Genomic DNA, 72,089 nt, shown 5'->3' with positions numbered 1-72,089 from the left:
CAAGCGGGGAGTGGTAGCGCGACCTGTCCATGTCCAAGACGCGAGCGATGATGGACGCCGGCTTCTAGGTGTCAGTGTGAGCCGCGCTGTGGCCGAGAGGCGAGCGCTGAGGGCAGTTTAAATAGGTGGCGTGGCGGTGGCGGTGGCGGTGGCGGTGGCGCGTTGCTCACCCTACCCTGGCCACTGATTTGCCGAGGCAGAAGCGTTGTTTTGCATGCCTATGATTCCAACGGAGGCACTGCAGTTTCACTGTGCAAAATCATCAGTCACATCATCGTATAAGTAAGAAAAGCCGAAAGCGTAACCAATCACCTTCAAAGCTTCGGTCGTAGCTATAGCCTACTTTCAATGTCTTCACCTAATCAGCAGGTAATATTTCTTTGGCTTCTAGGTTCAACCAGATTGGCATTGGCTTTGGTATAAAGCCAGAGATCTTTTTCCATATTGACATTGCCCTAAGGCTAAGATCAGATAGGTTACTACTTGGCCGACGATCAAATAACGTGGATGGGTCGCAAAAGAGAGTACACGTCTCGTTTCCCATTTTTTAGTGTGGTCGTGGAGGATGTAACTTTTCCATTACCTGAAAACCAAGTTTTATCGATAGCTATATATTAGCTTCAACTGGTTCTCTATTAAAGCTACCTACTACTCTGATCTTAAGCATCTGTTGGGTTCCAGGACCACGTGAGATGGGTTGGACATGACCTAGTTTTTTTTAGGTTGGGTTGGATCCATCTCATGTTTGGTTGACAGGGATGAGTCCATTCCAGTTCTCTGTTTGGTTAGAACTTAGAAGGTTGGCCGATGTGGGACGAGGAAGTAGACATGCGTGGCCCACGTGTCATCCACCCCTTTGGTCTCTTCTTCCTCTTTTCTTCGTCGTCTTATCTCCCAGGTTGGTCCTCCTTCGCAGCTCCTCCTTTGCTCGGCCGCGGCTAGCTCCTCCGACGCGGTCTACTCCCTCGACCGCGGCCAGCTCCTCTGGCGCAGCCTGCTCCCTCAGCCGTGGCCAGCTCCTCCGGCGTGGCCTGCTCCCTCGTTTGCGGCTTGCTCCCGCGGCCACGGCCTATCGGTGGCCTGCCGCACCTCACGCCCGTGGCTCGCCGGTGGCCTGCCGCACCTCGCAACCGCGTCCTGCTAGTTCTCCTCCAGCACGACCTTCTAGTCGTCCCTCCGCGCGACCACAGCTTGCCGACGATGCAGTTTACTGCCCTTTGCCCAGACGCGCCTCGGGGAGCCACAGTGGGGGTTGCGCGTGGCCGCGGCCGTCCGCTGTGCATTGTCGGGGCGGCGCGTGCTCGCCGCCGCCGGGGTTGGGCTTTTGTACACCGTCGTGCGTGGTCCACCTCCTCCTCCGCACGCAGACCAAGTGGGATCGCTTGATTTCTCTGATTTAGAGGAACGGAGTGAACCTGGGTCTACGGGGAATATTCCCCTATTGGGATGAACCCGACCCACAGGCTCCCCAAACCAAACAACCCAAAAAACGAGTTCGACCTAACCCAACCCACTTGGACCATCCAGCCAAACACATGCTCAAATTTTCTGCTAAACCTTCATTCCTAGAGGCTAGAGGACCATACTTTTTTTGTTTTGTCTATCCCAATACCCATGCTCATCCATATTGCTTGCGTGCTCTACTGTCCGCTGCCTCCCTCCTCCCTGGTGCATCTCTCTCTCTCTGCGTCTCTCTCTCTCTCTCTCTCTCTCTCTCTCTCTCTCTCTCTCTCTCTCTCTCTCTCTCTGTGTGTGTGTGTGTGTGCCCTTCTCCCTTGGTGTTGCCTCTACCCTGGTGTGGCCCCTTCCCCCTTGGCGCACCCCTTCCTCCTCAGCACAACCTCCTCCTCCCCTAGCATGGCCCCCTCCTCCTAAAGCGACTACACTCCGACACGATCTCCTCTTGCCTAGCACGACCCTCCTTTCCCCGGTGCTGCCCTCTTTCCTAGCGTGGCCCCTTAGCCCTTAGCGCTGTCTTCTCCACCCCGTGTGGGCCCTTAACCCTTAGCGCCACCTCCTCCACCCTGACGCAACCCCTTTCTCGTTGATGTAGCCTCCTCTTCCCCTAGCATGGCCCCTCCTATTGGAGTGGCTACACCTCGACACGACCTCCTCCTTGGTGTGGGCCCTTTTTCCTGGCACAGACCCATCCTCCTGCCGAGGCCACACACGCCTGCATCCACCGTCCTTCCATCCTCATTTCCAAGGTTAATCAAATTTCCCTTTCCTGCAATTTTAAATTGCATTCTCGGTTCAAAGTTGCATTTGCATTTTATAATTTATATACATACCAATACATTCTGGTAATCTTTTAATTTTATATGGTTTTCACTGATGATGTCCATTCATAACTCCACATAGTTTGATTTGAATAGTTGTCATTTGTATAAACTTGTGTGCTTCAGTTCACATTAGTGGATTTGAAATATCTTGTTTGAACTTGAATAATTGAATATTAGTCATTTGTAGAAACACTTAGAATTATTGTTTGAATTTATGTTGGGTCAAATATTTGAATAATTGTTGCATTGTGGGTCACACAAGAGCAATTATATTGCTAGCAAAAGTTTACATACTGATTAATGCATCTTGTTTTCTCTGATTGCAATAGTATGTATTGAAGCCCAAATTTTACATGCATGTGTATGACTGCGTACTCCATCTTCCCATACTTCTACTAAGAGTTTTTACGCACTTGTAGAGGGAAGTTTTTTTTTTTACACCACGGTAGAGGGAAATTGCATGGACGACACCAGCAGAGTGTGGGGGACCTAAGAAGTTCTCTCTAGCTAGACGCATGTGTGATGTCATGTTTATGAGCTGTTGTGTGTCCACATTGTGATGTTTCAAGTGGCAATAAATAGGCCAAAAGCTAATACAAATCGATGTGATCGGTAAACGATAGCGGGGTTACGACGACGACAAAACATTTAGAATCTTTCCCGCAAAAGAAAAAAAATACTGTTGGAGCCAAAACTCCAGCGTCTGAGTTTGTTCCATCTCGTGTTCTCGTGCCGCCTGCAGCCTGCTTGTGCATGCGTACGTAATGCAATGCCCATCTGAATCGTGGCGCAAGTTATGTGGATTTTTGTTGGGGGAAATTGCAGCGTACGCTACTTCTTTCCTCTAGATCTGCCTTGTTTTCCGGTCTGGATCCCCTGTTTTCAGTGTGACGTGAGAATAACTCTAACAGCCCATTTATATCCTTCTTATAGAAATAGAATTTTTTAGTAAAAAAAATATACTACAATAACTTTTTTAATTAAATCTCTAAATATAGACATCCTCTATTTTGAATTTATCGCTAGCAAAAAATAAAGAGCGGGAATGAATCTCTAAAGCACGTATAAGATATAAAAAAACTATTGGAGGGCGAAAAAAATATAAAAAATGATTTATATTAAATGACTCTCTAAATAATAATTTAGAAAGTCAATTTAAAAAGGACTCTCGGAGATGCTCTGAATGTTTTTGGTGCTATTTCTACAGTGCAACCGTACATGTGCATAGCTTATTTATTGGGACAGAACTTGGAAGATTACAACACCACGTTACTAGATCGAGGGTTTACCCTCCGCTTCTAAACTAAAAGTTCCTACGATTTTTTTTTTGGTACACATCGAATTTGCTATGTATTTAGATATACATTATGTCTCGATATAAAGTAAATTTGATGAACTAAAAAAGTCAAAGCGGCTTATAATTTGGAACTGAGGGAGTACATAGGACGGAAAAAAATACAGTGGAGAGAGTCTCCATAGATTGATGATAGGCATCCATTATGGATTTGCGGAACGTAAGCATGTGCATGCATCTAACTACGTAAAAAAATACATTTGATGCATATGTATGAGCACGTGTCATGAATCTACGGTGGGTGTCTATGGTTACTCCATGGGAACCGATCCCACTAAGGGCCTGTTCGGGAATGGACACCTAAAACGATTCCCAGAACGATTCTCTAATTTGTATAACACTCATCAGCAGGAATAATTTCTGGCCTCATTTCACACTAACCGAACATGCCCTAAACTTTTTTCCAAAATCCTTCTAGCTCTTTAGGCCTCCTTTGGAATGGACGCAAGACTATGAAAGCAAAGGAATTGGTAGGAATATGTATATATATACAAAGTAGATGATCCAAAACATAAGAATTTTATAGGAACAAGACATGTATTGCGCAGCTTGCCTCGATTCTTCACATAATTCAAGAAACAATAAGTGAAGTTTGTGTGCTAGACGTTTTGTTTTATTTTTTTAGATATATGAAATTAGGTTTTCTCGACCTGCGTAAGAAAGTCTTTTTCTTAAGCATAATGTCTGGGGCTGTCTTACACCCCGTGGGTCGAGTTTTTTTTTCCGAGTCCCTCCGAGAATTTGTAGTCCTATGATTTGCCTTTAAAATCTATGAAAATAAAAGTTAATCTAATTTTCTCATAAGCAATTTGTACAAACCAAAGGGCTCTTCATTGATCGAATGATCCATAGAAATGGGAATCTACCGTTTTTGTCACCTCTATTCCCGGAGATCTTTTTCTCCTTCGTCTTCTTCTCTATTTGCTTCCTTCATGGATTGATGTTGGGAATAGAGTCAAATCCTCCAGCCAAATTGGCAAGGAACTCCAACAACTACTACGGAAACGGTGTATAGACTTGGTCAAAATTGATTTGTAGAGTAAGTATCCATAGAAATCATCGATTTCAATGGACGTGTATCCAACCGCCACATAATTTCTTCTAAGAAATATGGCCTGCTGCAACACGACGTGTTTTCTCATGCTAAAAATCCACTAAAGTTTGATTTTTTTAAAAAAAATTATGACAAAATTAAATTTGTTTTCTTGTTTATCTGCAAAGCCATTTTTGAAATGTTTTTCAAAGCTTGCATGAAGAGTTCACCTTATGATTTTGAGTTTTGTGTGTTTTCTAGATTTTTATTTAAGTCACCAAAAAATAGATTTCCTTGAATTTCCCAAACCCATCTTATTATACTAGTAAATCCCCTTCCTTAAAAGAGAAATCATTTTCCTTCTCTCCTACCATCTTGGGCTCAAACCCTTTACCAAGCCCCGGCGACCAGCCACCTTCTCCTTTATATTCCTGCGCGGGCCGCGCCTTCCTTCTCCCGGCCCGCTGGAAACCCACCTCCTCGTCTGTGTGCGCCTGCCCGACATCAGCTGGGCCCGTCTCCCTTTCCTATTCTTCCCTAGGATGGCCAGTAGTGCACTCGGCCCATTGCAGCCCTGCAGTGACAGCATCCCTCTCGCCGCAGCGGCTCAGCACATGCCCGCACCCGGTGTCTTCCCGATGTCGTCTCCCTCCCGACGCCTTCTTCCTGTCCCCTTCTCCCGGTCGCTTGAGCACGCCCTCTCCTTCCTTTTGTCTACCTTTCCTGGCGCCCGTGGAAGAAGCGACCGAAGACTGCCGTAGTGCCGCCGCCCGCCGTTCCGCTGCTCTCTATGCTCTCTCTCTCTCACTCGGATAGGACACAAGGGCCCATGAACGGAAGGTACCGCCCGTCCAGGTCCAGCGTCGCTCCACCAATGGGCGAACACCACGTTGATGAATAGGCCCACACGACTGCCACCCCACCTCCATCTCATCCCTTCTCCCATCTCCGTGGATTAGGCTCACATGAACAACGTTGTGCAAAGGGAACGACACAGAGCAGAACGGGTCCGCAGTCCCATTCAGACTCCCCAGCATAGTGCAGAACGGGTCCACGACACAATTAGCGAGTTCACTGGTTGGTTCTGGGTTGATAAGCCCAGCTGATACTGATTTGTTGTGGGAGGAAAACATTGTTGGCTGGCTGATAAACCCTGTCTAAAACCAACAAGCGATATGCCGAACACTGGACCCCATAGCGGTGGGACCACACGTCAGCGAAAGTGCAAAGGGATGCTGCTACACGCACCCCGGAAGCGTACATAGGAGATGGTGTAGCCCTTTCCCCTTTCCAAAAAATTCCGAAAAAACCCAATAATTACTATACCCACTCTAGAGCGTACCTAAGCTTTTTCCACATCTTCCCCAAAATTCCAGAAATATTTTTTTTTTCAAAATCCTTTCGCCTTTTATTGATAAACCTTTGAAAATCCATCTCCTTCATTCAAACTCCAAATTCATCGATTCTTGCACCAAACATTCTCTAGAACCAAGCCCGGCCCTATAAACACTCATCCTTTGGCTGTGTTTAGTTCCTAAAAAGTTTCCCAAAAAGTGCTACGGTAGCCATCACATCGAATCTTGCGATACGTGCATGGAGCATTAACTGTAGACGAAAAAAACTAATTGCACAGTTTGGTTGGAAATCGTGAGACGAACGTTTTGAGCCTAATTAGTCCATGATTGAACACTAATTGCCAAATAGAAACGAAAGTGCTACAGTAGTCAAATTCCCAAATTTCGCGAACTAAACATAGCCTTTGCATAATTTTTAGTTCCCATTTAAATTCTTGTTTGATTTTATTTGTGTTTTTTCTTTGTGTTTAATTTGTTCGTCCTTTACCTACATAGAGCAAACCCGTAGTTGTACTCAGCATCCCGAGAGTCTACGTGCTAGCCGAATTTTTTATTTTTAGCTCTTTTTTTGAAATTTTTTCACAAATATGCATCTGGAGGTAAGATTTCAAAATCTGAACCCTTAGCTCGGCGCCATCGTTGCTGGCGCCGAGGACTTGGGCTAGACGCAGACGTCGCGGTGACTTGGCAGGCAGCTCGACGCCATAGATCCGGCGCCAAGCTTAGTGCCATAGATCCGGCGCCAAGCTTGGTGCCATAGATCCTAGCACCGAGCTCGGCACCGTAGATCTTGGCGCCGAGCTTGGCGTCATGATCTATGACGCTGAGGTGGTGTTTTAACCCCGGCCCCAACCTTCCTGTCCGAGCCTTCTTCCTCTTCTTTCTCCTCCCTCTTGGGTTTTTTCTCTCCTCACTTTGCCCTACCTCACGAATCGGCATATTGGACCTTGAAAACTTTGATTTGATCCGTAGATCGTCAAGAGCAAGGTATCCTCGCTCCTCTCCTAGTTTTTTCGCATCGATTCGGTATATATTAGTCATATTTTTTAACCTAAGAATCGTCATTACTTAGGGTTTCATGCAATTTTTAATATTTGTATTATACAACCCTAGGTTTAGGGTTTAATGTTAATTACTTTCGGTTCTTAAAACGAAATTGGTTGTATTGTAGTTATTGTCGGTGTTTCGAGTAAACACCAACGAGTAAATTTGTGTTATTACGCGTCTGATCCGGATGGTGTGCCAAATGGACACAAGATTTATACTAGTTCGGGCAGAATGTCCCTACGTCCAGTTCATGGCTGCTGCTCGTGTTATTAGCACCAAAAAGTTCGTAGTAGGGGTTACAATCGAGCGAGAGAGGAAAAAAGTCCCAAGTCTCTGATGGAAAGGTCGAATGGGTGTTGAGTGCTTGGTCGCTACTCAGCTATGTGTGATGTGATGCGTGGTGTGTTGAATCGATCGATCTCCTAAGTGGGGTGTCATGCCTTCCCTTTTATAGACCAAGGGGAAGCAGGGATTACAGATGGGAGAAAGAAAAAATACCAGAGGAAAGGAGGTCCTTCAAAGATGATGGGTCTTCCTTTTTCTTTGAGCGAACCCCGCTGACATGGCAGACGGTGCTAGGGGTAGCTCCATGCTGGGTGTATGTCCGCTAATCCTGATAGGGCCACGCTGGGCGTCTATCCGCTGATGATACCACATTCTGGCTTTGTCAGCAAGTGGTCACGTCCCATCCCACTCTGGCGGTAGGTGCGACGGACCAAGATTCTGATTCGTGACCCTACGGAGAGTAGATGGCGCAACGACCTCATGCCCGTTACTATAGATGATGCGAGTACCCTCATAGACCGTAGTGGTTGTCGTATGCTTCTGTCAAGATCCACGCCCGAGGGCAAATAGCGGCGCCCACAACACTATAAGACAAATGTTGGCGCCTACAACACTATTCAGGCTCTGACATCCCTGGAAGGGCTTAAAGCGCCTGTCTTGTCATATTCTGACGGTACCTTCCTGCATGCGTATAGGGTATGGTCCTCGGTATTGCGGTTGACTTGAGTGCCCTACCTTATCTGTGCACGTAGTTATGAAGGAGCAGCGCGTAGATGTCGGGCAAGGCGGAGTCTGCCCTCAGACGTCGAGCGAGGTGGAGCCAGTCCCCGAACATCGAGCGAGGCAGAGCTAGCCCCTAGATGTCGGGCGAGGTGGAGCCAGCCCTCGAGGGTCAGATGAGACAGAGTCTGCCCTCAGACGTTGGGTGAGGCAGAGCCAGCCCTCGTGGGTTGGGTGAGACGGAGTCTACCCTCAGACATCGGGCGAGGCGGAGCCAGCCCTCTAGGGTCAGCTTGAGGCGGGGCCCATGGTCTCGGTGGACGGATGAGGAGTGACCCGGTAAGTGGTGTAGTCGCACTCTCGATCGCGTGGATGAATCAATGTTAACGGTCATTAGCTCCTCTCTTCGCGTGGATGAACCATTTTATTAGATGCAAGAAATGTATCAGGAGTTTTGGTGAAAATGGGGTTGTCCTCAAGAATTATACCCCGACGCGTCTAGCAAAGATGCCCCCGTCCCTCCTGACCTCCCTGCCCCTAACTGTGACCGTGGTTTCTCGGCCGACGTATTTCAATCGAGACATCCAGACATAGTGGCGTGTTGCTTCTACATATGCAGCCGTTTTAATATAAGTAAGTGTTTCCACTATCTTTTTTTCTTTATTTGTGTAAGTAGGCTACTAATATTTTGTTGGAATCTTGTTGTGTAGGACCATGAGAGGTTCTTTTTCTTTCAGTGGATCGATGGTGCAGACAAGTTTGACCCTAGGTACCTCCTTTTCGACGATTGGTGTAGAGGGAGACATCTATGTGAGCACTTCAAGTAGTGGGTTCCACCCCCCTAACCCCCCACCAATGACGGCTAAGGAGAAGCACCTAGCCATAGTTAGACGACTCGAGGAACCTCCTTTTGTGTGAATGCGGAGATTGAGCTGTGAGAAACCCTGAGAATACGCTGGAGTTTGTGTGTATGAACAAACACGAAGTAAGTGGAATGTGTATCTGTTTAAATGTTTATCTCTATAGGTGTGCATGTACTAATGTATTCTCTTGTAGCATTATGGATTTATGAAGTGTTGTTTCAATGAGTGGCTCTACGGTCCTAAGAATCAATGGCCGGAGCCACCAAAGGCAAAGGAAAAGAAGAAAGAAAGGTTAATTTGCAAAGCACCTCCAATTAAGTGTGAATGTGGTGTTAAATTTAACTATGGTCTAGTTCCTTTGGAGCTTGTAATAGGCCATTATTGCAGCCATATGGTTGACTATGATGAGGTTGATTATTTTTGTGGTAAACATGAAATCATATTTTGTTTCTTTTGCTAAGACATATATGATATAATTTTTCGTTTGAACAGAGCACTAGGAAATGCAGGTGGAAATGTTAAGAGGGTCAAGCTAAGTTCTTGGATGAACTGAAGGGGAGGCAAGTAATTGCACAAAAGAGGAGACATGGACCTAACTACGTCAACCTATTCGTTAAACATCACAAAAACAAGATTCGTAACCCGATCGATGTTGGGCTTGACAAATGGGGATTAGGATGTTAGAGGAGGAGAGGACAAAGAAGGAGGCAAGGGAGGAGACAAGAGTACAGATGTAGGTCTTGAACGAGCATGTTGTTGCATTATGTGCCAGTGAGTGCTTGAAAGCCTTTTTTCGTTGCCTGATTTTAAATGTAATATAATCGCATTGCTAACTGATTGCATTTTATACATGAATGGATTGGATGCAACGATGACCATGCTGCAGAGGTGGCTTGTGCAAGGTATGAGGAAAAAAAGTTATATGAGCACAGAACGCGAGCTGGTCACACCGTTCAATCACCGATTGTGTTGTCTGATGTGGGGGACGAGGATGAGGACGACACTACTAGGTTGAGCGATCTCATCGCTCTTACTGAGGCGAGCTTGCAGGCGGAGGAGGCAGAGGATGACACTGACAGATTAAGCGAGCTTATCGCTCTAGCAGAGGCGGGCTTGCAAGCAGAGGAGGCTGAGAACGACACTGGAAGACTGAGCGAGCTCATCGTTCTAGTAGAGGCGGGCTTATAGGCGGAGGAGGCTAAGGACGACACTGGCAGACTGAGCAAGCTCATCGCTCTAGCAGAGGTGGTCTTACAGGCGGAGGAGGATGACGACGTGTTCTTCACTCAGGCCGTAGAGGCCGCAGATGAAGCAGAGGCCGCTTACTACAGGTGACATGTAGGTTAGAGCAATGCAAGTGAGTCTAGTCATAGCAACAAGGTTGTGGTAGAGGACTAATACTCGGATGATGTGTTGCTTACTCAGTATGTTTTAGACTGAGGATTTGAAAGTGCATTTGCCCCCTATGTGTGTTTTGGTGTATTGATGACATCCAAATTAGGGACTAATGTGATCTTAATGAGATATGTTGCAGCTATTAGTCCCATGAAAGATTCAAAGAGTTGATAAAGATAAAATGGTATCCCTCAATTCTTGAAGTTGTAAAGGCGGACGAACTCAAAGCACTCTCCAATGGTTTTATTTTTGTTTTTGAGTTTAGGATCCACCGCACTATAAAGAGGGATGCAAACTTAGTTGGTCTGAGGAAGATAGAGTGCTCAAGCATAAAAATAAAATCAAAAGAGAGACACTCTAGCACTCCATGAGCACGTAGATGAGCCCACATCCACAACTGAAGCAGGTACACGCATCCACCAAGTGATGCTGTGGACGAAGTCCGACGACACCCCTTGCAAAGCTACAAGTAAAGAAAACCCAAGACTACAGAGCCCCAGCTGTACTGACCTACCTAGTCCTTGTCACTGAGGCAGTGGACCCACATCCACGACAAAGTGTCACCCGTGGCATCGGGGAAGAGAACGCAGGCAAACAGGTGTAGGATCCACACCCTGTAGTAGTACCCAACTGTCTCCTCATCTGCCTTCTCAGGGCACTGTGTGAACTCTTGCCGGAGCCAGGAGATTAGAACTCCAGAAGTGCGAGCCCATTACTCGCCAACCTCACGCCCAAGGAAGGCCTCTACTTGTGCTCTCTAGCCTTCTGACCTGCACTACCCGGTGACTGCATTGCCGTGAATCCTTAGGCCTAGCATCTTCTGATAGTCTTGGAGCGTGACTGTCATCTCCTCGAAAGGTAGGTGGAAGCTGTGAGTCTCCGACCGCCACCTACATTTTAGGCAATGCAAGATTACATGTCAAAAAGGCAAGCGCATGAACAAATGGCCATAAATGGAGGCAATGATTGAAGATAATACCTGTCAACCAACGTAGTTATGGCCACTAAGTTGAACTTGGGCAACCCACGATGAACCTAAAAAGAGATAACATCCAGGCCAGCTCTTTGCAGGAAAGGTGTGTATCTATCGTCGTACTGCATGTCCAAGAACCCATTGTGGGTTCTAGGATGAAGGAGCGGAAGGTCCTGCATGGAATAAAACATAGTCTCCTATTACTTCATGAACACATGTACGCTCACAAAAAATTGAACAAAACGTATAGATTAATACCTATCCCGCTGCTATGAGACGTTCTCGTTGGGTCGCCTCGTACGTCAGGTCAAGCAGGTGGAATTACGCCATCCTACAAAAAAGTCAATGAATTAGAAATTCAATATACAATGAAACATGAACTTAGAAATGTACAAGTAATTGACACAATTACATGCATAAATTGAGACATGCATAATTAATTAAATGAATACGACAAATATAAAATAATGAAAACAACCAATAGTCGCACCTCACTAATCTGCCAATGATAACTACGTGAATTGTGGCCAAGTATACCACACTTACCGCACTCGTACTGCTCGGGGTCAGTAAGAAATGGGGTTCCTCTCCCACGCCTCGTTCTTCCGGGTATCTAATCCATAACCATCCTGTGCCTCGTCCTCTTCCTTAATCCACGCTTGTTCGAATAGTAAGCTAGATCCGCAATGTACTTTGGCCCATCATATGGAGGCCACTCTCCAGGGTCCTAGAAAGGCACGAAGCGGGGGCTCCATGTGTGCACAAGCGTGTCGACACTGAACTCGTGAGGTATCCTGCTCTTGATATTATAGTTGCGATGCCTAGCTGCTGCCACCAAATATAAACATTGAAAGTGGTACTACCTTGGTTTACCACAAGTGCATTTGAAATCTTAGAGGATAACCTTAAGCATCCTTGAGTCTCGGACCTCGCCGTCGAATGTTGTACCACCCCTATGCTTGACCTGATAAGTCCCTATGGCGTGGTCAAAACATGTAACCTCATGTGTGCCAGCCCTTTCATTTGCCTTCTCTAGGTGTGTCTTTGGTTTCGAAGCCCATATCTCTCCATCACTCCGCAACTTCAGTGCATGTGTGTGTCTATCGTTGAACCAGACAACAAGCTTGTAGAAGGTGAATTGAACGATTGCATTCACAGGCATACCACGTATCCCCAATAGCAACTTATTGAATGACTCCGCCATGTTGCTGCACTAAAACTCGTACCTTCACCCACCGGCATCGTGAGCTCTTGTCCATTTCTCTAAATCCCTCATCAAACCTGTGAGCCATTGTCTACCTTTTGTATTTGATGCGGTTCTGACCTGCTCTAATTTTTTCTGAAAGTACTTGTCCTCAAGCTATCAAGCAGCCTCCTAGAATAGATCAAAGTTATCCTTCACACCATCCTTTCGGAGTAGATTCTTAGCAAGGTTCTGAGTACACCAACGATGGTGCAAAGGTGCATACCCCTCTATCTGGTCTCGCATGACATTAAGTATGCCCTGGTGCCTATCAGATATGACGTTAACCTCTCTGCCAGGCCCAACCACATGTATTCGAACTAGCTTCAAGAACCATCCCCAACTACCATTGTTCTCCTTCTTAACCAAAGCAAATGCCAAAGAAACCAACTTGCTGTTCACGTCATAGGATATGGCTATAAGAAGTGTGCCCTAGTATTTGCCAATCAAGAATGTACCATCAATGGAGAAGACGAGACGATAGTGCCTAAAGGCCTCGACACACTGAGGGAAGCACCAGAAAGCACGAAAGAATATCTGCCTCCCATCCTTCCATGTATTTGGCTTTGGGATGTACTCATAATGCATGCCTGGATTCACCGCTTTGATTGCATTGAAAAGTAATGGCAGCTGCTCGTACCCATCTTCCTAGTCCCCATATATCATCTTCCATGCTCGCTGCTTAGCCCTCTAAGCTTTACCATAAGTTATCACATAACATCCATAGAACGCCTCAATGGTCTTGATAATTGTCCTAACCTTCATGTTGGGTTCTCCCTGCAATATTCTCATCAACTGCTTGGTAATGAGGGTAGATGTCAACTGTCGATGCTTCAGTGTCATCTCATGGCTAGCACAATTATGTGGCCCGACAACTTTTGTAATCTTCCACTTTTCGGTGACCTTTTGCTTCCTTGCACAAACCCTCCATGGGAAGCGTTCCTTGTCACACACAACTGTGTAACGGCGCTCCGCATATGAATGCAAGACCTTGTAAGGTCTCTTTTGTATTACTGCAAACGTCTGCAACCACCTCTTCAATGCAGGGAGGTCCTTGAATACCATCTCATTCTCAATTACCATGTTAGGGCTGGCCTCAGGAGCTTCTAGGAGCTCATCATCATGTCCTTCTACACATGCCTGATCGGAATGAGCAAGATCGCTGAACTCATGAACTCTTGGATCATGGTGGCCGGGAAAGATACGCCTCAGCATCTCAACATCACTCTATGTCAGCTCTCCAACAGGGCGATCATCATCAGAATCAAGGGCCTTTGCCATCTCATATGGCTCTGAATCATTCATAATTTCAACACTCTTAGAGCCATGGAATCCATCTCCACAGTGCACTTGCGCAACAACAGGGGGCACATCCATATTCTTAGGAATGTCTCCTGCAACATAAGTAGAGAAATGAGAAAAGAATGAAAGAAATGGATGTAAGGAAGGGGGTAAGCTCCCAATAACCATGCGGTTAAGACACTTATTCGGATGATTCTGTGTCAAAGGGGTCTCATGAGGAGGATCTGCCACAACAACATGAGTCTGATAAGCATCTCCAACTACCTCATTAGGGGCAGATTGAGCATCGGGAACCGTAGGTGCAACCTCCACATCCATATCAGGTTTCGGGACGGGAGGATCGATGTGTGGCTGCTGACCCATTGGTGGGGAAAACCCATGAGGGATGGGATCAACTAACACCCGACGCACAACCACGTCCAAACATTACAGCTGGCTTTTCATAGCCGATCTCACATAGTTCTCCCACTAATCCGCACACCCAATTATGATCATTCACCTGAGGATGTTGGGAGGAGAACCTAGGTGCAGTACACCCTCAACTGCAATGCCATCATCATCATCTCTAAGGCAATGCAGCTCCTCCTGAGCCCTTACAACCATCTCACTAAATGAAGGTTTATCATTGAATAGCACAGGCACGCTTTGCATGTCAACAAACTCAACATATCCATAGCGATTGCATTCAACGATGCCTCCATGATATATGGTCACTAGGTTGTCCATCTACTTCAAACACATAATGAAACGCATGTCCTTTAGTCCAAATTAGACGATAGATAGTACCTAACAAGTACTTTCTAACTACAAACTAAGTAAATAAGATAATAACTATGTATATATATACAGTGTACTCATAAAATAGCTATGTCTATGTACCTATGTATCTATGTTTATATCTATCTACATATCTAACTATATCTATGTAACTATGTATCTATGTTTCTATCTATCTACATATCTATCTCACTAGATCACTAGCTAAATCAAATATCTGAGTTATCACATTAACTAGTAAATAACAAATAATCGAACTACTACATTACAATCAAAGCTAACTAAGCATCTACATTGCATATTCATAATTTTTATCTGGCGCGGCCGGGCGCTGCAGGGCCCGGGGACGGCCGCCGAGGGCGAGCGCGCGGCCGGGGGCGGCCGGCGTGGCCGGTGACGGTCGCCGAGGGCGAGTGGAGCGGCACGGGCTCGCGGGCGGGGACGGTGCGGACGGGGATGGTACGGGTGGGGCGGTAGAGAGAAAGAGAGAAAGGAACCTCGAGCTCATATGTAAGATGGCTTGGCGTCAGGATTGTTGGCGCCTAGCTCGGCCCCTGCCATGTCAGCGTCCATGGCGCCAACGTGGCCCTGAGCTCGGCATCAGCAACGATGGTGCTGAGCAGTGTAAGCTCGGCGCCAGCGTCCCGAGCTAAGGGTCCAGATTTTGAAATCTTACCTCCAGATGCATATTTGTGAATTTTTTTAAAAAAGAGCTAAAAATAAAAAATTCGGACGTGCCAGCAATCACAGCAGCGGCGACAGTGTTCATCAAGCCAAACATCCAAAGGCTTCGTTCGCTTCGCTGAAAAAACAAGCCAAAATCCTGTTCTGATTGATTTATCACGAGAAAAAAATATTATTCTGACTAAAAAAATAAATTAGTATTCTGACTAAAAATAAACTTAAAAAAAAGTAGGTATTACAAGACAAGCGATGACGGCCAAAAGCCTGTCCTCGTGCCAGCACTCGGAAAGCCGCGCCGCCGCGGTTGGAGCGCGGCATGGAGGTGGAGGTGGCTTCCCCCGTGTCGTCATGGGGACGGGCTGCCGCCTGCGTGCGCTGTGACGTGGAGTTGCGTGACGTGAATGTTTTTACTTTGTTTTTCCACCCAACTATAGTTTGTATAGCAAGCTAAAATTTCAAAACTTAACTTGGAGCCAATTAAAAGTTCTTCTAACTAAACTTTAGCTAGAGTGTTTGATCCTCCTGCTAATAGACTTATATGAACTTTAACTTAAACTTTAGATGATGACCGTTTGAATCTCTAGCAGCTAAATTTAGCTGACTAAAATTTAGCTGGTGGATCCAAACAAAGGCATAGCACTATACTTCTAGCAGGTCACCTCAACATTGGTCAAAAAAAAAAAAAACTGTTGCATGAGAACAAATGTTGCTAATAGTTTTTGAAGTGTAGCAAAATTTTAGAAATACGGTCAAATTTGGCCATGGTTCGGTGCCCCGTATTTTACTGCCGCTACTCACTCCCATCCGGGCAACAAGGATGAATCGAATTAAGAAACGCTCCCTAGCTCCCCGCTGGCATGTCGGCGCGCGTGTTGCGCTGGTCGACGAACGCAAGCAAATTTTAGCAAGCTCATCAAGTCATCATAAAAGGACATGGAGAAACAAAATATTAGCGACTAACTGACCATCAGACACAGTATTGGAGAGAGCGAATGGACAGTCCACGCTGACATGAGTAGACCTAAGGAACCAGCTTTCAGACGAGCGAGATGGACATTTTATTTATTTTATATATTTATATATATTGGAGACGATACGAGAAACGTATGAAGTTTGCAAAAAAAAAAAAGGTACGCTGACGTCAGCAGCCCTAGAGTCAACGTGCCAGCACTCTCACAGTCGTCACAGCAGCAAGCAAGCAGGAGCAGGAGCAAGCCGTGCGTCCCCTGCATGGGAGAGACCGCTGGCAGCCTTTCAGGAGGCGACACGTGGCGGGGCGCAGTGCGCCCTCGGGCGTCCGCATGGATGGATCGACGCTCGGAAGTTCCTTCCAATGACCGGTACAGTAGGAACCAAGAAAACTAATGCTCAGGTCGGTTTCACAATTCCAGAAATGCCCCGATGGCATATCTCTCTACGCCTTTCCCTTTTAAGGCCTGTTTGTATCGAGGGAATTCTAAAGGAATTTCAAAAGAATGCATTCCTATGAAAAGGTTTTACAGTTTGCCATTTGGAACAAAGGAATTACAACTTCCATTCCTAAGGAACAACTCCCTTGCATGAACAAAACACAGAAAAAAAAAGAATCCAATCAGTTCTCATGGATTTTCTTCCTTCACGAAGACCGATATAACAACTCACTCTCTGTCGTTGATTTTGTGCTAACGAAGAGAAAAGAGTGGAGCTTATCCGTGCTATAGCAACAGGAAGAGGAAAAGAGACATGTGATTCCTACGTTTTTCCTGTGTTATAGATTCCTGCATTCCAAACACCACTTCTAATTATTTCTCGCGTTTTTCCTTTCCTCTGTTTTACCACTACACACTCACCTCATTCCTACGTTTTTTCCTATTCCCGTGTTTTTGATTCCTGCATTCCAAACAGACCCTAAAAATCCGATCTAGCTCCTTCACTTTTATCTATGTCTGATTATGCTGAAGTGCTCATTGAACTGAATCATTCACTTTTATTACTAGACATTTTCCCACCAAACCAAGCCCATATTCTTTCCACTATCCTATCCACCAATATGGTCTTTTCAAAATAAATTCTCCATCTACCATTCTAAATACCCTCTCCCCCCTCAATTTCCTTGGAAAAGAGAGACAGGGAGCTACAAGAAAAGAGAGTTGAACACAAGAAGGTCCATGCAAAAAAAAAGGAAAGAAGAAAAGAAAATCTAGGTCCACGTTTTAATAAAATAGCTCCATCATGATCTCGAGTGTTTTAATGACATATTTTAAGAGAGAGAGAGAGAGAGAGAGAGAGAGAGAGAGAGAGAGAGAGAGAGAGAGAGTGAGAGAGTGGGGGGGGGTGTCCACCAATAAGGACTTCCAAAAGGGGGGGAGTCATTTCTTCGGTCAAGTTGATCCATCTCTCAACAGCCGAAGACAAGCATCATAGCCAGCCAGCCACTTCAAACTTAACAGGTACGAAGAATGTCTTGGAATAATTTTATGCTAACTTCATATCTTGAAAGGTTGCACGACAAGACCACCATAGTCCTTGCTCGATCCTTTGTTCTTAATTCCCAATCTTTGCTCGGGACGAGCAAAGATCCAAGCGGGGGGAGGGGAGCTTGTTGGTGATCCTGAACTCACATATTTCGTGTAACACCCTAGGTGTTTGGCTTCTATAAAATTGCATTTCATTTCATAAACATGTGCATCATCTATATCATCATGCCATTGTACTAAAACATGTATATGCAACATTCTCAATTATGATTGTTTCATACTTGATTGCTTGTGAATGGTAGTAGTGCAACATGTGAATGCAACATGAGTTTCTCATACCTTGAAACATGGCAACATGGTAGTAATATGACAAGTTTAAAATAACAACAAAGTCATGGAACATGTGAAACATGGAATTGCAACATTAGAGTAAAATTGAGTGTTTTGTTGCTTCATCACATGTGATCATTAGAAGTTGGTGTAGCACTTGTGTAGAGTGGTTAATTATGGTCTAATACACCTTAACTACACTTAGGGTAATTGATGGGACATTGTTCATGTGGACCAAAATGACCAAATTGCCCTCTAGGGGAGGTTTGACTTTGAATGACCCATAGAGTGACACTGTTTGACTGATTCAAAAGTCCAACCTAGAGATCTTGCATGGCTGTGCACCCTTTACCAAAGTTGTAGCCAATTTATCAAGGAACAAAAGTTATTTTGTGACCAACTCATGAAAATGTGTGGAACAGTCTCAAACATGGCCCACAAGTCAGATTTGGGGTTGAATTCTACACTTAGAATTTTTCTAAGTCCAAGAGTTGATTTCTAGTTTCGTGTATCATTGTTTGGAGCCTCATATCTCCCTAACCAGGCTGAATCACCTCGAGCTCCAATTGACAAAGTTGTAGTCCTCACTTGGATCTTCAGTTTTGTCAACTATACCATGAACCAGATCGCCGCCGTTTGGGAGATATTGATCGCCAAAATCGCGCTCTCAGTCGTGCCATCGGACGTCGATTCAGGCCGTTTCAGACAACCGTCAGAGCACGCCGTGGCCGACCGGTTCAGGGGCTGACCCCCGCGTGGCGTGCATGCTCTGCCAGCGTCTCCACGTCACGCGTCCGTGCTCCAGATGAAAGCCAGCGCCTCGCTCACTCACCTTTCATCTCGCCATTTCACCCCTGCCATCCTCTTCCACGAGCGCGGTGACCGAGAAGCTGTGGCCGCCGCGAGCCAAACCCCCTCAACCGAGTGCCTTTGTCCGATTCCTCCAAGCCACAACACCATCGTGAGCTCCTCCATGTCCGCGACCACACCGTCATCTTGTTTTCGCCTCAGGTAGCGCTCACCATGAAGGCGGCTCCACCGGGTCGCCATGACCGCCGCCGGCCGAGCTCGCACGTGGCTATGCCGCTCGAGCCTCTTACCATCCCCTCTTTCCCTTGCTCTGGGTCCAGTGAGTGATGCTGATGCTCGTAGGGTAGGCCACTAGGGCCGTGACACCGTCACCTCGCCGAAGTCGGCCAACCTGTGGCCGTGCGCCGCCATGGCCGTCGCCATTTCCTCTAACTGCTGTAATAGTTGAAATTGAGGGTACCACTAGGTGCGCACGGGTGAGGCGAACACGTTGGCACCGATGGCCTCGCCAGAGCTGCCACCGGCGACGAGTTACGCTATCGTCCCTTCTTCCTCCCCTGTCTATCTCACTGACTCGCGGGACCCGCTCGTCAGTCGCCGAGCTGAGGCGGGAGCCGACCTGGGCCGCGCCGAGTTCTGGGCTGCGCTGGCGCGCGCGTTGTGGGCCGCCGAGTCTTTCGGGCTGGCCCAGCAGTAGCTGATTAGGTTTTTCATTTTTGTTTTGTTTTATTCTTTTCACAGATTTGAGTACATATTCAAAAATGTGTATCTCTTAGTTGGTAGATCCAAATGATGTGGTTCCAATTTTGTTGAGTTCCTGATAATGTCTAGTTTATATTAAAAATATAATTTATGCCATGTTCTGTTATGAAAAATGGAGTTGCTAATTATCTCTTTTAATCATGAGGGAAATAGGGGTAATTATATCTTTTTCTGTGTAGCTCCGAATGGCATTAAAAAATTTTATGGTGTACTGCTCATATCATGTATAGCTTGTAGTTAAATTTTCATACATTTTAGACACTGTGTGTAGGAGTTAGGAAATTCTCTTATTTGCATGGATGGATCTTGTGTGAATTTTTATAATTTTTCTATAGATCCAGTAAAAGTAAAATTTGGTGAGTGCTATTCTTATGCTAGAATGATACTAAGAAAAATGTGAAATCTATTGCTTGACACTTTTCAATAGAGTTTCCTAATTATGCTAGAAATAGCCCTGCCATCTGTTATTTTTGATACAGCAAGTGCTGCTTGACCAATTACTTTGAAATTTTTATGGTAGTCTATGTGAAGCATAAGATAGCTACTATAATTTTTGTAGATTTTTCCGAATAGTTTTACTATATATTGCTTTAATCACCTAATTAACTAAATAAATTAGAAAAGAACATTAAATAATTTATTTAGAGGTTGGCACTATACTTTCTGATGTTCCTCTGGTATGTGCAACAAGTTGGTAAACTTGATTTGGTCCAATTATGCTTTTGCATCATCACTAAATAATTAATTTAGTAAACCTGCCATTTCTGGACAGATTCTATGTTTACTTGAATTCGATTTAGTTAACGTAAGAATCATGCTTTGATGTTTATAAATGATTTGTAGAGAATTTCATAAGATTTCTAGAATGTCCTCTTGCAAATCATTTGAGATTGTAGAACTCTTGTTGTGATTAAATTAAGGAACTGCTCGTTTGCATATGAAACTTTAACTGTTGATTTAAGTATACCTTTACTCTTCCTAAGCTTGTGGTAATGTTCCTAGGTGTTAGGCCTTTAACTGAAGATGAGCATCTTTATCTTAGGTTATGCAAGTTAGGTAAGTTGATCTTGTTCTTCAAGTTAAGTTAGATACATATTTTAAAGTGATTTGAATAGAGCTATTCTTAATCAGTAAACGAGTGTCCAGTGATGTTTTCGTTAAACACTTACTGTGATCCATTCATCATGAGCATCATGTCATTCCTTATGCATCCATGATATTTATCTTGTGCATCGGCATGCAATAGGTGTACCGGAAGGTGTGACACTGCTGGAATTCGAGGAACCGAGCGGGGAGCAGCAGCAGCCAACACCGGAGGTTCAGGAGGTGCAGCCCTCGGGAGAAGTGCCAGACGAGGTCGCCGTTGAGTGCCCGGATCACCGTCCGTGCAACTTTGTGAAAGGCAAGCCCCGGATCATATTAAGCCTCCTAATTTCCGAAATGCAGTTAAAGTATTATTGTTACATATATATATTGTTGCATTAAGTTTAGGTGTTGGATGCAAACACTTGTTGCATTGGTTATCCAATCCTTGTTCAGATATTGATACCCTGAATCCTATGTAGCTCAGGTTCGTGTAGTGCTTAGCCCTGCTTAAACGCGGTAGAAGTCAGGTGATTTCTTGTCACCTGCGAGATATAGGAATATACATATGGCACGGTTGGCTATATTTGCTATCGTAGAAAAGAACTTGTCTTAATTTGAATTGAAGACCGGGCGGAGGCTTGTCGGTTTGCAGTGACTCCGTCTGTGTCGCTTAAGGACTGAATCTTGGAGTCTTTCCTGTTCATGTTGAACGCATGTCTCTCTCTTAGTTGGTCGGGTCTGGAGACCGACAAGCCGAGTAGCTCACCTCAGGCCAGGAGTCGATAAGTATAAAGTACGCCTCAGAAGGGAGCCGTAGGCGTGAGTCCAAGGGCAGGTGATTTAAAAGTCCTGATCGTCCTGGCAGAAGGGTAATCCCTGAGAGTGATGGGGCTGATCGAACCTGCAAATTTGGTTCCTAAGTTGTCCCAAAGGTGACCCACGGCTACCCTTGCAAAGTATGCTAGGGTGAGAGTTGGGAATACCCCCTCAGCTGAGTTGTAATTCGATTCGAGTCGCCGTCTCTCCCGGTTAGTGAGAACTTGACGGGCTTATCTCCAAAGTAGATACACTAAATAACATAATGGTTCAGAAATGATGATATGATGATGACAGCCTGATTATACCTGCTATGGTTAATATTGTTTGCTCCTAATAAGTGAGTGCTCTAGTACAGGTGTAAATCTAGTGGACAGGTAAATGATGATAAACTTGATGCGAAGTTTAAATTGGTTACTATATTCATAAGCTCTTTTATGCAACTGTGTCAAGCTAGCCCACCTCATAAGCCTTGCATGACCCTTGGTGTCTTTTATTTCTGGTTTTGATGGGTAAGTCTAGCTGAGTACCTTCTCGTACTCAGGGTTTATCTCCCACCTGTTGCAGATGACCAGTTCTACTTTGGTTGCTGCAAGTATTGCCTTCTCCCGGCTGGGGATGAAGACTAGACCGTTGGGCGCAGTCTCTCCTAGTTCTCGTACCTGAAGATGCTTTTGTGGGACATGACTAAGATCTGACAATGTATTTGAAACTATGAAGTTATGTACTAAACTATGTTGCTTTCGCAAATTTGAACTTGGTTTGTAATATTTTATTTGAACTCTGATGGATGTAATCCGAATGCCACTTGTGAAATATTGTAACGAATGATGTGTTGTGTTGAATCAGTATGGTCTTGGTTTGTATGTCGAGAGTTGGTTGAAATCCTTCGTGATTTCCGGACTACCGGGATTATGGGAGCTCAAGTACAGGAATTTGATCACTTCAGTGATTGTTTTTGTACTTACGTTCTTATGATTTGGTCGGTTCTGTTATATTTCGACCACCGAAAGATAATAAAATGACAACAAATAAAAATATATTTGAGTAAGGTAGGTCCTTATCTAACAAGTTCCATACGTTTTTATGCTCTCGAGGTTTTGTATGATATTCCAAAAAAATTGCGTGCAAAAAGATATTATATAGTACATATGTTGCTGCGGGGATTGCGTGTGGATGGTCGGCGATGTGGGCCACCTACGAGGCAAGCCTGAGGTGCGGAAGGCCAACGACGCAGGGCCGCGCGGCAGCCATGGGCAGCCAGAGTGAGGGACGGGGCAAGCATGGACGAGGGAGGAAGGTGGTCTGACAAGAGAGATAGAAGCGGGGATAAAACTGACTTTTCACGTGCCTCTTGGTTCGGATCAGGTCAGGATCCACGCTAATGCGCTGACCTGGCATGCCACATTAGCAAAAGTGGCAAAAATATAGCCGAGTTACTGTTTTTCCGGGCATATTTGTATTTGGCACGATAAAGCCGGCAAACGGAGAGTTGGACACAATATCGGTAGCAAATAATTAGAAATTCCACGAATTTGGAAGATCGGAGGGGCTCTGCTTCCACGTGTTGGAGTTGCCGTTGCGCCGTCGTGCATGCGGGTTGCACGGAGTCGACCGGCTCGCTCGGGCATGGCGCGCTGCCCCAGAGCGCCAGGTGGCGGGCCGCAGCCATGCTGGCAATCGCGAGGCTGAGCTCCATCGAGGCGCCCTCGAGCGTGCGTTGCGATGCCTCCGCGGAGACCCCCTGGTGACGGTGCGTGTTCTGTGTGGGCGAGGGAATTGTGGAAAGGTGAGAGGAAGGGGATGACTGCATGGGCTCGCATGTCATTGATAGAGAGAGGGCAGTCCGATGTGTATTTTGGGCTATATAAAAATACGATGATCTGCAAGTGGGTGTGGTGTCGTTTCAGGCGTAGAAAATAGTATGAATCAACTATTGAGATAATTGTAATGTCAAGTTTCCAAAGAGATGAATAGTAATTGCATATCATATAAGTACAAAAAATAACCTTGTTTTTTTTCCCATTCAAAAAGAAGGATGGTTAATTTTTCTTCAGCATTGCTAACTCTCAACCGAGTGATTTTGGTCCACCCCTCAACCGAATTCTGGGCTGTTGGATCTTACACGTGTCGGCATCAGCTCTGGCTCCTTCGCCGCTCCTCTGCCACCGTCCCAAGGCCGCTCCTCTGCTCGGGCGGGTGCGCGCTCTTTTGTCGCTCCTTCGCCGCCGCCCCAAGCTGCCGCCGTCTCCCCGACGCGGATGTCCCCGGCGGGTATGCCGCCGCCGCCGCCGCCCCGGTGCGGACGTGGGTGGAGCATCCCCGGCGGGCGTCCCCGGTGCGGGCGTCGCCATCTCGGTGTGTCGCCGTCCTCTGTCCCTTTTTCTGCTGCTGGAAGACGAGATGTGCTCTCGGGTGTGTTGTTCTTTGCTCTCTCTCCGTTCTTCTATTTGTAAATTTGTATATTTATGAATAATTTGACGATATTTATGAATAATTTGACATATATTTCTCTAGTATCTAGAATCATAGAAAAATTTTGTATTTTTTTTTTGAAAATATGGCTTATATTTGTCTGAGATCTTAGGCCATCTTTAAATTACACCACTCTGTCCTGTATATTTCACTAAAGAAATTAGTGTAAATATAGTAATAGAAAAATGTAAATATAGTTAAATAATAATGTAACTGTATGAAAAAAATTAGTTAACAGAAAGAGCCCAATCAACTGAATGTCACCTAGGTGTAGATCCTTCCTCTTTTCATTCTTCTTTCCTCTTTGCGGGTACGCCTCGATTCGGAGCGATGCTCCACTCCGCTGGGGCGCCACAAGGCCCTGAACCAACGCCGCTGTGCAGGTACGGATCTCTATAGATCGATCCACTAACTCGAACGCAAACTCAAATCACTACGGGAAACAGTGCCTTTGCCGAGTGCCTCAAGCTTTGCCGAGTGGCAAACCACGGGCACTCGGCAAAGATCTCTTTGCCGAGTGTCTGGCACTCGGCAAACAGAAGCACTCGGCAAAGGTGATCTTTGCCGAGTGTCTGGCACTCGGCAAAGAGGGGCACTCGGCAAAGGGGGGCCTGGACAAACGGCATCCGTGGCCGTCCCTTTTGCCGAGTGCCTTGCCGTTAGGCAGTCGGCAAAGGCCTGCCACGTGGTAGGATTAGGGTCGGCCAGGGCGACAGCCTTTGCCGAGTGCCACATGGCCGGCTCTCGGCAAAGGACCCCTTTGCCGAGTGCCACCCCTGGCACTCGGCAAATAAATATATTTTTTGTTTTTTTTCTTCCTATTTTTTTGTGGGGTCTTGATACAGTAATTACATCTCAACTTTAAAATTTGGGACAATTTTGAGTTTGTGTGCTATATTTCTTTAATTATTTTTGTTTCGTTGAATTTTTCCGACAATTCCAAATTTGAACTGCAGGTACATGAAATAATGTAATTTGTTCATTCAAAAAATGGTATTCATGATGTTCGGCGTATGTTGAGGCCGTATCCAAGACCTCGCATGAAGTTACGACCATGTTAGTGTCGTAACATGACGAGTTACCTGCGGGAAAAGTGTTTTTAAATTATATAAAATACAAACGAAGTCCGAAAATGACGAAACTTGTCGAGGTGTGTTGTCATCGCATGTGGAGGCTGTGGTAAAAAATTGAGAAAGTTGAGAGCAAGTTGTGACGTCGGATGCCTAAAACACAGAAGCCCCTTCACGAGAAGACAATGGTTTCGCAACTAGATGCCATTTCACGCCTAATAGCGTTGAAGTCGCAATTGGGCATTAGTCGAGATGGCTTCGATCTCATGTTGACAGTTCTTGGCAAACTGCTTCTGGATCCTCACACCCTGCCGAAGAACACGTTCGAGTCACAGAGACTCCTTCGTGCACTTAAGATGCCGTATGAGGGGATCCAAGCTTGTCCGAAGGGGTGCGTCCTATTCAGGGGAGACCACGAGAAAGCAACACACTGTCCAAAGTGCAAAGCCTCTAGGTTTGTGGAGGTAGAAGGCAGTGATGGCAAGAAGAAACAGTCTAAGATCCCCAAGATGGTCTTACGGCACCTTCCTTTCCTACAGAGGATCCAACGGCTATACATGACAGAGGAGTCCGTGAAACAAATGACGTGGCACAAGAATGGCAAAAGATACAGTCCTGACAAGATGGTACACCCAGCGGATGGTGATGCATGGAAGCACTTCGATGACATGAATCCTGGCAAGGCTATGGAGGCTCGAAATGTACGCGTAGTGCTGGCAACAGATGGGTTCAACCCATTTGGAATGATGGCGGCCCCGTACACTTGTTGGCCCATGTTCGTGATCCCCCTCAATCTTCCCCCCGACGTCATGTTTGAACCCAGGAACGTCGTCTTGACGCTGATAATACCTGGACACCCAGGCAACAATATGGGTGTGTTCATGCAGCCAGTGTGGGATGAATTGCAACATGCTTGGGAAGAGGGGGTACTGATGTACGACCGAGCTACAAAGAGGAACTTCACAATGCATGTGTGGTACCAGTATTCAATGCATGACTTCCTGGCGTATGGCTTATTCAGCGCGTGGTGTGTTCACGGGAAGTTCCCTTGCCCAACATGCAAGGCAGATGTGATGTTCACCTGGCTGCACAAGGGTGGCAAGTATTCTTCTTTCGACAAACATCGTCAATTCCTGCCTGAGAACCATGAATTGAGACGAGATGAAAAGCACTTCACGAAAGGTGTTCAAGTCACCGACCCCATTCCTCAGGTTAAGAGCCCTGCCGAGGTCCTTACCGAGATAGAGGCTCTCCAAATTGATGAAGTCAACGGTGGTTTTATTGGATATGGTAACGACCACATGTGGACTCATATATCGGGCTTGACTAGGCTCCCGTACTTCAAGCACCTTCTTCTTCCACACAACATCGATGTAATGCACACAGAAAAGAATGTCGCCGAGGCACTCTAGGCAACACTCATGGACATTGGTAAAAAGTCAAAGGACAACGTTAAGGCTAGACTAGACGTGGAAAAGATTTGCGATAGACCAAAGCTAGTGATGAAGACCCCTACGCCAGGCAAGAGATGGAAAAGGGGCCCGGCCGATTACATCCTGAAAAGGGCCGATAGGAAGGAAGTACTACAGTGGATGAAGACGTTACAGTTCCCGGATGGGTATGCGGCGAATCTGAGTAGGGGAGTGAACTTGCAGACTATGAAAGTCTTAGGGATGAAGAGTCATGACTTCCACATATGGATTGAGCGGATCCTTCCTGCAATGACCCGGGGATACCTCCCCGAGCCAGTGTGGCGTGTCCTAGCAGAGTTGAGCTTTTTCTTCCGCCAGCTTTGTGCCAAGGAGTTATCTCAGGACGTTTGTGTTGACCTGGAGAAGGCTGCATCTCTGTTGCTCTGCAAGTTGGAGATGATATTTCCACCCGGCTTCTTCCTGTCGATGCAGCATCTGATTTTGCACCTACCGCGCGAGGCACAGTTGGGGGGCCCGTGCAGGCCCGTTGGTGCTATCCAATCGAGAGGTGTCTAAAGCTTCTTCGGAAAAAGTGTAGAAATAAAGCCAAAATTGAGGCTTCCGTGACAGAGGCATTCATTCTGGAGGAGGTGTCGACATTCACACAGGCGTACTATACTGAGAAACTTCCCAGCATGCACAATCCAACCCCTCGTTACAACGCTGACGAGAACTCATCGAACCTCAGCCTTTTCCAAGGGGATCTCGGAAGAGGAAGCGCAGGTACCAACAAGAAATTGACCCATGATGAGTGGCGCACTATCATGATCTACTTGTTGTTGAACCTTGATGAAGTGATTCCTTATCAGAAGTAAGTTCTCAATGAGCTTGTTACATACGCCGTGACTATCCTCCACCTATTGATCTGACCCCCTTGTCTCTTGTTTTTTCAGGGAATATATTAATGAACACTGGAGAGGCAATAGGGCTCCTACCGAGCAAGAAGAAGACCATCTTCTCAGACATGGTGTGCCCGATTTCATTTCCTGGTTCTCTACAAAGGTACCATCCAACTAACCTCGTTTGCTCCTAGAAGATTCCACTTTGCTCCTAGGAGCGAGTAATGTAACGATCTACCTGTCCTGACCGTGCAGGCCCGCACGGATGCGGAAATGGGTGATGAATTGAAACAGGTGGCCGGTGGCTTCTCCCGTAGGGTCAAGTCATTCACCGTTTATGATGTGAATGGCTATCGCTTTCGCACGAGAGCCTACGAGGAGAGTCGGGCCAACCTAAAAACCATGTGCAGCGGAGTTCGTACGCCCGGCACAGATGAGAAGGACTATTACGGCATAGTTGAAGAGATATATGAGCTCAAATTTAAGGGTGCCAAAGCTTTTAAGCCAGTGGTATTCAAATGCCATTGGTTCGATCCTGATGTCACGAAAAAAGACCTTAAGATTGGGCAAGTCGAAATTCGACAGGATTCCAATTATAAAGGAGACGATGTCTATATTGTGGCTAATCGACACGCCACGCAAGTGTATTACCTCCCATGGGCGTGCCAAAAAGACGAGAAGCTTGCGGGTTGGAGCCTTGTGCACTTGGTCTCGCCGCGCGGTAAAGCGGCTGTCCCAAACGATGATGATTACAACTTTGACCCAAACAAAGATGAGTTCTATCAACCTGAGGGGCTAGAAGGGAGTTTGGAGATAGACATTCTTTCGCTCATGGGCATGGAAGTAGACAATGACATCGATGAGGACGAGGGTGATAAGGTGCAGGATGCTGAGGACTTACGAATCCTTGAGCGATGGCAGATGGAGCGCGATGGAGTTGAGGACGATGTAGATGATGATGACGATGGAGATGATGAGGACGATGGAGATGATGCCCGACACTTAAGAGAGCTCGACAATATTGATAGTGATGACGACAATAGTGATGACGACTACACGCCAGCCATATTGCCGTTCGTGGAGATAATTTCTAATTCATGTAATACTATATTGTTATTATTATTACCTTGCAATTATGTTTCTTTACAAGTACTTGTCAGTTATTTATGCTAACTGTTTTAATCTTTGTCATTGCAGGCACTCGACAAAATGCCGGGCGGAAGGCGACAGCGGCCGCATCGACAGGTCCGCTCGCAGTACCAGATCCACCACGAGGAGCAGGCGACCACCGCCGACGATGAGGAGGAGCAGTTGGTGGAGCCGTCGACCAGTAGGGGGGGCAGCGGACGTCGCACGTTGATGAGGAGGCTGCAGTTCGAGGAGGCCCCGCAAGGGGGGACGACGACGACGACGACCCGTGACGGCGGCGGCGATGACGATGACGACGACGGGGGCGAGCCGACACTAGGCGAGACAGCTTCCTCAGGTTCGAGCAAGCCCTACCAGCGCGGGCCCTCGTCGCTCCTTGAGCCACGACCGCTCCCTTCCCGCCGCCTGGTGATTCGACCCGTGGGTCAGACGTCAGTAACCATTATTGATTTCACTACTTGTTCATATGACATGTTGAAAATCGAACTGCAGACTAACAATTGTTGTTAATGACTCGTGCAGTAGTTGGACGTTTATGAGCGGAGGGAGCGGTTCACGCCATATCAATGGCATCCAGGGCCTGCTGATTAGGGAGTACTACCCTGGCTTCGTCACCCACAAGGGTGAGGTACAGGTGCCCATGAAGTGGGAGCACTTCTCCAGAGTCACGGACTCCAACGGCGATACCCTTGCGGCGAAGATCAAGAGGGAGTTCTGGGTGAGTATTTTCATCGCACCGCATTTCTCAATACTACGCATTCGTTGGACATTCTTGAAACAATGAAATGATACATGATGTCTGTGTGCAGGACTTCTTCACGTGTGAGGAGGGGAGAGAGCAGCATGCGGCGCGAGTGTAGGAGGTAGTCTACAAAGATCGTCTCAAGGACCTGTACCACGAGGCGCATCTCCAGTGCGTCATCAGCTACTATGCCGACGTGCTTGGCCAGGTGGTGAAGAAGCCGCAAGTCAGGGAGATGATACTCCAGAGGGAGACTGACCTCACAGAGGCGCAGTACATGCAGGTAATTAAGTAGGAAACATTCATTCTGATTCCTTCCGTGAAACATTCAATTCATCTTCTGGCATGTCAAATACTTGATGTCATGCAGATGTGTCCCGGGTGGTGCGACAACTACAAGGACTGCTGGGCGGCCATTGTGCGTGAGTGGACCACGGACATGGCGTACCAGAGGCGTAGAGAACGTTGGGAGGGCCGCCTGCAGATGCGAGGGGCACCACACCACCAAGGGAACCAGTCCCTCCCAGTGTTCATGGAAAGATGGGTATGCTTCTATTGATCTATTAATTCTAGCGCTCAATTGTCATTACTTGTAACCATGTTTGTGTTTTCCTCACAGACCCAGTCGCATGGTGGGCATGTCGTCAACGAGTTCATGGGGTACACCCTTGCTCACAAGGGCAAAGCGACGGCGGTGGACAACATCTACGACTCGGCGGATGGGCCCGACGCGTACACCAACGCGAGCGTCTACCCCAAGCTCGCCGAGTACACCTCCGCGGCTTGCCAGTGCCATGGGGAGACATTCGACCCTACCACCGACCCCCTGGACACGGACCTCTTGATGAGGTTGGGAGGAGGGAAGCAGCACGGCCGGTACTGGATGGCCAACAGCACCATCGAGTCATCCTCTGTTCCCACGCTGAGCCAGATTCGACGAGACGGGACCAGGAGCTCCTCCGACATCCCCATAGCGCCTCGGCAGCCGAGCAACGCGCAAATGTTCTTAGCATTTCAGGTAAGTGCAGTTTCATTCGTCGTTCACTCGTTTCACACATGTACCTTGCTTTCACATACCATCAACTTTGCGGGTGTAATATTGCAGGCCCAGATCGCATAGTTGCAGACGAACCAGGAGAACATGGCGGTGGCCCATCAGCGGCAGCTGGCGGCTGTCACGTAGCACTACCAGCGTCAGATGCAGGACTTTGCCGCCTACTTCTAGGGCCTTCAGATCCTGGGAATGCAGCAACTCGAGCTCCCTGCCTCGATCTTCGTTCCACCACCTTTTCCTATGCCTACTCCTATAGCGACTCCGGTGAGTATATTGCCTGTTGCTTTAGCTTGTGCGGCCATCCTACAGGTACTAATGAGATCACTTGTCCTTTGTGCAGGAACAGTCGGCGGGTTCGAACCCGACTCCAGGTGCCAGCCCTCCACTGGGCCCTTCTCCACCACACGGGTGGTTGGCTCACCCGACCTTCCCGACTTAGGGCTTCATGTGGCTAGGTACCGCTCCTCCTCCACCGACGCAGCAGGGGCACTCCAGGCCCTACTCGATGTTCCAGGCAGCGCCGCAGTCAGGGTGGTCTCCATGGGAGCAAGGTGGGGGCTCTGGGGACCTCTACTGCCCACTTGTAGACTTGTCAGCCTTCGTGCCGCTGTGATGTCGGCCTTCGTGCCACTGTGGTTATCGGCCTTCGTGCCGTTGTTTTCTTGCAGGTTTTGGACATGTTATGAACTTGTTATGAACTTATATCGTGTTGAGACGTCATTTGATGATGAAATGTGATTTTTATGTGATATTCTAGTTTATTGTCATGAATATATGTGAAATTGCATGTCTGGAATGCAAGAAAACAGAAAAAAAGCAACAAAAAAAAATTCCCAGCTTTGCCGAGTGCCAGCACTCGGCAAAGCTGGGCATTTTTCCCAGCAGAGCCCAGCTTTGCCTAGTGCTGGTGTGGCACTCGGCAAAGTGACCAAATCTTTGCCGAGTGCCAGCACTCGGTAAAGATTTTTTCAAAAAAAATGCCGATTGCCTGACACGTCAGCACTCGGCGAAGATTTTTTCAAAAAAAAATTCCTTTGCCGAGTGCCTGACACGTCGGCACTCGGCAAAGGGTGGCGTCAAGTTCACGGCGCCCGTTACCTTTGCCGAGAGCTGGTGTGGCACTCGGCAAATCCTTTGCCGAGTGCCTGCCACATGGCACTCGGCAAAGATTCCTTTGCCGACCACTTCTTTGCCGAGTGGGCTTTGCCGAGAGCTGCACTCGGCAAAGCCTTTGCCGACGGCAAAGGTTCCTTCGCCGAGTGCGGCCGACACTCGGCAAAGGCGGCGGATCCAGTAGTGAATAGGTGGTGGTTGGATGGGATCGTCGGCTACCCTGTGATTAGGGGAGAGCGGGGTGGAGATCGATCCACTAACTGCAAACGCAAACTCTATTTCGATTGATGATTGCAGGACGTCGATGTAGCTGCAGCCGGGGACCTTCCTCCACCGCTTCTCCCCATGGCCGGCGACTTTTCGGCTAAGGAAGCAGCCGTAGCAGCCACGCTCCTAGGACTAAGGGACGGCGACGACGCCAAGCCCTTACTCTCGACAGGCTAGTACTTCGCGCTGGACTTTTTTTTGTTGATTGTCGCTATTACTCGTACTTTGATACATCCGCGCCGGAGTTCGATGACGCCACGTCCTTCAAGGACTTCAGCGTCATCGTCGACGGGCTGGTTCTGGACTCCAGCCTGACGGAGTCTGTCCGTAGGAGCTACTACAGCCTCTGCGTGGAACGCCAGAGGTACCTTCATAGCAACCTCCTCCATGGGCGGAGCTTGGGGCTTTTACATTTTTATTATTATTAAAATTTTCACTCATCCGATTATCACTCTTAGAATGACACTTATAACTTTACCAGATGAGAGAAGTTTGAGTTTCTAATTTACCACATTTGCACATGTGGCAAGCCACGTTAGCCCGACACGCTGGCGTCCAGTCAGCACAGACACGTGAAATGTCCTTGCTGCCCCTGCCTTGCTCCTCTCTCCCCCTCTCCGACAACCAGGTCCCGCAACTCCTATCGCTGTCAGGTGGGCCCCACTTGTCAGCTTCATCTTCCACCTCCAGCAACGGTGCCCGGACATTGCACATGAGCAGGTTTTTGAGGTTGCTGAGCTTGCCGAGCTACGGCGGGATGGACCCGGAGCCGGTGAGCACGAGCCCACCGAACCCAGCCGCGGCGACGGTGTTGACGGCGTCATCGTGCGCAGGCACGGACTCGAGGCACCGGTAGTCGGAGATGCGCCACGCCTTGAAGGTGTAGTCCCAGGAGAGCGAGTAGAGCATGCCAGCGCCCTCGTCGAGGCTGAGTGACGACGACACGACGTCTGAGTGGTGGAGCCACACCGTGCGGCGCTAGCGACCCTGGCCCCTCCCGCCCCGCCGCGCGGTGAGAGGAAGTAGCTAGGGGGGTTCACAGAGCTGACTAGGAGGTCCCCGAGCGGCGGGAGCGACACCACGCGGCGGTGCACGACGGCGGGGTAGTCACCGGCGTCGTCGTCGGCGCGCCACACCCGGACCTTGTTGTCCTAGTGGCCCGTGAAGATGCGGGCGTTGGCGGCCATGACGATGGCCTTGACGAGCCCGCTCCCAGTCCGGAACCCCGCGAGCTCACGTCGGTCCCGCCACACCCGCACGATCTCCGAGTCCATGCCGCTGTACAGCACATCCCCGGCGGCCGCCAGTGAGTACACCTTGCCGTCCTCCTTGACGAGGGACTCGATGAGCCCAGCGTCGTCGGAGCTAGCGTCGTCGGCGCCGGCACCGCCGAGGCCCGGGAGGCGCGCCCACGGCGACTTGGGCGGGCTGTACGACCGCGATGGCGAGGACAACATGGAGCCTTGGAAGGAGGAGGAGCTGTAGCCATCGTCATCGGAGAAGGAGGAGTTGGACGAGAAAGACCGAGGGGAGGAGACGCGGAGGAAGTGCATGAGCTTCCTGCGGTTGCCCATGGCTGGAATGGTGGGTCAGTTCGTGGAGACGTGTGGTACTTGTGTGTGCTCCTCTCTACGCTTGTCGCGATCGGTCGAGGGGGAAAGAGGTCTCTTTAATGGCGCGCTAGCTGGATCGCGCAGCTAGCTACCTTAGCTCACGGCGGTTGGAAGACGAAGCTGACGAGTGGGGCCCACCTGGCAGTGATAGGAGTTGCAGGACCTGGTTGTCGGAGAGGGGGAGAGAGGAGCCAGGCAGGGGCAGCAAGGACATTTCACGTGTCTATGCTGACTGGGCACCAGCGTGTCGGGCTGGCGTGGCTTGCCACATGCATAAATGTGGTTAATTAGAAACTTAAACTTCTCTCATCTAATAAAGTTGAAAGTGTCATTTTAAGAATGATAATCGGATGAACGTCAATCTTAATAATGATAAAAATATAAAAGCCCCCGGATCGTCAGCACGGCGGTGGGGCCGTCGTCGAGCTCACCAGGTCGCCAAGGGATCCGGTCGTGAGAGGCATGACCCCCGTCCGATGACCAGCTAGTGGCATGGGCCAAGACACTGGAGTCACTGGTGCAGCTCGGCATGGACGTGGGGTCCATGCCGACACGCGTCCGCGACATGGGCGTCGCTGCCTAGGCACAGCCGCACAGGTGAGTTGTAGTTTTTCCTCTCTCTTTTTTCTCAGTTTTGTGTTTTTATTCAAAACTGAACTAATTAATTTTGGAAAAAGTCTACTTAACCCTCCACCTATCATACTTGGTCTACTTCACCCCCAACTATGAAACCGTCTGTTTTATCCCCTGAACTATCTAAAACTGGCTGTTTTTGTGACAGAACCGCCCAATTTATAGAAGATCAAGTATGGTTGTCCCCGCTAACACGTTGACACACCCATACTTTCACTCATATAAACCCGGTAGTCCGCCGAGTGTCCCGAAAGACCTCGGTAAATCAACATCACAACCAAGATCGCGTGATTAAGCAAATACACATCACATATATCGGGTTGCAGCGGAAATAATATTACAAAGGGGTTAACAAATAATAGTACCAGTTTGGGGTTTCAAAACCGCTTAGTGAAACAACATAGCTTTCAAATGATTACATTAATATAAGTTCCAAATATATTGCTAGCATAGTGACATCATCCGACAAAAGCATATAGATGAGAAGTAAGTATAGAATCACCGAGCCCACCGGTGGTTAGCCACCATCATCAACAGGTCGAGAACATCACCTGCAACAAGGTGGGATAAACCCTGAGTACTCGAATGTACTTAGCCAGACTTACCCGTCGTAAACCAGAAATAAAGTGACACCAAGGATTATGCAAGGCTTTCTTTAGTGGGCTAGCTGACTTATTTGCGAAAAGCATAAGCTATCATGAAGAAACCATTTTAAGTACTTTGCATCATCTTTATTATGACCTATCCATCTAGGTAAGCACCTGTACTATAGCAATCACTTGATTAACCAATAACATCCAGTTACCAATTTAGATTTAGCATATCCCATATCATCCAGATAACCATCATTGTTCCATAATAATTACTACGATGCAGTAACTCGAGTCAAGTGCTCACTATCCAGGAGCGATGGCGATTCGAATCGATTCCTAACCAGCTGGTGATTTATTCCTTACACAAACCTCACTCACTCGCTAAAGTGAGATATTGATCACCGAGTCAACTTTCCAGGAATCTCGAGTTTGCTAGGAACCACATGTACCCGGGGGCCGACCGACTGCACTTTGGTCTTATCATCTCGCCCCCGTGTCCTACCACACCTGCTCTGGCACAGTGCGCTGCGGGCAATCTACTCGGCCCGAAAAATCTCCCAGCTTCGCGGTCGGAAGGTACTTTATCCAGCCAGCTAAATGTAAGGCATGCGTTCAACATGACTCGAGGGCCAACAATGGTCGGTCCTTAATCGACACAGACGGAAACTAACAGCACCCCAGAACCCTGTCTGGTTGCCTCCAACTTTTTCCGTCCGGTCTCTAATTTTCCATCACACATGGTTAATTCCAGGATATCATTCTTTCCATAGCTAAATTCTTCCAGTAACCACCTATAATGTAGGTGACCGGATATCTCCGATCGCTACCGGTCTAAGCAAGGCTAAGCAGTTATTCGATCCTGACCTAACAGGGTAAAAAGGTAATAAGGTAGGCAAGGATAATAATAAATGCATCAACGGTTTCAATCAACTCCTACAACTTAATGCAACAATATATAACTCGTATATAGAAAGAATTGCTTTTATAAAGTAGGAGATTTAGAATGCTCCGGGGCTTGCCTGGGATCCGACACAAGTCAGTTCAGTTAGCTTACACCATCCTGGTGACATCTCAGATCCTAGCACTCGCTTAGTCCTTCCATCTTCAGGACAGATCCATCAAACACCGTCTTCGGGTTTGGCTCCAACATCACATCCTTCACGTGGTTCATCTAGCGTACCTAAATGAGATGCAAGATGCATGTGTATGAATGTGATGAATGGTAACACAAGATGCATCACATAAGCATTCAAGACAACACAAGATTATGTAAGACATAGACACCAATAGCTATTTAACTATCATCACACAACTAACTATAGAGAGCAAGCACATCAAGCATGACACAAGTTTAATAAGGTCACAAGTATCATAACTTGATCATCAACAAAGCCACACTTAGCAATATACAAGCAAACAACTATAATTGGAATCTGTCAATTTCTGGACATGCAAACAGTAGCTACAAAATTTAGCTATAACTAGAGTTACACAAATCCAAATGACTTGCAAGAAGACATTCTGGAAATCTTATGAAATTTTTTACAATTCATATTTAAACCTATCAGCATGATTCCAAAGTTAACAAGGTTAAACAGTCACATTTATCAAGGCTGGTCCAGAAATTCCAGAAAGCTACAATTTCTGAAGACCAACTTAGAACAGTCATAACTCACAAACTACTTGGCCACATGCCATGAAAATTTAACACAAGCTAGTTAGGTGAGTTATCTACAACTTTCTTATTATCATCTTAAGATGATTCTACAGTTAGAAGGGTCAATTAATCCAATAATTGCATCTCTGTCCAAAACATAGACAGAAACTGACATGCCACTTTAAACATCTATAAATGGAGTTATACATATCTAACAAAAGTGATTCTAGACTTTTTAGAAAGCTTAGAAAATTCTAAACAACTTTGTTGTAAACACCTAAAGCTAATTATACTATTAAGAAGGCCCCACAATACCAACAATGAAACCCTGTCTGGGTTTGGGCAGAAACAGACACAGAGATTTAAGCAAGTGTAACTCAAGATCTACTTAACCAAAAATCATGATATTTAACTTTTTGGAAAGCTTAATAAAAGTACTACAACTCATGTATTTTCACCAAGTCATGATTCATAACTTAACTGAGCCAATTAATTCAAACATGCAGAACTGTTCAGAGTAGAAGCAAAGCAATACAGGGCATTTGTTATTTTTATAACTCTTAAACTATAAATCCTAAACTCCTGAAATTCTTACCAGACAACAACAATCACCTTAGTAGCACTCCACAAAATTTTTATATTTATTTGAGCCTAAAAACTATAGTTATGAAAAACACAAGACATGGCAAGTAACAGGAACCTAGCTGCATAGATCTATTTTTACCGCAAAATATTTAAACTAAAACATGCCACATTATAGATCTACTGCATAGAAAATTTCACAAGGATTCCAAAAAGTCCACATTTGTTATTTTAGGATGTTTCTACTAATTAATACGGATTTTCAAAGTGTAGCATTCAAAACTGTAAAAACCAGAGAAAACAAGGAAATTGAAATCTTGCATCGGGGTCCCTGCGGAAAACATAATTAAACGTCAGCGAATCGATCCTTCTTGGCACTATTCACTGGAGTCACAAGTTCTTCACAAAACCCCCTGGAAAAACTCCTATTCATGCGCGGGGTCCTCTTTCTTCTTCCTCAGGACGGCAGCAGGGAGTGGCCGGCCGGCTCGCGGCTCCGGCCGGCTGAGGCAGCGTCGACGGCGGGGAGTGGCGGCGCAGCACCTGGGGGGGCCGAGCGCACTGGTGCAGGACTTAGTCACGGGCCGTGGCGACCTGCAGTGGCCCAGCCACGCACGAGCGGGCGGCCGCGATGGCAAGGCGCGTCGACGGCGGCCCTAAGGCGGTAGCAGCAGGCTGCTACGGGCTAGGAGGAGCGGCGCGCGATGGCGAAGGTGGTGGTGCACGCAGAAGCACGCGAGGGAACACAGGGCGGTGGGGACGCGGTGGCGGCAAGCTCAGCGGCGGCGCCCATGGCGGCCGCGCTCTGGCACTCGCGCGCAGGCTCTGGAGAGCGAGAGGGAGAGGTCAGAGAGAGCCAGAGGGAGTGAGCGGGAGTGGAAGGGGGAGCCTCAGGCGCTCAGTTATGGCGGAACAGTGACGCAGGGGCGAGGATGCACGCGGCAGCAAAGCTCGGCAATGGTGGGGCGCGCTCTGGTGCATGGCCGCCACGAAGTCATTTCATCGAGTACGTGGCGTGCGTTGCTGTGCCCGACTTGGAGTCCGTTTTCGGCATATTCGGTGCAGATTCGGACCTTGGCGCCTATAGAAAAGTTGCTGTCCTCAGAATGCTCTTTGACTTTGATTAAGGGTGCTCGGCCATTAGGCTGTTGAATTAGCATATAATTAGTACTAAACTTGATAGTGTCAGTGATTTGACAGTGACAAGCAAACATCCAAAATTGATGGTCGAAATGAAATGCAACTGGTGCCATCTTTATACATGCTCATCTCCATCATGTACACTCCAACTTTTATCTTTGGACCAAGTTGAGTTGCTTAATGAATTTTGGAGAACGCGGAATGCCAACGTCGTTGCTTAGCGAAACTGACTTAGAATAATTCTAAGTGTTGAAATCAGCAGCAGGTTCCCACTTCGAGCCTCTGTTTGACTTATTTCCAAGTTGATCTAGCTCTTAGTCCAAAAACAAAGTTTGTTCTACATGATATGGACTACAACTTTCATTTAAGGTCCAACCTCAAAACTGGTATAGAACCTGTTGTTCTACTTTGACCAAAGTAGGATCGCGATGAAGCTTAAATTATACTTTTTGATCCATTGGAGCATTTTCTTGGCATTTGCCCAACATGAACCTTTCATGACTTTTGTTGTAGAGTTCATCTAGAGTCATTTTGGCAAGGTTGCAAGGTTTGATTGATGACCTACATTTCCATTCACTTAATAGTGCAATTCAGGCACTTAGTAAAATCATTCCAATAAGGATATAACTTATCATTTCATGTGACTTTTTGATTCCAAACTTCATGAAACTTTTCCAGTGATCCATATAGATGGGTATTGATGTGAGACACATGAAGATATTCCAATAACACCACCCAAGCATATATCTTGAAAAGGAGTCTATAGGCGAGCAAAGGTGCAATATCCAAGTTTAGGTTGGGGCTCGTTTCTATAGGTTTGACCTTGACATCTTCATCATCACTTAATATGTCATGGTTGAGCTTAAACCCATTGCTTAACTAGTGACAAACACCTGGGGTGTTACAGTTTTACCCCCTGGGCGGTTTTTCAGCGGTGTTTTGCTACAGCATCAACGGGTTTGATACAGTAACAGACGGTTTTAGATAGTTCAGGGGATAAAACAGACGGTTTCATAGTTGGGGGGTGAAGTAGACCAAGTATGATAGGTGAGGGGTTAAGTATACTTTTTCTAATTAATTTTTGCTGCTCGGCATGGACAGGCCAAGCAGGTGGTGCAGGAGCTACAGGCTCAGCTCCACGCAGCGGAGGGGACCCTGCACAGGCTAGAGGAGGTGGTGGAGCCCGTGGAGAAGAGTGCGCTTTGAGCTTGGGATATTGCCTGGTTGTCGAGTCACTGTTCATGTTCAGTTGGGTCTTTGAGCTTGTGCTACTGTCTGGTTGGCCGAGTCGGTCACTGTTCATGTTCAGTAGGGTCGGTCACTACTTATGTTCAGTTGGGTGATTTGAACTTGTGCTACTGTCTGGTTGTCCAAGTCGGTCACTATTCATGTTTAGTTGGATGATTTAAATTTGTGCTACTGCCTGGTTGTTCTAATCGGTCACTGTTCATAGATGACTACTAGACTACACTCGTACAATCTTTGCACTGCTGAGATACGCTACGAGAAACCCCTCTTTACCCTTAACAGTAATGCACACGCCCTTGCGCACGTGGGGTATCACTTAACAGAGTATACGTGCGGTAAATAGAAAACATGTCTTGATAATGTTTACGACCGTCTTGTGTTCTTTCCATACAACCTCAAAGACCACTTCAATCATCAGATCGATATTCCACAATTCATTGAGGCCCAACTACAGTTTTGAAAAAAAGTAACATAGATGAGGTCACTATGTAAACCTATCATAGGCCAAACATTGTGCAATAACATGTAAATGCAATATTGGTGGTCCGCGGAACATCTTGTAGTAGATAATCACCCTGTTCGCTTGAACTACTTTTCAGCCAACGAACAGTAAGCATAAGCATAAACCAAATTTTAGCATAAGCGAACAGGACGAATAATCATTACATAAGGTAACAAATGCAGGTGTGTCCAGTAATTTCAAAGCTACACATTCATGTACAATTATCATGTGCTAGATTCATGAATTCAATGAGTCCTTAGAGTTTAATCTATAGTTTTTAAGGCGTCGCCTAGGCGACGACTAGTCGTCCGAGCGGATTTTCAAGCGCGGTGTCGCTGTCGCCGCATCATCCCGGCGTATGGCGTCGCCTTGCGGTTGAAGGCGTCGCCTAGTCGTCCTTCTCGCTGAGGCGGACGCCGCGGACGTAAAAGACGCGGGGAAAGAGCGGCGCCGCGCGCTCGAGCGGGCGGGAAAAGAGCGGCGCGACGCCCTCGCACGGGAAAAGCAGCAGCGCCGCGCCTACACCTCCCGCCAAAGATCCCAATCCCCATCGCGTCTGAGAGAGCGAGAGAGGAGAGGGAAAGGAAGGAGAGAGGAAGAGCGGAGAGGGCGGCGACGCACCTCAAATCCGGCGGCGGTGGCGGCGCAGGCGACTGCCCCGCGCAAGTCCGTCCCAGCCGCGCGAGGCCGCCCATCCGCGCGACTCTGCTCCGCTGCTGACTACTGAGGCCGCCCGTCCCGTCCTCGTGACTCTACTCCGCTGCTGAGGCTGCCCGTCCCGTCTGCGCAAGGCCGCCCGTCCGCGTGACTCTGCTCCGCTGCTGAGGCCGCCTGTCCCAGCCGTGCGAGGCCGCCCGTCTGCGCAAGTCCGACTCTGGCGCCATCCGCTTCTGCTCTGCTCTGCTCCGCGACTCTGCTCTGCTTAATATGTAAGTTCAGCTTGTGTTTTATATACCTCATCTGCTTAATATGTAGCAAGGAGGCAACTCCGCCTGGTGTCAGGCCTTCTGTTTCTGTGAGAACCCTCTTTGCATTTTAGTTGGAACATGGCACACCATTTTCTTGGTATAGCTCCTCATCCTTGGCCCTCCTTTTGCACAAAGTAGAAAAGCGATTCTTCACTGCATTGTCAGTTCTGTTGTAGCCAAACACAAAAATACATAAGCCATAAACCTTAGTTCACAAATCTCATTTTTATCCTTTTTTCAAATTGCAATAAACAACAATCCAATAAGAAAAACACACCATCCAGAGACAACTTTTGCAATTTCAGTCCACTTGTTTCCAAAAACTTTTTGAGCCTGCATAACAGTGACAAGCTGATAAGAATATACAGTTGGACAGTTTAGAAGCTTACAGCAAGGACAAACAATTTTGAAGATAACGGCAAAACAAACTGTACAGGAGGTTTCTAATTCTCATGTGCCGCCACAAAATCTACCAAAATACAAGTGCAGACAAACTAAAGGATTAGAACTGATACCACACAACTGCAATGCATGTCTGAACTTTGCTGCATAGTTGGAATGGATAGCTCACAGGCTCATAGATGAAACCATATGTAGAGTTTGCTAGTTTTTTTATCTGTTGTCTGCTAGTATTTTTTTTAGACTTGCCATTGCCAACTTGCTATTTTTTTTTCTAATGCTAGAATGGCAAGCATAAGTCCACCCGACAATGAGAACTATGATCCTAAGGTAGACAAAGCAAGAAAGGCCAACTCAAATGATCCAGGCTGGAAGTATGGATATTGGGCAAATCTTCAAAAGCTAGATAAGGTGACATGTACTCTTTGTGACATTGAGGTTTCTGAAGGGATAAAAAGGTTGAAGCAGCATCTGGCAGGTGGATATGGAGATGCAAAAATGTGTCCTAAGACCACCACTACCATTAGGAAGGAGATGAGAGATTACTTGGAATCCAATAAGAGGAGGAGGCCATTGTTCAACGAAGAGGATGATGAGCCACCCGAGGAACCAGCAGATGTGGTGGTGGTAGATGCAGTAGCAGCCCCAACAGCTAGAGCTAAATCTGTTCAAGCTGAAGACAGTGCACCTGCAGAATCCCAAGCTTCCAAGGTGCAGCCAAGTTCAGGGACTGCAGCTAAACTAAGACGTGCAAATTATTTATTCAAGGCTACTGCAGCAAGCAATACAAAGGCAAAGCCGAAGGTTAACAAGTCAATTGTTGAGATGCTTCGGAAAACACCTGAAGAACTTGTTGATGAAAGGCGTAAAGGATGTTCTCAGCCAACAATTCTAGCCAAGATAAGGACCAAAGAGGAGAAGCACTATGTGGATCAACAGTGGGCCTTGTGGTTCTATGAGTGTGGTGTGCCATTTAATGCAGCAGCAGCAAGACAATTTGAGATTGCAGTTGAGGCAACTGTACAATTTGGTTCAGGTTACAAGCCTCCTACTCCCTATATGTTAGGTGAACCATTGCTTAAGGATGCTATGAAATAGACCAGTTCTATGAGGGAGGAACATGAGCAGGCCTGGAAGATGTATGGCCGCACACTTATGTCAGACGGCAGGACTGATAAGAGAGGCCGCCATTTGATCAACTTCCTTGTGAACAGCCCTGCAGGGACTTATTTCTTGGAGTCTGTTGATGCATCAAGTGAGGTACATGATGCATTTATGCTTGCTGATTTATTGGAGGCAAAGATTGAGGAGATTGGGAATGACAAGGTGGTTCAAGTTATCACTGATAATGGGGCTAATTACAAGGCAGCTGGTAGAATTCTAATGGAAAGGATTTCTACGTTGTATTGGAACCCATGTGCTGCACATTGCTTGGATCTTATGCTGGAAGAGATAGGGAACTTGAAGGAATTTAAGAAGCCCATTGCAAGAGCCAAACGTGTCACAACTTTCATCTATAGGCATGGGAGAATTCTTAGTTTGATGAGAGAAAAGACAGGGGCTGATCTTGTGAGACCTGCAGCCACTCGATTTGCCACCTCTTTCCTCACTTTAAAAAGTTTGCACAAGCATAGAGATGCTTTGAAGGCTTTATTTGTTAGTGAAGAATGGTTGGGGAACAAATTGGCAAAAACTGCAGCCGGTTAAGAAGTGCACAACACTGTGCTCTCTATGGAATTTTGGAATTCAGTTGAAGATTGCCTTAGAGCTTCAGCACCTATGCTTATTGTTCTTAGGGTGGTTGATGGTGATGAGAGGCCTGCAATGCCAGAGGTTGCAACACTAATGAATCATGCAAAAGAGAAGATCAAGCTCAGCTTTGCTACTGAAAACAAGAAAACCTTGCTCAAGAATATCATTAAGATCATTGAGAAGCGTTGGGTCACACAAATGGACCATCCTTTGTATGGGATTGCACTGTATTTGAACCTAGGAAGATTGCATTCTCTCATACAAGCTAATGATGATGCAACTGTTGGGCAGTTAAGAGACTGTTTTCTTGATGTGCTTGGAAGAATGGTGGAGGATGAAGAAATTAGAAGCAAGATTGATGCTCAATCCTTAGACTATGAAGGCCTTAGAGGAGATGCATTCTCAAACAAAATGGCCAAGCAAAACCTACAGAATTTGAACCCTCGTACGTGTTGTTTTTCTTATAATTTCAGCAGGTTTTAGTATGTGCAATTTAATTCTAGCAAGTAGCCAAGTATACTTTATCTCAAAATGCTAATATATGTTTGTATTTGGCAATATAGTTGATTGGTGGCGTTCATATGGTGGTCGTGCTATTGAGCTTCAAAGGTTTGCTAGACGCATTGTTAGTCTTTGTGCTTCATCCTCTGGTTGTGAGAGAAACTAGAGTACATTTGAGTTTGTGAGTATTGCCAACTTTACTAGTCACTGTTTTCTTCTAATTGATTTGTGCTCACTGCTCAGCTAGCCAATTAATGACACATTTATTTGTTGTTTTCCCATTCTTCTTTCGTAGATGCATACAAAGAAAAGAAATAGGTTGTTGCATAAATGATTAAATGACATTGTGTTTGTTTCCTACAACCGGAAGATGAAGACCAGGTTTCAGTTAAGGCGTGAGAAAAAGGGAAAAAAATTGATCCTTTGGTCATTGAGGAGTTTGATTGTGACAATGAGTGGGCTGACTCCTCCTATGTTCATCCTCAAGGTGCCCGTGGGTGTGACAATGGTGACAATGGTAATGGCCTTACATGGGAACTTGTGGATGAAGCTGTTGGTGCATCAAGCTCGCTGCGAGGCCGCAATCTAGGAATGCCAGCAGCAAGCGTGCAAGAAATGGACAGTCAAGGTTGGCTGAACTTGAAGAAGACTTAGGTTTGGCCAACGAAGAAGAGGAAGAGAAAGATCCACATGACGATGCTGATGTGAGCGATTGTGAGCAGGATCCCAATGGCTCCAATAGTGGCGGCGAAAACATGGAGGGTCCAAACATCCTTGATGAGTTTGATGACAGATATTGACTAGAGTTGGCTGCTAGCAACATATGGCTAGCATATTTCAGATCTGCACTAGTTATATTTGTGACCTGCTTGTAATGTGGCTAACTATGCCACTAAGACTCTTATCTATATTTCTGGAATGTTTGTAATGTGGCTAACTATGCCACTAAGACTCTTATCTGAGTTTATGGGTTGATGAGCTGATGTAATGATGACATATTGATATTTGCTTGTCTTTTGTTGCTAAATTTCCTTGCTGTTGCTAAATTCCTTATTGTATATGCAGCTTGCTGTTTGGGAGAAGAAAAGAGAGTTCAGATCATCAAAAGGTATTTCACTATCCATATTTAATCTGATTACAAAGTATTTCTGTTACATAATTATATTAATGAGTCACACATGTTGAAACTTGTTAGGGATTGTATGGCACATGGAAGAAGGCAACTAAAAACAGGAGGATCACTGCTACATGGGCTCCAGAATTGGCAACAGAAAGGTATGTATAAGTGTATGTTTGTGCTGTCCTATAGAAGGTTAGAGTATGTGTATGGCGTCGCCTCGCTGCGCGCCTAACTCGCCTAGGCGTCTGAAAGGGGGTCGGGTGCTACACCTCGCCTTACCGCCTTAAAAACTATGGTTTAATCCCGTACAAATCCAACCCATTGGTATTCGATCAAACACCTTGGCCACAATAGTGATGACGTCCATTAAACTGGCTCTAGATCTCGTACAATCAGCCTGTTCGCTTGTTGATTTTAGCCAGCCCAAACCAGCCAGCCAACAGTGTTTTCCTCTCACAACAAACCAGCACCAGCCAGCCCAAACCAGCCCAAAAACCAACCAGCAAACAAGCCGAATCTTTGCGCCGAGCGCAGCTGCCTTAATAATAAATGCCAGAGACAAAATAGTGCCGGCAGCCTAGGGCGTAGGCACACGCATGCTAGCAATTTCACCCGATGGCAAACAGTTGCCGATGTCATAGCTTCACCACGATAGACAGCGTATTCTTTTTCATCACGTTTCTTGTCGACCTGGGCCTGCTGGATGTAAGGCTGCTTCTCTTTGCCTGCTCATGACAAAAAAAACCGTGAGCACACAGCTTTTGTTTTAGCTGTAAACATGATGACAAAACTTTAAAACTTCTGTTCAACATCAGATAGTGGTTACTACTATGTGTGTAGTAAGTTTCTAGTGAGGGAATGTTTCTGCTCTACCCTCAGTGACAAAATATCTTATGGCCAAAGAATTTACATGTAATAAAGTAACCTGCTATGTTGCTCAGTTGTGTCATCCTTGACAAAAGTTATGTTCTACCAAATATGCTGGGAATTATTAGTTGAAGGAACTTACTCCTCGCTCAGCCATTGCGAAATACAAGAATGGCGCCGTTGCTCTTTTGGGAGCATTAGGATCTTTTTTCTTCTTTGCCTTTTTCTTCTCTTGTCCTTCGTCATCCCTGCCCTTAGGCTTCCTTTTCTGAACTGGCTTTGAACTGCTTTGCTTCCTTCTTGGATGGTTTCTGTTGAGAAGAACAACTGCACGTTACATCATGGCTTCAGGCTTGCTACAGGCCTACAACAACAATAAATTTAAAAATACCTCTTTTTCACCACCCCTATTACTAGCATCTGATTCCTCATCACCTGAGTCATCAGTAGGAGATCCATTATCATCCTTATCCGCAACAAAATCTTCATCCTAACATGATGAAAAATAACAAGTATACAGAAGGGCTCAGTAATAAGATTAACAAGGCAGCATCAAGCAACATAACAACAAGGCACCATACCTCTTCATCACTTTCCTCATCCCCAGCCTGATTTTTAATACGATCTAGATATGGATCAACAGCATCATCATCAGTGTCTCGTAGAACAACTGTAACTACACCGCTTGCACCTTGACCATCTCCTCCAAGGTTCGTTATTTTAATGGTCTTTCCACTAAAAAGAATGTCAAAAATAAGGGAAGGCAAACTTAAGTTTCTGTATAACATGAAAGATGGTGAAGGCAATAAAAGGGACATACTTGATGAAGTTGAAGAGGTTGTGGTATTCATTCCTTTAAATATTTCTGAAGAGATGCTCTTGGTCATTTTTCAGTTTGACAATGAGGTCAAAATAGTGAGATGATATACTGGCACCCCCAGCACCATGACGTTCAAATTCAACAAAATCTGCATTGAGAATGTAATAAACAGCAGTTACCATGAATGGACACAGAGTTTCCACCACAAATATAAACTGATACCTCCTCAAGAAGAATGAGTGTAGGTGGCCTTGGCAGGAAGAAGAAACCCTTTTCAAGTGGATACAACAGTCCATCGCTTTGAGTGATGACTTAACTGCATATCCATCTTGGCAACTTCTGAAAGAACCTGGCCTTGTGACTTTAGCACCAGATAGACCACGAAGGACTTTGGTAAATACCTCATGTCTTAGACCCTATGGATATATTGAGAACAGCATAAGAAAAGGAATAATTTAGCAAAGTGTAGTTACCAGCAAGCATCGATTGCATACTTTTTTTTTTAAAAAAAAAGGACATGAGAATCACTTCATCATCATACTTGCATACATCAGCATACATTATCTTTAAAAAAATAAAGAAGGTGAAAAGCGATGGAGCCTTAATTGGCCATTAAGAGCAAAAAAATAGCCGCCTAGTAAATTACCACCAAAAGCATGCAACATTGTATAAAATCAGCACATGTATTGACTTAAGAGCACATAAATTCAGACTATGAATGTTCAATCTTTTTTGTACAAATATAGCAGAACATACTACAACCATCCCCCCAAAACCCCAATGTATCTAAATCCTAAAATACTATGGTTTAGCCTTCTGCAAGGAGAGGCAGAACATTACAAATTATCCCGATTGACACTGTCTCTCGTAATGCCCAACAAATTCAGATCATGAACTGCATGGATGGGCATGAAAAAAACATTTGGAATAATTAGTCTTAAGTTCCTCAATGTACATCTATTTTAATATTAGAAGTCCTAGTAAATTAGATCAACTATCTCAGTATGGAGAGTAGTAGGTGTTAAAATAGATAGGTTTTCATCAGGAGATACATTATCATCCTTATCCGCAACAAAATCTTCATCCTAACATGATGAAAAATAACATGTATACAGAAGGGCTCCGTAATAAGATTAACAAGGCAGCATCAAGCAACATAACAACAAGGCACCATACCTCTTCATCACTTTCATCATCCCGTGTAGCTTCCAAGCTCTCATTTTTTTTCATGGTCTCTTCGATCTGTTTAGCTAAAGCTACATCCTTCTTAGCCACAATGCTTGTAACTTTACCTGCATTAGGACCATGAGAATGCGTGATTAGACATAGGAAACATGCAAATCTGTAACTGCTGCCTGTCCGAACTCTGAAGATCACCCCGGTACAGACTACTGTGTGTGCATCTACACAAGTGGCAAACCTATATAGACACAAAATCAGATCACCTTTTGTTTCAGAAAAGCCAAAGATTCAAACTCCCTCTATCCTATCCCTTTTCTAAGGTAGGCAAAGTGTAATACTGTTCAGTTTAGTATTGTATTTTTGTATTCCTGTTAATGAAAGAACAGCAAGGTCTCCCTGCGATGAAGATACTGAGATGGACAGATTGGTAGCCTAAGGTAGCGTTTGGTTGCTTGGATCAAATCGTGTATGTACAGGTGCATCCTGGATATTCACGTGGGGCCCACCTGTCTCAGTGTTTGGTAGCCGGATTGAACAATTCCATACAAGACCGAAACATCCAGATGCTAAGAATATACTTTCTAGATGCTGTACAAGCCTGTGCGCTGAAAAAGACCGAAAGGAGGAGCCTCTCGCACAATCGCACTCACATCTCGCCTCCCACCCATTCCGTGTCCTCTGTGACTCGCGGTCTTGCACGTGCCTCTGGAGTCGGGCCGCAGAGGCTGCTGCTGGCGGCCCTTGGTGGTCCTCTGCCGTCGGTGTCTCCAGGGAATAAAAAATCATTAGTACAGATCTCTTATTGGCCTTTTTATTTTCTTCTATAGGTACACGGCTTCTTCTGAGAATAAAAAGTCATTTACTGGGAAGTAACAAAATTAAACATTCAAGAACCAAGTCATGTTTTTATTTCCTGTCTGTCCAAATATGTGGTACATATGTAAATGGATGGACCCATACAACCAACCAGACATGATCTTGTACTGAATCATATCATTCCATACAACCATCCAAATAAAAATCATGTACCATCCTGTACAGATCCTGTACAGGTAACCAAACAATCAACACGTACCATCTCATCCTGACTTGTCTCATTCGTAACCCATCTATCCAGGACGATCCATCCTATTCATCTATGTACGCCTAACCAAACACTACCTAAGTTCCAATGATGGAGGCTAGTTTCAGGTTTGTAATGAGACCATAATAAAATGGAGGCTAGTTTCAGGTTTGTAACGAGACCATAATAAAATATAAGAGATAATATGCACAGAATGTAACAAGATTAGCAAGGTAACAATAAAGGGCAAGTACATATGTTCAGTTACAGCTAAGAATTGTTTATACCTTTGGCTCCCATGCGTGCAGTTCTCCCGGTTCTGTGAAGGTAATCAATCTAAAAACACAAGAACCACCACAAAGACTGCATAAAAATCAGTGTGCTGGGAGTAAATGCAAACACAGAGACCATACAAGCCATGTTGGAGCCTAACCTGTTGCGTAGAGGGTATGAGTGAGAGGTGGACGGACGTGGCTTGAACGCCTGGCGGCGAGGCGGCGGCGCCGTGCTCGGCGCCGGTTGCTAGGGCAGTGGAACGAGAGAACACGAGGGCAAGGGTGCCAGGGAGCAAGAGAGAGATTAACTCTAATCTCTGGCTACCTTTTCATTAAACAAATGTTTAGGCCTTATAGGCAAATCCAAACACACTGCTAACAAACTCCTGAAAACACTCAAGTGATCTAACAAACCAAAATGATCTAACAACCCAACTAAACGGATCCTGAAAAGGTGGCGCCGAGTCCCGTGGTGATCGCGCCCGGCGCGCTGTGGTAATCGCGCCCAGCTCGCCTTCGCTCGTCGCGCGCGCACCTTCTAGCCACGGCTGCGCTTCCTTCTCTGATAGGTCTGGCCCACCATAATAGGCCATGCAACATACCGAATTCGATGGGAAGCCAAACATGATGACATGGTCAACATCCAGGTCTAGACCTCTAGCTGCCAGATCAGTGCATACTAATGTTGGGCAATCCCCCTCTTCATTGCGAAACTTGTTTTCTTTCAAAAAAAAAAAAGTGAAACTTGTTCAGGTTCTCAACTCTACGTTAGATTATCGGATCTCATAAACATGAAGGAAGTCATATATCATTTAATACATAAAAAGAAAAAAACAGAGTAAAGAATATAACAAACCTCTCTTCAGCCAGAACCTCTCCATGATAGTTAACAGTGGACATCTGATTTTCAGTTAGAAAATGGTCCACTACACGGCTTGAATTTAGAGTATTACAGAACACCATAACTTTGTTTCCCTTCGCCAAGCTTGGCTCAAGAACCTATATGAAACAAAGTTCTTTGTTATCTCACAATTAGATATTCTAGAACAGATGCATATTGCAATTCTCCCTTTGGCTCCAAGCCTCCGACTATGCACATTCAATATTGAAATCCACATCAGACAAAATACAACTTCATTAATGCTTGTGGCAAGCAAAGAATGACTGATATAACCACCCCAAACACACAAACTAGCCACAAACCAATGACGTTTTGAAAAAAGATTATTCCATTAATTGAATTCAAGATGCAATAATGCGGTTATATTTTATTCATACTTCACATTTTTGCAATTGTCATTTGGAAATTTGGAAACATGAATCCATCTAACATAGCTACATTACTGTACTGTCAAAAAAAATATAACAACGTGTAGAATGCATATATAAAACCAGTTTTGAGGTTTTTTTTATACAATTGTCAAGTTCTAAACTAGAGTGTATGGAAAGACAGATATATGTGCACAGGAGGGAGGAGAAATAAGAGTTTCCACAACCTGCAGAAGAGCCTCAAGTTTGTTTTCTGCCCCAGAAAGTTTGATAAAGTCATGCCAGGCTGTTGCAACTCTCTTCTGAAATGATGATGTCCGCAAATGGACAATACATTCAAATTCCTCATCAACCAACTTTTGCACAGCCTGCAATAAAAGAGTAGGAAGAAAGGGGTCCAAATGTTGGATTGATCTTAGGCTGGGTCAACAGAGTATTACGGGGCTTAACAGACACATAATGGCCCTGATGGGGGGCACCTCTAACTGATTAAAATGGCCTGATCCGAGGACCGACCCGCACTATAAAACTAGAGAGGTCACGTTAAGATGACTCTCTCCTCTCCCTCCAACCTACCGATTTAGGATAGTGTGGGCTCGGCTTGAAGACCAGAGACCAGCCGCCGGCCACCTCTGTGCCAGCGTCCTTGTCACCGACGCCCACTGGACAAGGAGATCTACCTACGCCTGCATCACGCAAGCTCGTGGACTTCTGCAGCCCTCTGGGCATCTTCCATCTACATGTTGGTGTAAATCTAAGTGTGATTAAGTGTTACTCTTAAGTACTAGGTGCTCTAATGGGAGCTAGGCGATTCTCAAATCCAGTCTAAGGTTAATTAGTTCTAACCAAAGTTTAATAAGTTGAATCAAGATCCGGGATTCACTTAAGCATTCAAGAGGAAAACGGTGAAAATAAGTCGATTTTCAAACCATAAGCCTCGAGTTTCAAACCCTACGCCTCAGTTCATACTCAAAACCGAAAGCATAGATGCAAAATTACCCCAAAGTTCATCCCCAAATAAGATCCCTAACCCTAAGATAAGATCATAAGATCCGAAAGCATACAAAATTCCCCTAAGTTCGTCCCAAATAAGATCCCTAACCCTAAGACTAAGCAAAGTAGTTTCCACTCAACAAAGGGCGACGACGACCTCGCCTTGGCCCTCGAGGCCCTGCGCGAGCTCGTCGCAGCCGCATCAGGAAGCCGCGCCGCCGCCTTGTATCTCCCCTTTGCGCGCGCGGGGTCTTCAGTTTAGGGCGCCGACCGTGAAGCTGCTCGACGTGGCCCCGCGGCGGCGCCACCACCTCGCCGTTCGCCGCTTAAGGGAGCCGCGGCGCCGCCGGATCTTCTCCTGTGCTCGCGCGCCTCCGGCAAACGGCGCCGACCCAGAGGCCGCTCGACGGTGCCGCGTGCGGCCGCACGCGTGCGCCGGCGAGGGGCCCCGAGGCGGCGCCATCTCTTCCGAGCTCGTCTTCGGCGTCGTCGCTGCGGCGGCTGTGGCAGAAAGGTCGGAGCCTCGGGGGAGAAAGGAAAAAATGATCGGATGGGGGAGAATGTTGAATTGTTGATCGTCCGATCACATCCTGCGGCCACGATAGCTCGCGGCTCAGCTGGGCCGGCGGTGAAGAAAGCCCGTGGGCACATTCCTGGCCCAGGCCTAGTAGGTTGTGATCCATGCGAATGAAGAAGGTAAGAAAAGGGCCCAAAGAATAAGTCGGACCAAATAAGCTAAATATTTTTCAGTGCTATTTCAATAAGTTTTTCCATTTCATTACTGCACTGTTAAAGATTAAGCGTTAGCAAATATTTATAAGTTAATTCCGCTATGAAAATTAAGATACCTTCTCCGGTTAGATTGGAACCAATGGAAAACTTTAATCTGAGAATTGTTCATTTTAAGTCTATTAGTGATTAAGAATAATTTATAGTTAATATATAAGGCTAAGACTAAGGTTAATATATTTTTTCAGTACTTTCCTTTTAGCACTGTTCATAAGTATAAGTAAATAAGTTTTATCTCCTAGGAATAATGTACTATTCCTGCAAAAAGTCTAAGTTCTTTTCTCGGATAAAGTTGGAATATTTAAACTAAGCTTAATAATGGGCTATATTAAGTTATGAAAGAAGATACATAAGTATGATTATTTCCCTATCTCTAAATTATTAGTTTTGTCCTTCATAATTAAAATGTCTATAATTAAGTTTTGGATTTTAATTAAGTGGCTTTCATAGTTGTATTGTGACCAAAGTTGTTTATGGCTATTGAAGTCACGATTTCATTGCCCTCTAATGTGAGGGAATGTTTCCATATTTGCCAAATTAACACAAGTGTCATCCTCTTGACCAACTTGCGCTAATCCCGACCGACATGCATGGACCCCAGGAGAATGCCATCCGCATCTCCTCTTCAGGATCTTTTTACGATTGAATGACACAAAACCCTACAAAATGACAAACCAATACAAAGCATTAATATTATGTCATCACACTTGAAAATTCAACTTAGTTGAAGCGACGTATTTGGTAACAACTAACAACGGAATGATATTACACAATATTTAATAATTATTCCATTATGGCTATTCTCCATTTAATTTCACTCGAATACATATCAGAGTTTACATGCAACTCATCTTGGAATCGCTCATCCCAAGGTCTACTAATCATTGGCAGATTAAACTCGGCTCAGATCAAACCGAATCGAAGATACCTGCAAAACAACTTAACGACGACACCGTGAGTACGTTGCGTACTCGTGGGACTTAATTCCAACATAGATATTTGGTGGATGCAAGGGATTTATCAGGCATTTTTACATTTGCAGAAAAGCATGGCGTTTGTTAAAGAATGACATGCTCATGAATCATATTTAATTCAACTAGCAACTATAAGACTTTAATAGGTAAAAATGATATAACATAATTAAGTGGTCAACATCATAATCCATCCCATAGTCAAGTTCACCATTAAATCTATAATGGGTCTAGAAACAAGAACAACCGAATGTTTCGCCCCAAAGGATTTCAGGCTTTCAAATAACTCTGCAAAGGTGTGTAACTGTACCCACACGAAAGAACGGGACTAACCATCATACCCGTGCGCAAGGGTAATGGTTGCCTCACGTCTCCAACTTTTCTCTAACCTGTCCAGAATGTCCACGAAAGGGTTTATAAGTTCCCGGGTAATGCTACCACCATCTACTTGGCGCCACCCTCGTGCCAGTTTCACGGATAGACCGGTCGCAATTAGTTACTTGGTTTGTCGCCCCATTTTGCTACATGTGGTCTGTATGAATGGTTACTCGGACTCACTATCCCAATGAACGGTCCTTAATTACTCCGCAAGCTACATTACTGTCGACACATAATTTTGTCCTGTGCCGAGGACACACGTAGCAAGCCAAAAGGGTCCGCTCGATAGAGCTGGAGATCCACCTAGCTTCAGCGCAAGGGTGGTCGATCCTGCGCACTCCTCCCGAGACGTGCCAGTCAATTTTACCCAGCAATTATCAAGGAGAGAAAGCTTATCAGTAATTAAGGGCGGAACATGCCGGTGTTGCCAAACAGTCCTGAATGTGCGGTTCTGAGAGCCGATATGAAAGGAGATTGACTAAATAGCCGATTCCAATATATTCATAAGAATAAATCGGTTAAAGCTCATGAAGTTGTGTAAGAAGAATCGGTTATCATTATGAATGTCGTTGTTTAAACAAATACTGGTCACTGGCAAAAAGATATCAACAATAATTAGTTCATGCTAAGCCAATGACTACAAGTAACCAAACTTCTTTATAAAAGAAACAATTCATCATCATCCAACCATTTAATAAAAATAAATCTAACGAACATATTAGATCTCATCTATCGCTATGACCAGTGGGGCATGAGGCAGAATCATGCAGGCCGTAGAAACAACAATAGACTCGACGACCCTAACTTATTACTAATATCAGTGGGGCATGAGGTAAAATCATGCAGGCCGTAATATAATAATAAGATCATGGGGCTAACACATCTTTTAACTTATCGCTACTTCAATGATCTCGTGATGCGAACTGTTTATGAAAGCACTCGATATCGGCTAAAACAGCCGATTCAGGCATAGCGCACAGTTAAGGTCATGCCCTCTCAAGAACAGATCTACCAAATAACAATCCCTACTCCACGGTGCTAACAGCGGGGTGTGAGGCAGAATCACACAGGCCGTGATAACGGGCCATGGAACAGTTTTTGCTAACTAATAGATCTACTCAAGATCAAACACGCCTTAACCGCACGCTATGCACGATCAAGATTGATGTAAAACAGCCGATAAAACATAACTCATCATTTAAAGTACAGATTAGATCAGTTTTAGATTAGCAAATGATGGGATAAAAAGGATATAAGGCTGATCTAGATCAATCCCAATCGGGCGAAGTGATATTGCTGTAATTAAATAAATAATGGAAGCAATAAGCAATATCGGTAACTTAATGAATCTATCCGAAGGAACGCCATCCTTAGATAGAGCCGATAACTTGACTTTGATCTAGTTCATGCAGTGGGGGTCGACCGGATTGATGCAGCCATACTTGAACTAGGCAAGAATCGATAACTAACTTATACCAGAGTCGCAGTGGAGGTCGACCAGATCGATGCAACCGTACGAACAGAGGTATAAGCCATGACGGTACTTACAATAAGCAGTGGAGGTAAACACATGGCCCCTAATTTAGGGATAAAAGTAATTTTATTCCAAAATTATCACATTTGTGCCCCTGATAGGTCTGTAGTCATGGGTAAAGATTCTTGATCTAGGGTCTACTGTTTGTCGCCACTTATGCCAGCTCATGAGACCATGCTTCAAAAACTTTTACGAGAGCGTCATTGCTTCAGGGGTACTTGGATTCATCTTTCCGGGCCGGCTATAAAATGCCTATCCGACCCTGGCGGGGGCAACTCAACAATTCAGCCATGTTTCTTTTCTATCTACCTCCTCGAGTGCTCCCGACTTCGCTGGACCCTCCATGGTCTATCCTTTTGCTATGAAGATCTTTAGCGGTTAGAAGAATTCTTGTGCATAGGGTGACTGTGTCGCTCATTCTAGCACCTCGTTGAGCAAGAAGACCATCCATTACGGTTAGAAGAATTCTTGTGATGTCACCTGAGTCTTCTCTCCATGCTCGCAAAGTTGTTCTAGTGTTTGCGAGGGCCTAAATGTGTGGACATCTTCCCCTTATTTGCTCCTCCAAACGCCCACTGGGAAAGCCACAGGCTTTTTTCCCATAGTTCCTCAATTTACCGAGAAATCTGCTGATCATATGTTAGGCGGGCGACCTTTCCTCTTCTCTGGCACAATTTCATCAATGGGCCGATGTGACTTGGTTCACGTTGAGTTTTGGCCTTGTGGGGATCCTGACTCCCTTCAATCCAAAGAAGCCCTGGTGGGTTAACCCCTGGTCAATGTAAATTCTTTGTATCCGTTCCATGATACTTTATAATTTGGGGAAGCAATAAGTTTGAGTCCGTTATCTCCTCGTTATCCGTCCCCTGAATTTCCGAAGTGTTGATCTGTTTCCATTTCTGATTTTAATTTCACATCCCCAGCAAGATCTACCTTCTCGCTTTCCCAGGCTATATATACGGGCCACGGTTGTGGATCAAAAAACAACCCGTTTCGTCTCAAACCTTCTTCGTCTTCAGTATAGTTTCTGCCTTCCTGTAGGTTTGAGATCATGGAGAACAACGAGAGGTCTGTTGAAGAAGCCCTCAACAGATCTACATCATCATGCCAACGCCTTCAAGAGGATGCAACTTGGGGTACTCCCATCATTTCGGATCAGAGGGCCGACTCTACCTAGCCTTTGGGGTCATCTTTAGCACCAATTCGCCGCTAGCTTCCTCGTCACTCGAGGAGGCAGATCAATAATGATGATCTGCTGGTCTCCATCGATTGGACCGACCAGCATCTAGCTAACTGCCTCTCCCTAGCAGAATCGGCTTTGGCCATGATTGAAGGCCGATCACCCCCCGAGGTCGGCCTGGTGGGAGAAAGGTTGGCCAGGGCTGAAGCTAGAATCATGGGTGAGATGTCTATCATAATTTCTCTATTTTCTACTTAGTTTTGCTCTCAAGATTTCTGATCACTCTTTCCTTAAATCTTTTAGATCTAACTACTTAGTTGGAGAGTCTTCGATTAGCTGCGGATCACGCGGTGGGATTTGTCAATGCTAGAGGCGCCGTTCCGGTGGTTCGTTTGCATGACATCCTGAATCGTGTCAGGGAGATCGCCCTTCATGGCGTTCGTCACGGTGTCGCCATGGCGCTGGCTGCTGCATAAGTCCGTTCTGGTCACAATCTTTGGCTTCTTCCCCATGGTTTTCCGGACGCAATGTACCCTAGGGAGCATGAGCGCTTGGTTGAAGACTTCATGAGCACCGCCAACTCTGTAGCCTTCAACACCCTGGCCGATGATATAGTAGGCAAAGTTTTTCCGGCCCATAGCTTGTAATAGGTGACGTCTAGCAAACAATTTCTTCATCTTAAGTGATTTTCCTTTGTTTTGTGCTTCATACACATCACTTCATTCGTGTTTGCTTTGCTTCTATAGGCGATACACATCGTACCGGCTTTTACCCCTTTGGGTTCATTTTTGCACTTGGGGCGATACCTTCCATATTGGCTATTAAAGCTATCGACCGAACAAATCGCTTATTAAGTATTGATCCAAACGCTAGGATAATATTTCTTTAAATATTTCCTGTTGATTGCTCAGCCAAATTCTTCCTCTCCTTTTAGTGTTTCCAAAATATAAGCATTACCAGACGCACAACGTTTGATCCGATAAGGTCCTTCCCAGTTAGGTGACCATTTGCCGAATTTACTGTCCTTTGACCCGATCGACAATTTCACTTTCCAGACCAAGTCTTCTTCAGAGAATTGCTTAATCTTGACCTTTTTATTGTAATATTTCACAACCCTTAGTTTATTGGCTTCGATATTTTCAAGACCATGTAGCCGAAGGCAACTCAAGTCTTCCAAATTGTCTATCATAAGATTCTTGTAGACTTTGGCTGACAAATCATTCTGCAGTGTAACACGTCTCAATCCAGTCCGAACTTCCCAAGAAAGAACTGCATTATGGCCATACACAAGCTCGTAAGGTGACATTTTAATTGATCCATGGCAGGCCATCCTATATGCCCACAACGCCTCATTTAGCGTCGAATGCCACTTCCTTGGCTGTTCCTCAATCTTTTTCTTGATCAGCTTAGTCATAATCTGGTTGGACGCCTCTGCCTGGCCATTAGCCTAGGCATAATAAGGAGAGGAATTCAGTAGCTTGATCCCCATACTAGCAGCAAAATCCCCGAACTCTTCTGATGTGAACATTGTTCCTTGATCTGTAGTTATAGTTTGAGGAATCCCAAAATGATACACAATGTGTTCCCTGACAAAATCAATCATGTTCTTTGAGGTTACCGTCTTCAAAGGAATTGCCTCAACCCATTTAGTGAAGTAATCTGTTGCTACCAATATGAACTTATGTCATTTGCTTGAAGGCAGAAAAATCTGGCCAATTAAATCAATTCCCTACCCTCGAAACGACCATGGCTTGATTATTGGATTCATGGCCGAGGCAGGCGATCTCTAGACGTTACCAAAACATTGACAGTTTTGGCACCCCTTATAATATTCAAAACAATCTTCCAACATCGTTGGCCAAAAATATTTAGCTCTGCGGATAATCCATTTCATCTTATAAGTCGATTGATGAGCTCCACATATCCCTTCATGCACCTCACCCATCAACACCTTAGCTTTTTCCTAGTTTAGGCATTTGAGCAACACCCCATCGACTGTTTTATAGTATAACTAATCATCTAACAAAACATACTTAGCCGATTTATACCTTAGCTTTCTGGTAACTTTCTGAGACGGATCTCTAAGGTAATCGGCTATTTTGACTCTCTAGTTATCACTTGAGGTTTCACTACTCAAGATTTCCTAAAACACTCGATATCCTAATGCACTTTGAGCCAGACAGTTAGCTTCTTGGTTTTGTGCTCTCAGAATATGTTGGAAAGAGATATGAAGAAACTCCTTGAGTAACTTTTGACACTCATCATAGTATCCTTTCAAAGTCTCTTCTTTGCACTCATATAGGCCGATGAACTGATTAATGATTAACTATGAATCTCTAAACACTTCGATTGCTTCGGCCTTTACTTCATGAAGAAGTTGAAGTCCCTTGAGAATAGCTTCGTACTCCACTTGATTGTTAGTAATCATTGGCTCACTTAGAAGAGCAAACTCAAAACTTGTCCCTTGAGGCGAAATAATAACAATACCAATGCCACCACCCCGCTTGCATGATGACCCATCAAAGAATAACATCTAAGGCATCGATTCTACATAACCAATGCTTGGCTTATGATGCCGGGTGACAAAATCGGCCATTACTTGTCCTTTGACTGCTTTAGCCGATTCGTACTTCAAGTCAAATTCCGATAACGCAAGAATCCACTTTCCCACTCTTCCATTCAGTATTGGCATTGATAACATGTGCTTAACCACATCAGCCTTGGAAACAACTGTACACTCGGTCGATAATAAGTAGTGTCGCAATTTAGTGCAAGAGAAATATAAGCACAAGCATAACTTTTTTGTGGGAGAATATCTCATCTCTAGATCCAGTAGTCTTCTACTCATATAGAAAACAACTCTCTTTTCCTTCAAATTCTTGCATCAAGGCCGATCCAATTGTACTGTCATCGGTCGATATGTACAACTTAAACGGCTTGCCTTGCTGAGGAGGGACCAGCATAGGTGGACACTTCATATATTCTTTTATCTCTTCAAACGTCCTTTGTTGTATGTCACTCCACTTGAATTATTGATCATTTTTCAGCTTCAACAAGGGAGAAAATGACAGGATCCTTTTCGGCAAATTTGAAATGAATCTTCTGATGAAATTAATCTTACCAAGCAGAGATTGCAACTCTATTTTGATAGTCGGGGGAACTGCCTCATTAATTGCTTTCACGCTCTTCTGACCAACTTTGATTCCTCTCTCGTGGACCATGAACCCTAAGAATTGTCTAGCTGATACTCCAAAAGCACACTTATTAGGATTCATCTTTAAACATGCTTTCTTGTGCATTCTAGAGTCTCACGCAAGTCAACCAAGTGCTCTTTGTACCCTTTGGATTTTATCATCACATCATCGATGTAGATTTCAACAATCCGGTAGATTAACTTATGGAAAATGTAATTCATTGCCCTTTGATAAGTTGCACCGGCATTCTTCAGACCAAAGGTCATCACAACCCACTCGAACAGACTGATTACGCTAGGGCACCTAAAAGCAGTCTTTGCTATGTCTTCTTTAGCCATGAAAATTTGGTTGTACCCTGCATTACCATCCATGAAGCTAATAACCTTGTGTCCGGCTGTTGCATCTACTAACATATCAGCTATTGGCATCAGATAACCATCTATGGGTGTGGCTTTGTTTAGATCCCTGAAATCAATGCAAACTCTCAGTTTTCCATTCTTCTTATATACAGGGACAACATTCGATATCCACTCTGCATATCGGCATGGTCGGATAAATTTTGCTTCCAGTAACCTTTCAGTCTCCTTTTTGATATTATCGAGTATGTTCGGGTTAAATCTTCTCGGAGCTTGTTTAAATGACCAATATCCAAGTTTGATTGGCAACCGATGTTCAATAATTGACTGGTCTAAACTAGGCATCTCATAGTATTCCTAAGCAAAGCAGTCTTTAAATTCCTTTAATAAATCAATTAATTCCCGCTTATACTCCGGATCCAACTTGGTACTTACGTACATCGGCCTAGGTCTATCTCCAGGACCAATATCTACTTCTTCCAATTCATCGGCCGACGTGAAGCCATGTCCTAGTTCGCCATCTATACCATCTATTGGATTATCAATTAATACAGGTTTTCAAAGCCGACTGCTTGGATCGGCTATTGGCTCTCACCAATGACTCTGAATTCTGATGGCAATAGAAAAGTCATTTGGATATTAGCCGATGGTTGCTTTCTATCGGTTGTTTGCTTGGTACGCCATACTTGAGGTTTATCGGATGCCTGAGCCTGTTCCATCTCTTTATTCCTTAGGCGTTGCACCCTTCTCTTCTAGCTTCTTGTTAAACCTCCTAGACACCATTGGCCCTCCTGCTAAACATATTTTCTTTCATTGCTTTCCCCTTCATAATCAGTCCAGTCCTGATCAACAACTCTTTTTCTCAGCCGATTATGAACACTTGCATTTTTTAAGCACTGATCCTTGTTATCATGATGATATGCATCTTGAGTATGGATAGACCGATGGTTGGTTTGAGATTGCCTAAACTCCCAATACTGATTGCTGCATTCTGGACAGTTATGTCTGGTAGGCAACTTCAAACCTTCATTCCAGCAATGTCTGAAGAAAGGACAATTCCAATGTAATTCGGCTCGTTTCCTTTCATACCTCTCTTCTTTCAGTTGATGCTGGTATGCTTGATTCTTTAACCAATGCTGATAATCCTTTTCCTTCTGCCGCTGCTATTTATTCAACAGAATCTAAGATGTAACCCGTGGCTTTGTCGTCTCCCCCTGCTCGTATCGACTCTTTTGCTCGGCACGATGTCTTCTAATCTCTCTGTACTTGTCAGTCAATATTTGCATCTTGGGATATACTGTTCTAGCTTTTTTGATTTGGTTGATGTTAGGACCTTAATTTCTCCTTTGAATAGCCCAGCATCAACCATATTTTGATCTCCTGGGAAAGGATTATCATCAACTTTCATTTTTTGAGGCATATCAAATTTGAGCCTCCCCTACTGAATAGCCCTCTGTATATGCTGTCGGAAAATTCTACATTCGTTGGTGGAATGAGAAGTAGCATTATGGAATTTGCAGAACTTCTTATTTTTTAATTGATGAGGGGGCAACATGACATGACCATCGGGCAACTTGATCTGCCCTTTTTCAAGCAAGAAATCGAAGAGCTTATCTGATTTGGTGACATCAAAGTCATAGCTCTCCTTGACTCCTCTTCCCCAAGGATTTGGCACAATTACTGTCTTCTTGCCCCAATTCCATTAAACCGCAGCAACCTCTTCTTCTTTATCTTCATAGCCATCATCGACTGAGTATGGATCATAGGCTTTGGCTACTGTGGTACTCTTATGGAACCGGGTATCTCTGCGCATACTCTGGAATTGGCTATTGAGCACCGCCACTCATTGAGCCAATTGTCCTAAGTTGTCAAATTCTTGTCCCAACAACTTTTCTTTCCATATTGGCAGCATTCCTTGAACAGCTAAAGCAGCCAGTTGATCATCAGCCAAATTTAAGGAGAAGCACAAGTTCCTGGTTTCTCGGAACCTCTGAAGAAATTCAGTGCCCGATTCATTAGTCTTCTGTCTTATAGTTGTCAGATCGGTAATCTTCTTTTCTCCAGTCCTAGTGTAAAAATATGTATGAAACTTCTTCTCTAAGCCAGCCCAATTGGCAATGGAATTGACTGGTAGTGATGAAAACCAAGCGAAGGTTGGCCCTGATAAGGACAAGGAGAAGAAACAAACTCGATGGGCATCCTCAACTGATGCTTCACCCAACTGTGTAAGATACCGACTGACATGTTTTATCGTGCTTATACTATCTTGGCTAGTGAACTTAGTAAACTCTGGGAGCCTGTAATTTGTGAGAAGGGCGACCAAATTATATCATTCTGGATATGGGCATTTATACGAAAATATCAGCCATTTTGGCTTCAGACCGAACTGATTCTTCATCATCTCGGTCACCCTCAGCAATAATCCACCAGCTTGCGGATTTGGATTCCTCTACACCTGCTGACTCATCTGTGGATTAAAATCCCGTGTGTCTTGATATCCTGGATTTGGCATCATGTGAAGGGTGTTATAATCTATGCCAAAGTGATACCCTTGTGGAATCTCAATCTGCTGAGTCCTTTGCTGACTCGCTGCTTGAAGTCTCTGATTATAGACATAATGATCTATATCTCTATGGATCCTTTGAATTGATGGTGCTATTTTTTGAGCCGACGATGGTATGTGGCCTGATGTGCCAAAATTGATCACCTGGTTTTGACTTTGCCCTGCCGGCTGTTGCAATGCTGTATTGATGGTCCAGGATTGTACTGCGTCTGATTTACAGTAGTTCCTTGAGTTTGTTAAGATAAACCCTGAACTGTCTGGACATCACCACTACCAGCTGGTGCTGCTTCTTGATGGCTGGTACCGACTTGATTAGTCCCTTAGGTCAACGGATCTAGAATGTTGTAATAAGCCAGCCCACCTTGACCAACTGGAAACCCATGAATCACCTCTCTCATGACGTTGTGGAATATGTCCACGAAAGCTTCGTTATGGCTTGATATGGAACCACGAACAGATTTGTCAACAACTTCCTTAAAGAAATGCCTATCTTTATCTTCAGTTGTATCCGTCTGCCCGTGTAGGAGAACTTTTGGTAGTGGAAATTTCTGAATAATTGTGTTGTCACGTGTTTTGGTGTAGGACAACAAACATTTATTCCGAAACTCTTCTATAGCTTTGCTGATGATACCCTTATCCCCATCAGGTAGATCTTCATAATGCAGCATAAGGATGTCATTGTTGTTGTGAACCGTCATGACGATTGTGGTGTCCCATCGAGCGTGCCAGAAACGTGTGTCGACACAGAATTTTGTCCCGTGCTGAGGACACACGTAGCAAGCCGGAAGGGTCCGCTCGATAGAGCTGGAGATCCGCCTAGCTTCAGCGTAAGGGTGGTCGATCCTGCGCACTCCTCCCGAGACGTGCTAGTCAATTTGACCCTGCAATTAACAAGGAGAGAAAGCTTATCAGTAATTAAGGGCGAAACATATCAGTGTTGCTAGACAGTCCCGAATGTGCGGCTTTGAGAGCCGATATGAAAGGAGATCGACTAAATAACCGATTCCAGCATATTCATAAGAATAAATCGGTTAAAGCTCATGAGGTTGTGTAAGAAGAATTGGTTATCATTATGAATGTCGTTGTTTAAACAAATACTGGTCACTGGCAAAAAGATATCAACAGTAATTAGTTTATGCTAAGCCAATGACTACAAGTAACCGAACTCCTTTGTAAAAGAAACAGTTCATCATTATTTAACCATTTAATAGAAATAAATCTAATGAACATATTAGATCTCATCTATCGCTATGACCAGTGGGGCATAAGGCAGAATGATGCAGGCCGTAGAAACAACAATAGACTCGACGACCCTAACTTATTACTAATATCAGTGGGGCATGAGGCAAAATCATGCAGGCCGTAATACAATAATAAGATCATGGGGCTAACACATCTTTCAACTTATCGCTACTTCAACGATCTCGTGATGCGAACTGTTCGTGAAAGCACTCGATATCGGCTAAAACAGCCGATTCAGGCATAGCGCACAGTTAAGGTCATGCCATCTCAAGAACAGATCTATCAAATAACAATCCCTACTCCACAGTGCTAATAGTGGGGTGTGAGGTAGAATCACATAGGCCATGATAACGGGCCATGGAACAGTTTTCGCTAACTAATAGATCTATTCAAGATCAAACACGCCTTAACCGCACGCTATGCATGATCAAGATTGATGTAAAACAACCGATAAAACATAACTCATCGTTTAAAGTACATATTAGATTAGTTTTAGATTAGCAAACGATGGGTTAAAAAGGATACAAGGCCGATCTAGATCAATCCCAATCGGACGAAGTGATATTGCTGTAATTAAATAAATAATGTAAGCAATAAGCAATATCGGTAACTTAATGAATCTATCCGAAGGAACGCTACCCTTAGATAGAGCCGATAACTTGACCTTGATCTAGTTCATGCAGTGGGGGTCGACTGGATCGATGCAGCCATACTTGAACTAGGCAAGAATCGATAACTAACTTATACCAGAGTCGCAGTGGAGGTCGACCGGATCGATGCAGCCGTACGAACAGAGATATAAGCCATGACGGTACTTACAACAAGCAGTGGAGGTCGACCGGATCGATGCAGCCGTACTTGCTGAAGAACTCGCCGAGATCTACTCTACTCCTACTCTTTAGGGGTGGCCGGAGCCAAAAAAGTAAATGACTTGTATATTGGATTGATTGTGTGTCTTACAATAGCCGGGGTTTGATATTTATACCCGGGACCTACGCATGACTCCTGTCTAAGCACGACTCATCACAATTTTTGACCCTAGAGAAAACATTCCTAATTTAAGATAACTTGGACTCTTTTTTTTCCTTTTTGTAGAGTCTAACATGCCTCGTCCTGGCGCCGATCATAGTCTTTGTCGTTATCCGTTGGCGCTATCTGAAGAAAGCCGATTCTAGTTTTGCATCTGAATCAGCTGGTTCCGATCTGTACGCAATTGATTCCTTGATGACATGATCTTGGGAACTTTCGAGTCCCTGTAACTCTTCTTCCAAATTTTGGTGTAAACAGTTACTTAAGATCCAACATAGAGTGACCTTACCAAATTGATCTTGATGATTATGTTTCAAGTTAGGGTTGGTCTTTAATCATAATTAGGGAAATAGGTAAGTTGTCAGCCTCCCAAGTTTTAACGGCCCTTATTTACCTTTTCTGTTTTCCCATAAGATACACCCTATGCACTAACCCAAATTAGATTTGTCATGGATTCTTTGCTACTGTATTTCAACATGCCAATCTCATTTTGTTTTTGTTCCAATTGTATGTACGAACCTGTAGTTCGTTGCACGACTTCTCTCCAAATTTCAAGGTCTTTTCCCTCTATACACCTCTGTTTCCATTTGGCGGCTTAGTGATTTATTTTTTGTACCTGATTTGAAGGTTGTTAGGTTAAATAGCCTATTTAGGAATAGGTAAAGGCACCATATCTACTCCGTAACTCTTGAACATCTGATGCATATTTGAATTCCCAATATACTAGTTACGACCTGTGGCTTATATTTTATCAAATAGCATTGAGTGTTCTACTCTTTTTGTTTGTTTTGCTACCATTACGACTAAAATATGATAAACACGCCTTACGTATATGTTTCGTGCAGCTGGGCAACGGTGACTGATTTTGGGGCTATATGTAATCCTTTTCAGCTTAACTGGCATACCAGCTGCCTTATTAGAAATTCCAGTACTCTATATCCTACTTTAATTATCGTTCATTAGCCTCTTCATTGCTTAATCGGGACTAAGAATAGTAAAGTAAATAAAAATAATACTTTCATTTGTTAGTTCTGTATTTTTCTGTTCCTACAGAAAACTGCAATACTGTGTTGCCTTACAAAAAGTGCAGTGATCTTTTATTGTTCATGTATCCAGTTTTGATAAGCTGTTGTAGTTGCTTCCTAGCGAAGGCTGTGCAGATTTTTCAGTACGTAATAGAGAAGTGCAATACTGTGTTGCCTTACAAAAAAGTATTGTGATCTTTTTTTTTGTTCACTAGTATATTGTCTGTGCTAACGCTATGATAGTGTCTAGAAAAAATAAATCATAAAACTAAAACAAACTTAAACTAAAAAAGAAATCAACGGATGAAATATTTTTGGTTTCTTTGAGAAGAGCAAACATGCCGCCACTAAAAAAAAGTTATTTATTTTCTTTGAGAAGGCAAAAGAACCAACAGCTCTCCGATAGAGCTTCTTTCAACGTCCCATAACCTCACCTGTGTACAAAATGTCACACTAAAAAATAGGAAAAACAGCACAGGAAAGCTCCAACTGCATGCCGGACAACACCTTGGTCTAAGGTCTGCAGCTTCGTTTCCTGCAAGCACACAATGGTGGAGGCCGTGTCTGTTACCAGGAGACCCACAGCATCTTGCCTCACCACGTCGTTAAGACACCGCACGTTCCAGCACAGAATATTACAATTGTGTTGCGACATAGCAGCCAGTTTTGAACCCCCTGGATAGCAGCTGGACTTGGAGCTATGGTGGAGCGAAGCACCAAGACACAGGCTGACTGTAATGAAGCTGGACCTGGAGCCATAGTGGAGCAAAACGCAGAGAAACAACATGGGCATCACAACTTTGATGGCTAGTGAAACTCCTGTCATTTCTAGTTCAGCCTACCTATTCTGTTAGGAGAAATAAAGGGAAGGAGATTGCATTACAACAACGGACGCTACACCACAGATGTGGAGGTCGCAAGGGTGATACGGGTGATAGACAAGTCTAGTACTAAAGCACTTGTATCTTACTTTTTCTGTATTTTTTTATTTTTTTTGGTTTCCAAGCCTAGTGTTAGGAATATGCTCAGCATCCACTCTAATGGTTAGAATATGTTGTAGCAAATGAGAGTCCTCTTTACCTATAAAAGGCAAGGAAATGTCATTGTAAAAAACAAGCAATTGCATTTTCATTCAATCCAAGCGGCCAAGGGCCAAGCTGTCCTCTGGTAGTTTCAGATCTAAATCTGAGATCCAATCAGGCCAACAATCTGGTATCGGAGCCGAGAGGGTTCTTGAGTGAGCAAGCGCCATGTCCACCGCTAGCCAGATCGCGAGAGCGCACACCGCCGCGGGTGCCAGAGCCGACGATCGCGCGACGCGCCGTGCTGCCGTAGAGGTAGTGGCTGCGGCGACGGCCGAGACGGCCAGGCATGCGGCGGCTGCGGCCCAGTGCGCGGTAGCCGTGGCCGCAGTGCTGCGCGTCGAGATGGAGCGGGAGCCGGAGCCAGCAGGAGGATCGCGTAGCCTGGTCGGGCGTCGCCACCAGTTGCCATCACCAGAGCGGCGTCGTGGTCGGCACGGCCACTCCCCAGTGCTGCAGATGGTCTACCGCGACTCTGGAGCGGGAACACCGTGGCCGATGCTCACCAAGTCGAACTACCACGAGTGGAGCCTGCTGATGAAGGTCAAGCTGCAGGCCCGATGGTTGTGGAAGGCGGTTCACATCGGCGGCGTCGACTACGACGATGATCGCCGGGCGATGGAGGCGTTGTGCGCCGCCGTCCCCATCGAGCTCGACGCCTACCTCACCAACAAGGCTACAGCAAAGCTGGCGTGGGAATCGATTGCCGCGGCATGCATCGGCAGGGATCATGTGCGCTGGGTGACGATGCAGCGCCTCCGAGGGGAGTGGGAAGGCCTCGCCTTTCAGTCTGGTGAGCAAGTCGAGGACTTTGCCCTCTGTCTTACCAATCTGATGGAGCAGATGGCGTGCAACAGTGACACCGACCTCACGGAGGAGTGCGTGGTCGAGAAATTCCTCTGCTGCATGCCAAAGAGGTACGCATAGATCGTCAATTTGATCGAGACGCTCCTCGACTTCGAGCAGCTCACTGTCGAGGATGTCATCGGGGGGCTCAAGGCGATGCAAGACCGTGAGCAGGCGCCAAACTCCGAGCAGGGCGTCACCGAAGGCAAGCTGCTGTACACGATGGAGTAGTGGCGCGCCTTCGACGAGAAAAAGGAGGAAGGATCCGGTTCATTTGGCTCTAAGGAGCGTCACCAGCGTCCACACGGCGGCAAGAAGGAGGAGAAGGGACCCCAGGGCTAGGTCGACGCTAATGGCAGTGCCACCAACGAGCGCAAGGCGACCCAGGATGACACCTACCACAACTGTGGCAGGACTGGCCACTGGGCCAAGGACTGCCGCCTTCCTCCACGCCGCGGTGGGCAAGCAGAGGAGCAAGATGCCACCCTGTTCCTAGCACACGGATGCATCGAGCTGCAACAAGACACAGGGGAGGGGGTGAAAGGTCCAATCTTTCCCCTTTTCGGGTCAGCTGGCTCCGCCGAGCTCCACCTCAACGGACCGCGCGCCCATGCCTTCCTCGGCAAAGGTGCCACCGATGACAAGATCGACGGCTGGTACCTCGACACCGGTGCGACGCACCACATGACTGGTCGGTGCGAGTTCTTATCCGACCTAGACTCCAGCGTGAAGGGCTCCATCAAGTTCGGTGATGCCTCCGCCGTCGAGATCAAGGGCATTGGCTCGGTCATCTTCAAGGCCAAGATGGGGGAGCACCGTCTTCTCACTGGGGTATACTACATCCTAGGCTTGAAGAACTCCATCATCAGTGTCGGACAGCTGGATGAGAACGGCTCACGGGTGGAGATTGAGGATGGCGTGCTACGCATCTAGGATATAGGCTGCCGTCTTCTCGCCAAGGTGAACTAGGGACACAACCACCTTTATGTGCTCCATGTATAGGTGCACACCCCCTCTATCTTGCCGCGCGCTAGGATGATGAGGCGTGGCGCTGGCACGGGCGCTTGGGGCACCTTCACTTCGAAGCCCTGAAGCAGCTCGACAAGAAGGAAATGGTTCGCGACATGCCGTGCATCGACCACGTTGAGCAGCTCTGTGACACCTGTGTGGTGACCAAGCTAAAACGCTAGCCCTTCCTGCATCAAGCCTCCTACCACGCCACCGAGCAGCTCGAGCTGGTGCACGGTGACCTCTATGTTCCAGTGTCATAGGCCACTCCTAGAGGTCGACACTACTTCCTACTGCTCGTTGATGATGCCAGCCGCTATATGTGGGCCGTGCTGCTCGATTCCAAGGTGGAAGCTGTGGACGCCATCAAGCACCACCAGACAGCTGAGGAGAAGGAGTGTAGCTGCAAGCTCTGGGTGCTCCGCACGTACAATGGCGGCGAAGTCACGACAACTGAGTTCGTGGCGTACTACGTCGACGAGGGAATTCAGCACCACTGAAAGGATCAAGATGCCCAAGAGGGGGGGTGAATTGGGCTAATTCTAAATTTTTGCAATAATTAAGCCCTACACTTAGCCCATTTCACCCCTTGTGTCTAGAATGTGTTTCTATTGCTCTCCCGTATAAAAGTTTTGTACCCTAGGTTCCAATCCTACTCTAGCATGTCAATTCTAGGAATGTAAAGACATGAAATGAGTTGTTCAAATGTAAATGCTCAAAATAAAGAGAGGAAAAGGAACACGGCAATGTTTTCCTAGGGTATCAAAGAGTCGCCACTCTCCACTAGTCCTCACTGGAGCACCCGCGCAAGGGTGTAGCTTCCCCTTGATCCACGTAAAGATCAAGTGCTCTCTACGGGTAGATTCTTTGACACTCTGTCATGGTGAGTCGCCCACAACCGCTCACAACATGACTTGGGTCATCCACAAGCTCCACCGGATGATCACTAAGCTTCCAACCACCAAGCCATCTAGGTGATGGCGATCACCAAGAGTAACAAGCACAAACTCTCTCTTGACCAAGACAAAGCCTAATGAGAAAGGTGGATGCAGACTTGCTACTCCCTATGCACTAATGAGGTCCTTAATCTTGGATTATCAAATCTCAATCACCCCACTAGGCTCTTGCTCTCCCTTGCACTCCAAAGGTGTTTCTCAGCTGAACAAATGGGTAAGAGGCCTCAAATGGACGAGTGGGATATGTATTTATACCCCCATTCAAAACATAACGGTTGAGGTCCAACTCAGCAAGTATTGGGATGACCGGACTCTCCGGTCAAGGAGACCGGACGCATCGGTCAGTGTAATATGTCAGTGTGTTAGAAAGAGCCATTTGCTCTGACCAGACTTTGGCCTGCGTCCAGTCAGCACCCACCGAACGCGTCCGGTCATCAAAAACCCTCTCTGAAACCTTTCTGTTGTTGACCGGACACTGGCACCTAGAGTCCGGTCATTTCTCTATTTAGCATCTGGTCCATGGACAACAGCCTATCCACGCTACTATAGATACGGCTAGCGTCGCATCCGGTGAGCATTGATGTCCAGCGTCCAGTCGCACTCTGACTGCTGCTGCCGATCAAATGAACTGATTGGACTCTTCAAGCTACGTCCGATCACAACCAAACTAGTGTCTAGTCAGTCATTTGACTGTCCATTTACTTCTAATTCGAAATTCTTTGTGAATGAAGTTGACTTCTATCGATCTTAGGGCTATTCCTGAGCTATCTAGTGCTAAGTTTGACAAGTGTGCACCACATCTAATCCATTAGACTTACCTAGGTTAAGCTACTAGTCCATACCCCCCTTAATAGTATGGCCAAAGGAAAAACAAGTCCTATACTACTAAGTGTTTCTCCAACACCAAACGACACTTAGAACTAGTCCGTCCTTAACCTTATCGTCCATCCTTTGAAAACCAAAACGATTTTCATCGACAGGGGCATGACAACCATGATTGCCCAATCAATTTCCATTACCATGACATAACTCAAATTGCCTCTACAAAACACATGTTAGTCATAGTAATCTCATGTCATCATTAATCACCGAAACCCAACTGGGGGCCTAGATGCTTTCAATCTCCCCATTTTTGGTGATTGATGACAACACAACCTCGATTATGTAGAAGAGATGAGTGAGGTTTTCAACATGCTTGGTTCATATAAGCTTTTGACAATAAGAACAAAAGGATTAGGCATGATTATATGACCCAAGCCAACATGGTGTACTCAAAAGATATGAATTAAGTATGAGTACATGAAGTAAAGCTCATTTGAATCGGAGTAAAACGTGGAAGCAAAGCATGAAAGTAGAGAGCTCACATGTCACATAAGTCTCACCATCACATGTATATAATATAATGCATGAAAGTAAACATGAATGCACGAAGTATCACACACGAAAGACCAAAAGAATCGAGTCCATCTCACATGCTCCCCCTAAATCTAACATACTCGGTCCCTCTCCCCCTTTGGCGTCAAGCACCAAAACCTAAAGGTCAGATGGTAGGATAGGAGCAGTCAAGTCGGGCACTGAGGTGCGGTGAGAGACCTAGAACTGAGATGCATCATCCTCTAACCCTGAACTCTAAGGGGTCTAACCCTCTGTAGCTGAAAGTAAAGGTGAAGCGGTCTGGGTCTAGTCAGTAACTAGCCTGGCCTATAACTCTATAGGTGTCACTGTAGGAAGGGGAGCCACATCTGCCGCTGTCGCTGTCACTGAAGCCTCAAGTGTAGGAGTGACTGTCTGAGGTGGCTCAGATGATGCAACAGACGACAGAATCGTCTCGATTGTCTCGGTAACTGGAACAACTATGGTAGGGATAGAGACTCAACACTAAAGGTGTAGGCTACCCTGTAAGCTCATTGAAGGTAGCACTGAGACTCCTAGAGCCTAGGGTGTCCGTCACTAACACCGAAGAAGTTTGAGTCAGAGTGAAGCCCATAAAAATAGGAGTAAAGTGCGGACCTTGAACTATCCTTGGTGAAGCAAACCACTGAGACACCTGCTTTGTAGGTGAGGCAAACTGAGGAGCTAGCTATCTCTGACTCGAAAGCCCACTGGGTTGTACAGCTGGAGTCATTGGAGTGGTGGTGGCAGGTAGGCCTATCTGAAATGTAGACTGCTGAGGATCAACCCCAATAGCAGTGATTACACGCTGCATGAAACCGAGTAACTGCTGCTGAATCATAAGCTGCTGCTGCTACATGGCCTGCTGCTGCTGTTGAAACTCATCTTGTCGTGCTTGAACTTGAGCAAGTGCAGCTACGGTCTCCTATGCCTGGCATGCCTGGTCCTACCTCATCCGCTCAAGTATAGCTAGGAGTGCCGGGTCTGTCTACGGTGGCTGTGGTGGAGCTGAGCTGGAGTTACTAGCCTCTCTATCGTGTGGACTAGGTGCCATCTGCGGAATCGGCTGATAGTCATCATCTAAGCTACACTTAGGTCGCTCTCAACCTCGTCTTCCTGCTGTGCATCAAGGTACTCCTCCTCTATCTCTGCGATGCCCCTAATGATCCCTTCCTACTGAGTTGCTGTCTCTGGTACCTCTGGGTGACAACTCGGCTAGCGAGGTGTCCTCGCATGACTATGACATAGCATCTGGCTCATGTCATACTGAGGAAACTCAGTAGTAGCACCTGTCCACTCTGCCATTATCTCTGGGGACTTGTGTGGAACTGCCTTTCAGAGTAAGAAAGTGATCTAATGAGCATAAGGTGGCTGATGGTGACCTCTGAAGCCCTCTGCTAGTGTGTCCTCCATCTCTAAAAGCATCACATCCCAAATATCAAAGATAGTCTAAGACACTAGGTAATGCACTAGCCACAGCTGAATTTGAGTCAGGCCCTCATGGTAGCCCATCCTCAGAAGCCGAGTCCTCCTCATAATAGTATCAAGGAGCCGAGCTGTAGGTGTAAGATCACGTGGTGTCCTGCTTGACCCCTCGCCAAATGGCTCTATGA

At 45.7% G+C, this 72,089-nt stretch overlaps 3 protein-coding genes and 2 pseudogenes across 6 annotated transcripts in view; 2 read left to right on the top strand and 3 right to left on the bottom strand.

Moving 5' to 3' along the window:
- The window catches only part of LOC136530566 (serine carboxypeptidase-like 51), a 6,532-nt gene extending 6,432 nt beyond the window's left edge, over nucleotides 1-100 (bottom strand). For 2 of the 4 annotated variants that reach the window (XM_066523304.1, XM_066523298.1), the window contains exon 1: nucleotides 1-99. This exon is cut by the window's left edge and continues 120 nt beyond it. In XM_066523304.1, the coding sequence (XP_066379401.1) occupies nucleotides 1-31 (31 nt within the window). In that variant the 5' untranslated portion in view covers nucleotides 32-99. The other 2 variants (XM_066523292.1, XM_066523309.1) reach the window with 2 other exon arrangements.
- A 32,401-nt stretch (nucleotides 101-32,501) lies between these two features.
- Nucleotides 32,502-33,328, bottom strand: LOC136537111 (protein JINGUBANG-like; annotated as a pseudogene).
- An 8,868-nt stretch (nucleotides 33,329-42,196) lies between these two features.
- Nucleotides 42,197-42,796, top strand: LOC136537110 (uncharacterized). The gene has a single exon (XM_066529188.1). The coding sequence runs from the start codon at nucleotides 42,197-42,199 to the stop codon at nucleotides 42,794-42,796; it is 600 nt and encodes a 199-aa protein (XP_066385285.1).
- Nucleotides 42,797-44,846: 2,050 nt separating this feature from the next.
- Nucleotides 44,847-51,408, bottom strand: LOC136539754 (FACT complex subunit SSRP1-like; annotated as a pseudogene).
- A 15,034-nt stretch (nucleotides 51,409-66,442) lies between these two features.
- Nucleotides 66,443-68,053, top strand: LOC136537109 (uncharacterized). The gene is made up of 2 exons (XM_066529187.1): nucleotides 66,443-67,191; nucleotides 67,534-68,053. The coding sequence occupies exons 1-2, from the start codon at nucleotides 66,443-66,445 to the stop codon at nucleotides 68,051-68,053; spliced, it is 1,269 nt and encodes a 422-aa protein (XP_066385284.1).
- Nucleotides 68,054-72,089: the final 4,036 nt, after the last annotated feature.

Source organism: Miscanthus floridulus, chromosome 2 (genome assembly GCF_019320115.1).
Source record: "Miscanthus floridulus cultivar M001 chromosome 2, ASM1932011v1, whole genome shotgun sequence".
Lineage (NCBI taxonomy): Eukaryota > Viridiplantae > Streptophyta > Magnoliopsida > Poales > Poaceae > Miscanthus > Miscanthus floridulus.
This window is presented reverse-complemented; position numbering and strand designations above follow the sequence as displayed.

Bases quoted from the DNA above. Each gene is read 5' to 3' on its own strand.
- LOC136537110 (XM_066529188.1), top strand. From the start codon at position 42,197: ATGAGGGAGGAACATGAGCAGGCCTGGAAGATGTATGGCCGCACACTT.
- LOC136537109 (XM_066529187.1), top strand. From the start codon at position 66,443: ATGTCCACCGCTAGCCAGATCGCGAGAGCGCACACCGCCGCGGGTGCC. The intron at 67,192-67,533 runs GTACGCATAGAT...CAACTGTGGCAG, and splicing joins CTCTGCTGCATGCCAAAGAG to GACTGGCCACTGGGCCAAGG.